The sequence below is a fragment of the Carcharodon carcharias genome, chromosome 16 (assembly GCF_017639515.1).
Source record: "Carcharodon carcharias isolate sCarCar2 chromosome 16, sCarCar2.pri, whole genome shotgun sequence".
NCBI lineage: Eukaryota > Metazoa > Chordata > Chondrichthyes > Lamniformes > Lamnidae > Carcharodon > Carcharodon carcharias.
In genome coordinates, this window is record NC_054482.1 from 83,477,057 (window position 1) to 83,537,869 (window position 60,813).

Here is a 60,813-nt window from a genome sequence, read left to right on the forward strand (position 1 = left end):
ACCCCACCCCCCACCCCCACCCCCATCCCCGGAGCTCAAGGATGTTAGAGTCTGAGTGGCAACTGTCAGTGATATTGGTGCTGGTCAAAGCGGCGAGCTCTGGCTGCTTGGCCTGACTGTTTTGCAGGCTGAGAGCCACAACTCGGATGTTCCCTGCAAATTGTTTCTCAGGTGGGGTTGGCCAAGCTGCAATTGTGCTGCAAGTAGAGAGTGGGCTAATCAATGCTCCTCTGTCCTTTCAGGAGAAGAGAAGCCATAACACCATCGAGAGGTCAAGGACAGGTGGAGTTCTATCAAACCTGAAGACTCTGATGAGGTATGATATGGAGGCCCTGGAGATGGAGTGTTGACACCCAGCTTGGTTCACCGGTAATGGAGAGGCAGGGGTCTCTGATGAAGGTAAGAATGTGCACAGATGCAAGAGCGTCGGAGTGTGTAAACATTGCTGTGTTGTCTCACCTGAAATGGAAACCTCAAACCTTCAGTCTCCATTGTGCATTGAAAGATGATGGCACCATGATGCAGGTCTCCATTGTCTTAGCAGCCTGCCTGGCATGCATAGTGACAAGTGTGATAACTGTTATTACTGACATGTCGTTTTCCTCCCCTAGATTCGCCATTCAGTCAATGATTGCAGGACCCTGAGGAGCCACCCTTGACGCTGGAGGACCAGTACCCATTAAATGCGCCAGCATCACTCCCCCCACCATTCTGCACCAGGCATCAGCACAGATACAAGCATCTCGGTGGGCATTAGATCATTGGCTACAATGTCGGTGTACAGCGGGGAGCACACAGTACACGCATGAGGAGCAGGTGGAGGCACAGAGTGCCCAGGGCGCCAGCAGTCAGAGGACTGCTGGAGGTCAGGACAATGCTGAGTCCAAGGCAGAGTGATGAGCCGCTGGAGTTATCTATTAGGCTGCTGATGCTGCATGTCCTGCAAGATACACGGAAGGATCCGACGGCGATTCCTGAGGGTTTGCATGCCATGGTCTCTGTCATGGAGGTGCCCATGTGGAGAATGAGCACTGCGGTGACCATCAACACCGAGCACACTGCCTCCTTCATTGAGAGAGTGGTGACTCTTATGGAGAGGCAGTTCCAGGAACAGAGTCAGGGGTCTCTGGAGTTGCACTCAGACCTGCAAGCCCACACTCTGGCAATGACCTCAGGAGGTCTCTGCCAGTCTTGAGAGATGGATGAGGCACCTAGTATCTCTGCCAGGTGCTCGTCCATCAATGGTGAGCAGGGAGGTCCAGACCAATCTCACCTTGGAGGACGAGCTTCATGCCATCTCTGCGGGCTCCTCTCAGGGTGCTCTGGATGGCGGTAGCAGCTCCTCCACCCCTCTGCCAGTGTCTGTGCCACCTGATGACACTATGACAACTGAGGAATGCCCAGCCATGGCACTGGACGCACTCTCACATGGGTCATCAGGGCCGACATAACACACGAGTCAGCATGTTGCCTCCAATCTTGCTGCCAACATGGTGGGAGGGCACCAAGATGCAGCAGTCACAAACATGTGTTTAAATCACCATGAGCACAAGATGGACTTTTCATGGGTGATCTCTGTTCTGCTACTATTTGTTAAGTTGTTCAGCAGAGTGATTGTTAACAGCTTATAATGTTACATTCATTGTCTGTAAGTGCCAAGAGCATATAAATATTGCCTTTGTGTTAATGGTTGAGTATGCTTCACTTGTTTTATATGTGCAGAGCACGCCAGTATCTCATTCTGGACGTGAGAGGCTCTAAACTTTGTTGCACAGCTACTGAGTGTACTTTGGGTTCATTGGAACAGGCCATGGCAAACACCTGGTAAGGAGGTGGCACCCCCGGCATGAAGTGGAAGCAATGCCTTGGCAGCCTGGCTGAGAGTGCGTGGAATCAAGGCCTCCCTGGTGTCCCTGCCTCCCTGAAGGTTCCAGAGGTCTGCATCCACATCCTCACCATTTTATTCCCTGGGCTCCTCTTCTGTTCTACTACTGAAGTCATCACCTGTGACCTGTGCAACTGCCTAGAAATACAGATGACATTTATTCATTACCGGACAGGGCCCCCCTTGCCAGAGCCAGATTGTGGAGGGCACAATGTGCAACAACTATCAGAGACACATGTTCTGGAGGATATTGCAATGCTCCCCCTGAATGGTCCAGGCATCTAAATCTCATCTTCAGCAGATCTATGATCCCCTCTATCACCGCCCTTGTGGACTCCTATTATACCTCTGCTCTGGTTCTTTTCTTGGTTGCTGGATAGGCGTCATAAGCCACCTTTTCAAACGATGGCCCTTGTCACCCAGCAGCCATCCATCCTGTTGAGCTGGAGCCATAAACAGCCTTGGCACCTGTGAGTATCGAGGGATGTATGCATCATGGGAGCTGCCAGGGTACCTTGCACAGACTTGCAGAATCTGCACCTTGTGGTCACAAACTATCTGCATGTTCATGGAGTGGAATCCCTTCCTGTCCATGAAGGCACTCAGCTCACCCTCTGGTGCCTTGATGGCCATGTGTGCAGTCCAAGGCACCCTGGATGCAAGGAACCCAGCAATCGCAGCAAAGCCTCTTGCACACCCAGCCTGGCTGGCCTCATCCATCGGGTAATGAATAAACATCATGACCCACCTGAACAGAGTGTCAGCGACCAGCTTGACGTAACTGTGCACAGCTGATTGGGAGACTCCACACTGACCCCTGGAAAGAGAGAAACATAGAAGTTGAGGGCCACTGTGACCTTTAGAGCCATTGGCACGGGGTGGCCACCCACACAGCTGAATGTGATATCTGGCCCAATCATCTGACATATGGAGGTCACAGTCTTCCTGGAGAGGCAGAGCTTCCTTCCGCACTGCATCTCTGACATGTTGAGGTACTGCATCGCCGCCTGTAAACCCTGGTAGCAGGATAGTGGCGTCTTCTGCAGCCCATTCCACCTTGGACTCCCTGCTGGCCCTGCACCCCATGTGCCTGCACCTCTCCTCCCACAGGTCACTCCCTTGGATGCTGCCTGTGGACATCTGGCCTCCTATCCCTTCTGCCCCTCTCTTCCTCTTCAGAGGAGCTGCCACCAGTGGAGTAGACAATCACCATTACCAGAAAAACAGAAAGCTGTCTGGTGACTGGAAGGGTCCACATGGTATAAATCCTCCAGAGTCCTTGGAAACACTAATGAGTCCTGAGATGAACGCTAGCAATGCAAAGGCTGAAGCTCAGAGCAGAGATAAAGCTGTCAAGTTCAAATAAGCAACCAGTAGCAAACCATCTCCCAAACTCCTCACAACTCACAATGGCAATGCTCTGGACCTATTTTATCCCACCCTTGGTTGTCAATTTGATAAAAACATGCTGCCCCTTGCCTGTTTTGCCCATGCAACGAGCGTGAAGTTGCACAGACAATGTAAAATCACAGTCAATAGACTTTTTAATGGTCTTAATTGGCCCTTTACTTGTCGGCGAGCGCTGACCTTACTCCCGTGCGTGGCCGTCGAACTCAATATTGCTCACATGTGCAATGATGTCGGGATGCACGTCCGACATCATTTCATGCAATTTCGTATGCATTCAGGTCGGGCACGCGCTCGATGTCGGAACGTAGAGCTCAGGCCCGAAAAGTCAAGAAAAGTAAGAACTGTGTTTTTATTATGGTAATAAAAGGCTAACCATCACTTTATGCTTTCAAATGATTATTTAAACAAAAAAACATTATTGCATTCTAAATTCTAAGATAATAAATTATTATGAATTAGAAGCTATTTTTTATCTTAAGGATCAAAAAAATCATCTCAATTCTGCACGTCTTAAGTTAAAGTTTGTTTTAAAGATGACTTTACTGACAAACAGTAAAAGTCATTAAAAACACGATAATTCAACATTAATTTGATTTTAATTTTGTTTTTTTTTCTGTTGGCACATAAATACAATATATGTATTTTATTTATTATATTCACAAATTATGCATTCTACCAAAGGCACTTGGCAATTTGCCAAATATTTGGTTTAGAAACCAAAATTTCATCTAGCAGTAGATAATAGTTTTATTTTAGACAATTTTTTGAAAAGACTCTTTGGGTAAAAAAGATTGTCAACCCCTGAACTGATGGATGAAAGGCAAAATAGAAGTAAAAATCATTCTCCTTTATTGAGAGTTTTGAAATGATATTTTTGACAGATGATATAATAAGCATAATAATACCACAGCACACTGACACAAACATAATAATGCATATTATGAAACATGTTGCAATATTTGCAATGATGGCAAAATTCTTTAAGCATTATACAAAATGTGGCAATAGAAGTTCTGCTTGCATAACCGACACAAAAGCAGCAACCAAACTGTTGCTATTTCATGCATTGTTTCTTTGTAGTCAGCTAGATATTTACCATCACTCAGTCAGAAAAGTTTATGCACTTAGTTTTCTTCGCCCAATCTCCCGAACCAACTCCTGAAAGCTCAATCTATTAACATTGCTGGTCCATCACAGAACTCCAAGGCAAAATATAAAATCAACTCTCCTTGTGGTTTCGGTTCCTGGAAAAATAACACATGGAAAAAGCCAATTCAGTCGAAATCGAAGCTCCTGCGAGCGAAGGGATCATGGGACTGAATTTTACATTGATTGGGCAGACGAGCACCCAACCCGATCAGGCGTGAAATCACAGGGGATGATGTTGGCCGAGCATCTCGACATCATCGCACACGTGCGAAATTTCACACAGCAGGCGCATGAAAAAGTCAGAAGCACACCGGCCGACAATTAGGAGGGCAATTAAGCCCATTAGCGGTGCAGTTGTCTGCTATTTTTTGTCACCCGTCCAACCTTACGGTTGGCAAATGGGCGAATCTGCCAGGTGGCCTTTACATTTTTCATGAAATCTCATCCAAGGTCGGGATTGAGATTTCTGTAATAAAATAAAAATAAAAACCTGTGGGCAGCATCTATATTTTCAGGTGCCTGATTGTGATGCTCGGACTTTCATTTCTGCTCTTTAAAACTTAAATGGAGCATTTTTGGGTCTGGAGCTCCCTGAGGCAGCCCTCTGCCTTCATGTATCTTTCTCTCAGCGCTCGCCTGCACCCACGTTGACATCATCGCCCACCCTGCTCCTGCCCCCACACAGGCAGCGCTGAGCTTTTCAGCCTTTAATTGGCCAGCCGGCGTGAAATCGCAGTTGGGGAGGCAATCGCAGTGGGCAGTCTGATTCCTGGCCGATCCCGGGCCCACCAATCACGCCTGCCCATGATTGGCTTCTTATTCAGTTGAGCCACCAGTTACTTTTAAACATTTTAGAAATTAATGCCTGAATATTACCCTTGGTGGTCACATGCGGTTAGCAGGCCTGCACCCAGTCAGCAAACAGGCCACTGCCCATGATCAGCCCCCGACCACGATTTCACACTGGCTGGTCAATTAAGGCCTGCCCAGCGTGAAACACATCTTCCCAATGGTTGGGAGGGCCAGGGAAGCGGGAGCCTGTCAGCCGCTGAGTCAAATGGCGACCCAACGGGCAGTTTAAAAATGGCACAGGCAGCTCCTTGAAGGTTGCCAGGGAAGAACCTATCTTTGTTCTGAAGGTTGAAGCCATGGCCTCAAATGAAGCTGGAGATGCCAGGTGGGAGGGCACTTTGGGTGGGCACTCATCTCCCCACCCCCTGGAAGTTTTCAGGCGAGTGCCTTGCGGTCCTCCTGAAGGAGGTGGCTGCCAGGAAGGACACCCTCACCCCCAGAGATGGAAGGAGGAGGCCACCGCAACTGACAAAAAGAGCTTGGAGGAAGTGGCAGCCCAGGTCAGCAGCCATGACATTGTGCGGCACACATGGGTGCAGTGCTCGGCAAGGGTGAGTACCCTGTTGACATGGATCAGTGTGTTGAAGTGTTATGGTCTGGCCATCCCTCCCATGGAGCCTAGGGGTGATAGAGCCTGAGTGCCAACTGTCAATGACGCTGGAGCTGGCCAAGGGGGTGAGCCCTGGCTGCTTGGACTGAGTTCCTTGCGGCTCAAGGACCATGACTCAGATGTACCCTGCAAGGCGTTTCTCAGGTGGGGTTGGCCAGGCTGTAATGGCGCTGCAGGTGGACTAATCAATGCTCCCCTAACCTTTCAGGAGAAGATGACCCATAGCACCATTGAGAGGTTGGGGACAGGCGGAGGCCGCCAAAATCTCCTAATCCTAACCAGAAAGATGCCTTAGATCTGGAGAGGCGCCACACACCTTGGTCGGCCGGTCGCGGAGAGGCTGTGGTGTCAGATGAAAGTAAGAGTGCAGTGCACAGAGATAAGAGTTTTGGATGGTGCAAACATTCTAGTGTAGTCTCATCATTGATGGGAGCCTCAATACGTGGATTCCCCATTGATCACTGAAAGATGATGGCACCATGATGCAGTTCCCCATTGTCTCATCAGGATGTCTGGCATACACAGTGAAAGTGTGATGACTTAAATTAATGACATGTCGTTGTTCTCCTTTAGATTCACCAGCACCCACTCAGGACCCCTGATGCCAAGGGACCGCAGAGCTTCACATGTATTGCGTCACACTCTGAAGCAGGCACTAGCGCAGATACCATCACCTCGGGTGGGGGGGGGGGGGGGGGGGGGGGGGGGGCGTTAGATCTTCTACTAGAATGTCAGAGCACAACAATAAGGGCACTTTACACTTGCTAGAGGAGCAGAGTGCCCAGGCTGCCAGCAGCCATCGGATTGCTGGAGAGCAAGATGATACTCAGCCGAAGGCAGATGATGAGTCTCTGGAGTCGTTCATTAGGCGGCAGATGCTGGATGTCCAGCAGGATGTGTGGGAGGATCTGGCGGAGATTAATGAGACAATGGTCTCCGTTGTGGAGGAGTCCATGTGAAGCATAAGCACTGCATTGACCCTCATGATCAAGCACAATGCCTCCTCCATTGAGAGAGTGACAACTCTCACAGAGAGGCAGTTCCAGCGAGAGAATCAGGGGTTCCTGGGGTTGCGCTCAGACCTGGAAGCCCTCACACAGGCACTGACCTCAGGTGGTCAGTGTCAGTCTGGGAGATGGATGAGGCACCCAGTATCCCAGCCAGGTGCCCGTCCATCAATGGCGAGCAGGGATGTCCAGAGCAACCTCACGGCGCACGAGCTGCTTGTCGTCTCTGTGGGCTCCTCTCAGGATGATGGCAGCAACTCATCCTCCCGTGACCATGGCATCCGATGAGGCTGTGATGACTGGGGAGATGCCAGATGTGGCACTGGCTGCTCCCACCCAGGCAGGGCCAGCACAGGCTCCATTGGCCAGAGAACGCCTGCCAAGGTCATCAAGGCCAACAAGACAACAGAGTCAGGAGGCTGTCTCCAATGCCACTGCCAGCAGTGGGTAGTGGGGAAGGGATGGTTGCATGGGCACCAAGAAATATGCACTTGCAAACATAAGTTTAAGGCACCATGAGCACAAGAGAGACTGGTCACAGGTGATCTTCTGTGTAATTTTTTTACTGTTTACTGGTCTGGGGATAAAGACCAGAGAAGGTTATGTTAATTTGTTTGGATTGTCAAAATGAGATAAATTTTGTTTTTGTCATAATGGTCTGAGTATGCTTCACCGTTTTTCTTTCTGGTGCAGGGCACGCCAGTATATAATGCTGGACATGAGCAGCTCTAAACATTATTACACAGGCACTGAGTGGATTTTGGGTTCAAATGAAGGGGTCTTTTCGGACATCCTGGATGGAGATGGCAGCCCTGGCATGAGGTAGAAGCAGATCTTTGGCAGCCTGACTGAAGGAGCATTGGATCAAGGCATCCCTGCCACCCTGAAGGATACAGAGCTCTGCCTCCACACCCTGAGCACTCTCCTCACTGTGATCTTCTGACTCATTACTAGATTCGCCATCTGGGGCCTGTGGAGCTGCCTCAAGATCCTCTTCCTCCAGTGGGTCCCCCCTTGCCAATGCCAGATTGTGGAGAGTGCAGCACATCTGGGAGTACCTGAGGATATAAGTGTCTTGGGAGCTGCCTGGTTGCCTTGCACAGACTTATAGAATCTGCGTCCTGTAGTCACACACTATCTGGATGTTCATGGAGTGGAAGCCCTTCCTGTTAATGAAGGCACCCGCCTGACCCTCTGGTGCCTTGTTGGCCACATGTGTGCAGGTGATGGCACCCTGGATGCGGAAGAACCCAACAATCACTTCAAAGCCTCTGGATCGCTCAGCCTGGCTGGCCTCGTTCGTACAAAAATGAATAAATGTCATTACCCACCTGAACAGAGCTTCTGTCACCAGCTTTTCACGCTATTTTACGCCCGATCGGGTCGGGGGCTCCCACCCGCAAAGCGTAAAATTCTGCCCTAAAAATGAACGGAGTACCCGAGCTGCCACTTTACATGTGCGCTGATTTGAACAGGTTGAAGATGCCCCTTTCAGGCAGAACATATCCCACTATCCTGACCTCAGACTCAAAATTATGTCTTGGATTTTCACCACAATGGAGAGCCTCCATTATCACAATAAGCTGCCTGCCATTTCATAGTTTGATTGGCAGCTACAAGTGGTAATGGACTCTTTGAAGTGGGACTATGAATTTGAATGCTTGTTGTTATAAGGGATTGTGTATTTGAATGAAATGTTGTTGTTAGAAAACTCTATGTAGTTGAGCAATATAAATGAACTACATGGGTTTTCAATGAATGAGTGCTTTTATTCAATATAGTGAAGTATGCAATAGACACTTAGAACTTTATTTTACAGAGCTATATTTTGTCACATCTCTGCATAGATACAGGGGTGTAGATTGGCATGGAGGGTATAAAGAATCATGTGCAGGTGGGTACAGGGGCATAGTTTGGCTTAGAGGGTGTGAGGGGCTATGGGGGGCGGGAACAAGTGCATCAGTTGGCATGGAAGGTATGAGTGGTTATGGGGGTGGGTACAGGGCATGAGGTTGCATGGGTTGGCATGGATGGGGCACGGGGAATGTGTGGAGTGGGTGAGGGCTGGAGGGATGTTTCATGTTTTATTCTTTTTTTAAAACTTTGCCGGAGCTCCAAGGGAGACCTTCCGCCCAGCCTACCTCTGCACCTGGCTGCAACCTCATTACTTCCAATGTCACCCGCCTCTACCTCTAATGTAGCCCATCCCCTCCGGACTGAAAATCTGACACCTGGGCTGCCATTTTTAAAAGTTGGGTTCACAGAGACAGGAATCCACCCAACTCACGGAAGAAGATCCAGGCCAGATTAACATTTTTGCTGCTAATGGCCTGGAGACTAGGTGGAGGGAGGATGGGCATGCTGAAGCAGAGATTAATTTCCAAATGACTCAACCAACGCTCTTTCTTTAACATTTAAGGAATGGAACATTTCATTTGAATATTAAATTTGTGTTAAAACTGAATTGAATGTGCTGCTCTTTTAAGTTGGGTGAGTGCTCATGCCTTGACTAGTGTGTGGAAACTTACTTCCAAGTTTGCCAATGTTGGCTTGTGCTTGATTCACACTATTTTATTTATCAACTTTTAATTTTATATTTCTCCTTACTCCTCCTGACCTTTTCTAAGTGTCTGTGGACTACAGACTGTGGACTAGAGAATAATGTGGTCCAACTCCATACCTCCCTATGGGAGCACAAGCACTGAACAAGACTTCACAGTGTGCACACATGTGCAACCCAGCTCAGGTGGCATAGCTCACTGGAGTTCGAAACGCAGCCTTCTCATTTCTGAACTTCATATCTACCAGTAATCTTCTTTCTTTCAGTATCAAAGAAAGAAAAGACAGGAAATTAACTTAAAGCAATGCCTTTTTATCTTGGCATTATTAAACTGTTAGCATGAATTAATTGCAAGTGTCACACACCTAACTGTGATTGTTAGTAAAATAATCAATGCACTCAAAAATAGTCTGACTAATTTTTAAAAATATCTGCCTAGCACACGGTATTCTTTTTGATTCTTTTTTCCTTTTGTTCATCTGTCACACAAAAACTATTATTCATGTACAATGAAAGAAATACCAGTGTATTACTGGCTAATGTCCATCACTGGTAGACAGGGTGAGTGAGTTACCACACTCTCTTTTAGCTCGGAGTTCTTGGGTCAAATTCAGAAGAGTGTAGGGAGGATCCTGAATTCATATTGTAAATCTATTCCTAATGTCTAGCAAGTCCAAAATTTTCTCCTTCCCCAATACAGCTCTTGTCCTGCAGCCTCTTCCCTTGTCTGAGGCCACTTCTCCATCTTCCCCAAACAAGCCCCTAGCCCTGCAGCCATTGAGTACCATATGGCTGATCTGGTATGTAGAGACCTGCCCGTGAGACCCCCTAAAAGTGATGTGGTGCTGTCAAGCTTGGCGCTGATGACTGTGAGTGCTGACCAAAGCAAGGTAGGTCAACAAACCTTGAGTCCTGAGTGAAGTGCAGCCCACAAATGCAGGCCTTATATATGCTGTTGTGAAACAGATCAGCATATTTTCCTGCTGATAGGGGCGGATGATCCAGCGGGGGTGGGGGGAGTGGGGGGGAGGATGAGTGCGGCGAGCTGGCCTTATAATGATATACCGATGTATGGGGTTCCTGACGTCCAATGCCAGGAAACACGGCCCACCATCGATGGGCTCAGCAGACAATCACAAACTGGTTTCATGACGTCATGAAATCGATTGTTGCCCTTCTCGCCATACTGTCTGCTCACCCCACCAAACATGCCCGTCACCAGCGGGCACGGAAAATCCTGGCCATTAACTCTGTTCCTCTCTCCACAGACGTTGCCAGACCTGCTGAGTTTTTCCAGCATTTAATGCTTTTATTAACTAAGAATACATAGATCACTTTTGGGATGGCACGATGTAACTAGTGCAGTGTTGAAAGAATCAGTACTTGGGCATCAGCTATTTACAATCCACATCAATTACTTGATGGAATTGAGTGTAATACATATATCCAAAGTTTTCTGACAATACAAATCTAGGTGTGTAAGTAAGCTGTGAAGAGAGTTAAGAAGACTGTAAAGGGATATAGGCAATTGAGTGGGCAATAATGTGAGGAAGTGTGAAATTATCCAATTTGACAGAATGGAAAAGAATATATTTAACAGGTGGGAAGCTAGTAAATGTTGAGATTCACAGGGATTTGGCTGCCCTTGTACACAGATCACAAAGTTAACATGCTCGTAGCAAGCAATTAGGAAGGGAAATGGTATTTTATCCTTTTTAGCAAGGGGAGTTGAAATATAAGAGTAAGGAAGTCTTGCTGCAATTATATAGAACTTTGAGACAACACCTGAAGTACTGTGCAGAGTTTTGGTCTCATTACCAAAGGAAGGATATACTTGGTTTAGAGAAGGTGTGATGAAAGTTCACTAGATTGATCCTTGGGAGGAAGGATTGAGTAGAATGAGTCTGTGTTCTCTGTCATTTAGAAGACTAAGAAATGACCTCATTGAAACCTCTGAAATTCTTAGTGTCTGCCCTGCCAAGCCATCTGAGAGGCTGCTTCCTCTGACTGGAGAGTCTAGAACTATGGTTCATAGTCTCAGGATAAGAGATTGGCCATTTAAGAGTGAAATAAGGAAAAATTTCTTCATGCAGGGGGCTGTGAATCTTTGGAATTCTCTAGTCAGAGAACTGTGGATACTCAGTCATTCAGTATATTCAAGACAGAGTTTGATAGATTTTTGGGAACTAAGCGAATTGAAGAATATGGGGGTCAGGCAGGAAAAAGAGGTCGATGTAAAAGTGCAACCATGACCTTACTGAATGATGAAGCACACACAAGGGCATATGGCCTACTCCTGCTCCTATTTTTCATGTTCTTGTATCCCCAGCATCATGAAGACCACCTATTTTCATCTCCTTAAAACCACCTTCCACTATGCTTGTCTCAGCCCATCTGCCACTGAAACTCTTATCCATGCCTTTGTCACCTCCACATGTGACTATTCCAATGATCTCCTGGTTGGCCTGGAATCCTTAGTGCACTGCAAACTTTAGCTCACCAAATCTCTGTTGCCCATACCCTTTTCCACACAACAGCTGTTCACCCATCAGTCCTGTCCTTGCTGAACTGGGCTTCTCCATGTCTACATTTCACTTTCTTCCTTTTTAAGACCACCCTACAAATGCATCTCCTTGACCAAGCATCCCTCTTAATATTTTCTTAATTAACTCACTGCCCAGACTTTTCAGATTATGGGCTGAACTTTTAGGCCACAATGGGAGTGGTGGGGGGTCGGGGAAGGAAACGAGCGTGGAGGTGGGCCTGCAGAGAATTTCATCTGTTGAAGTGTCATACGGCCTCGAAATATCAACTGTGTTCCTCTCCGCAGATGCTGTCAGACCCGTTGAGTTTTTCCAGCTTTTTTTGTTTTTGTTTCAGATTTCCAGCATCCACAGTATTTTGCTTTTATCTTAGTGTATAAAACGTTTGTTAGGCCACAGCTAGAGTATTGCGTGCAGTTCTGGAGTCCACATTATAGGAAGGATGATTGCACTAGAGAGAGTGCAGAGAAGATTTACCAGGATGTTGCCTGAGCTGGAGAGTTTTAGTTATGAGGAGAGATTGGATAAACTGGGGTTATTTTCCCTGGAGCAGAGGAGATTGAGGGGAGACATAAACAAAAAGGATAACGTTTCAAGCTCGTATGACTCTCCATCAGAACTTTTCGAGTCATACGGACTCGAAATGTTAACTCTGTCTTTCTCTCCACAGATGCTATCAGGCCTGCTGGGTTTTTCCAGCAATTTTTGTTTTTGTTTCAGATTTCAGGCATCCACAGTATTTTACTTTTATATTGAGGGGAGACATGATTGAGGTGTATAAAATTATGAGGGGCATAGATAGGATAAACAGGAAGGAACTTTTCCCCTTGGTGAAAGGATCAATAACCAGGGGGCATAGATTTAAGGTAAGGGGCAGGAGGTTTAGAGGGGATGTGAGGAAGAATTTTTTCACCTAGAGGGTAGTGGGAATCTGGAACTCACTGCCTGAAAGGATGGTAGAGGCAGAAACCCTCATTACATTTAAGAAGTGTTTCGAAGTGCACTTGCGATGCCATGGCATACAAGGCTATGGGCCTAGTGCTGGAAAATGGGATTGGAATAGTTATCACCCCCCCGCCGGCAGCATTCCGCAGGGATTGTTCCCTCTGGGACACCCTGGTCCACTCCTCTATCATCCCCTACATCTCAACCCCCTCCCACGGCACCTTCCCATGCAACCGCAGAAGGTGCGACACCTGCCCCTTTACTTCCCCTCTCTTCACTGTCCAAGGGCCCAAACACTCCTTTCAAGTTAAGCAGCATTTCACTTGCACACTTCCCTCAAATTAGTCTACTACATTCAATGCTCCCAATGCGGTTTCCTCTACATTGGAGAGACCAAACGCATACTGGGTGACCGCTTTGCAGAACACCTTCGGTCTGTCCACAAGCATTACCCAGACCTCCCTGTCGCTTGCCGTTTCAACACACCACCCTGCTCTCATGACCACATGACCATCCTTGGCTTGCTGCATTGTTCCAGCGAAGCTCAATGCAAACTGGAGGAACAGCACCTCATCTCCTGATTAGGCACTTTACAGCCTTCCAGACTGAATATTGAGTTCAACAATTTTAGATTATGAACTCTCTCCTCCATCCCCATCCCCTTTCCAATCCCCCTCCCCCAATTTTTTCCAATATTTTATATAGATTTTTCTTTTCCCACCTATTAACATTATTTTTAAATGTATTTCCATCCATTGTTTTATCTCTACCTTTTAGCCTATTTTGATTCCTTCACCCCACCCCACCCCCACCAGGGCTATCTGTACCTTGCTTGTCCTGCTTTCTACCCTAAATTAGCACATTCCTTAGATAATATCACCACCTTCAACACCTCTTTGTCCTTTTATCTGTGACATCTTTTGGTTATCTCCACCTATCACTGGTCCTCTATCCAGCTCTATCCCCCATCCCACCCCCTTAAACCAGCTTATATTTCACCTCTTTTCTATTTTTACTTAGTTCTGTTGAAGGGTCATTTGGACTTGAAACGTTAACTGTGCTCCTCTCTGCAGATGCTGCCAGACCTGCTGAGCTTATAAAGGTATTTTTGTTTTTGTTTTGGAATAGTTAGGTACTTGTTTGACTGGCACAGACTCGATGGGCTGAAGGGCCTTTTTCTGTGCTGTAGACCTCTATGACTCTAATTCTGGAAAAATCACCCCACATAGGGTTTCTGACCCCTATTTGACCCTTTGGAGTCCTGAAGTCCATGAAGAAAATTCTGTCCTATGTATCTCAGAAGTACCTTAGCACATTTTTCCATGATAAAAGTGCTGTTTAAATGCCTCGAGCTACTGGTGCTGCAGAGATGGCACAATCATTCTCCTGGCAGCTGAATAGTTGTACAGCACTTTTTCTGCTAATGCTTCCTCCACTACATTAGACAACAAGGTGAAACCGATATTCTGCCTTCTGTCGGGCCAGAAGTTGCTGATGAATCCACCCTGAACATGACTCCACATTACAATTTGGGACGTTGTTGATATCCCTTGAAGTTGACCAATTTAGGTCCCATACTGCTACATTTCCACTGGCAGGGAGTGGGCATCAAACTTTGAACTCTTCTGGATCTTTTTGGTCACAGAAAGTGATTTTTGATTAATTGGTTGACACTTAATGCTTAAGAAGTTGTGATTTTAGTTTTATTCAATCAAGGGATATTAAGCCAATCCTAATTCCATCCAAAAGAATTCTTTTTTTTTGCCCCATGGACCTTTTCTGCTTGATGGAAACATGCCAAAATTAAAGCTTTTAATCACATAGATATGATTTGTTTTTGCATAACTGTACAATTACAATCAAAGATAAAAGGTCAAACTTCGGTTTGTTTGTCTCTGGGAGTAAATTTGCCAGCTTCATTCTCTTGTGAAAATGTAGTTTCCAGCTTTTGTGAGTATAAATTCTGATCTGCTGAACCAACATTAACTAAGTGGATTACATCTTGAGCTTATTTTTTTATGCACACATTCAATTTCTATTTAAAAAAAAACATACTTTTGATCATTAAAACAAGACAAACATTTTGATCTGGTGTTTATAATCACTTATGCAATAAAAACAGATTCTTTTAAAAATGCATCATTAACTGCTCCCAATTGCACATTTAAAGCTGTTGAACTAGTTTGTGAATATGTCAACTAATTATCTCCAGTAGGCTCTCATTCTGTGTTCCCCTCCCAGCTTCTCCAGATGAGCCTGCACATTCGTGCATGCATATATAAAGAAAATAAACCATGGTTACACAAAATGAACATAAGTAGTAAATAAAGCAAATGTGAAGGAAGTGGAAGCAACATAACCCAATGACTTTTAATATTAAATCAAAAATCGCAAGGAGTCCAAATGACAAAAGCTGTAATAATGAGTAATTTGTTTATCAGAAGTCCTGGCATTTGTGAAGGTTATTACTTCAGAAAGTGTTAATTATTTTAAATCTCTGATCAATTAAATCTGATTTGCTTCATCCCTTCATTGGCCAGCATTGTGACACTCAGTGGAGCACTCTGAAGTCTCAGCTGTACTAGTGTTTAAATGTTATTTTTGGTTCACAAATTATTCTCTGCTCTGCAGTCTCTCACTGAGCAGCACAGGAGCAGCAATATTGGCCTTTATTTTTCCTGCGTTGGGCGCGATTGGGTCTGCACCGCTATTTTACGCAGGTAGGCCAATTAAGGCCCACTCAGCGTAATGCGTGACTCCAGCATCAGTAAAGGGACGGGCGCTTAATATCTGCCGGGTCCAATAGTGACCTGGCGGGCTATTCAAAAACAGTGCAGGCAGCCATGCAAAGGCTGCCATTGACTCAGAGGGCCATTGTCATGCAGAACGTCAGTGCTGAACATGGCAGATGGGAGGGCAGATCAGCGGGGCAGTTGGCCCCGCGATTTTCGGACGAGTGTCTTGTTGTCCTCCTGGAGGAGGTGGCAGCACGCCGGGATATCCTTGTCCCCAGGAATGGGAGGAGGAAGCCCCTCCCCCACCTTACCAAAAATGCCTAGGAGGAGGTGGCATCCCAAGATGTGGTGAGGTAAACATGGGTGCAGTGCCGCAAGCGCTTCAATGACCTCCTGCAATTGGGAAGGGTGAATATCGTGTTGGTATGGGTCACTTAGCACAGCAGTTAGGATCAGCCACCCCAGCACCCCCTGGCCAGACCTCAGAGTTCTTAGAGTATGGGTGGCAAATGTCAATGAGGCAGCATCTGGGCAAGGGGGTGAGCCCTGGCTGCTTGGAATTTGTGTCCTGCAGCTCCAGGGTCATGAATCAGCTGAGCCCTGCGAGGTGTTCCTCCAATGGCGATGTAGGTACAGGGTGGACTAATCAATGCTCCTCTCTCCTTTTAAGAGAAGACAGCCCACAATAATGCAGAAAGATTGTGGACTGGCAGAGGAGTGCCCCACCTTCTAATCTTGTCCAGATACGAGCAGGATACACTGGAGCTGGAGAGCCATACAGCTAGGTCAACTGGCCACGGTGAGATTGAGGTGCCACAGGGAGGTAAGAGTGCAGTGTGCTGAGGTCAGATGGTCTGTCATAGCAACCATTCCACTGTTGTCCCTATATTGATGTGAGCCTCAAACATGGAATCCCCATTGATAATGGAAAGATGAGGGCATCCTGATCCGGATGCCAGGTATACACAGTAACAGTATAATGACTTCAACTAATGACATGTCCTTTTTCTTCCTTTCAGGCTCAGCAGAAGCCCGTCGGGGCCAGAAGTCTGAAGGCCCGCTGCTCAGTCCAGAGGAGAGACGATATAAACGCACGAGCATCACAACCTCTCAGCCAGGCAGTCAACAGCACAGGTACCAGCACCTCGGTGGGCATTAGATCAGCAGATAGTTTCTCTGTGCACAGTGGTGAGGCCACTTCACATCCGCTTGAGGTGCAGGCAGAGGCAGAGAGTGTCAGAGGACTGCTGGGGACCAGGAACATGCTCAGTTGGTGGCTGATGATGTGCCTCTGGAGTCGTCCCTGAGGCAGCAGATGCTGGAAGTCCAGCAGGGTGTGCAGGAGGATCTGGCGGAGATACATGAGGGAATGAGTGCAATGGTCTCCATTGTGGAGGAGTCCATGCAGAGCTTGAGTGATGCAATGACCCTCATGGTTGAGCACACTGCCTCCACCACGGAGACAGTGGCAACTCCCATGGAGAGGCTGCTCCAGAAGCTCAATCAGAGATTCCTGGGGATGCGCTTGGACCTGCAAGCCCTCACACCGGCAATGACCTCAGGTGGGCACTGTCAGTGTGGGAGATGGATTGGGCACCCAGTATCACAGCTAGGTGTCCATCCATCAATGGTGAGCAGGGAGGTCAAAAATGACCTGATATTGGTGCACAAGCTGCTTGTTGTCTCTGCGGGCACCTCTCAGGGTGCTCCAGATGAGGGAAGCAGCTCCTCTGCCAGTGACCGTGACATCCAATGAGGCTGCAGCGACTGGGGAGATGTCAGGCGAGGTCAGCACAGGTTCCACGGGCCAAAGGACATCTGCCAAGGTCATCAAGGCCAACTGGACAGTAGAGTGAGCAGGCTGTTTCCAATGCCGGTGCCAGTGAGAGGGGAGCACCTTAATGTAGCACTCGTAAATGCAAATGTAAAGCACCTTAGGCACAACACGGGCTTATCACCGGTGAATTTTTTTGCTCCACTTTGAATGTATTTATTAGTAGGTGTGATGGAGAATACATTTCCATTTAATTTGTTTTATGTATGCCGGCACCACACCAGTAAATGTGTTTGTGTTTAACAAGATTCTAGGTGCTTCATTAGTTCTGCAGGTGCAAAGTAACCCATGATGTTATGAGTGACTTGTTTGTCGTTGAGCTTTATTGAAATGGCACATGGTGCATGTTGTTCACCAAGCAAATGTTCTTGGCAGGTATCGAGTTTGGAATCTGCAGCCCTGGCATGTGGTGGTGGTTCACCTTTGGTAGGCTAGCTGAAGGAGCGTTGGATCAAAGCCTCCCAGGTGTCCCTGCCTCCCTGGCAGTTGCCCAGGTCAGTGTTTATCCCCTCAGTGTTCTCCTGAGCGTGCTTGTCCTCCGACTCACTACTGGACTCATCGTCTGCTGCCAGAGAAGCTGCATCAACATTTTCTTCCTCTGCTGCGTCTCCACTTTCCAGCGCCAGATTGTGCAGCATGCAACCACTATCAGTGACACACAATCTGGGGGGTACTGCACTGCGCCCCCTAAACAGTCCATGCATCGGAAGCTCATCTGGGGAAGGCCGATGGTTCTCTCTACCACTTCCTTTGTGGAGGCATGTCTCCTACTGTACTGCGACTCAGCCTCTGTTCTTGGATGGCGGAGAGGCATCATGAGCCACCTTTTGAGGAGATAGACCTTGTTGTCCTGCAGCCATCCATCCAGCTGGGCTGGAGCATGGAAGAGTCTTGGCACTTGGGAGTGTCATGGGATATAAGTGCCATGGGAGCTGCCTGGGTATCTTGCATAGACTTGTAGAATCAGCATCCTGTGGTCACAACTATCTGCACGTTAATGGTGTGGAAGCCCTTCCTGTTGACGAAAGCACCGGGCTCACCTGCTGGCACCTTGATGGCCACATGTGTACAGTCTATAGCACCCTGGACACGGGGGAACCCAGCAATCGCTGCGAAGCCTCTGGCTTGCTCTGCTTGGTTGGCCTCGTACATGCAGTAGTGAATGAAAGTCAAGGCATGTCTGAACAGAGCGTCTGTCACCAGTTTGATACAACTGTGGACAGCTGTTTGGGTGATCTTTGTGGAGTTTCCCACCAATCCCTTGAAAGAGCCGGAGGCATAGAAATTGAGGGCCACTGTGACCTTCAGCACCGTTATCATGGGGTGTCCACCCGCACAGTTGGAGCTGATCTCAGGGCCGATCATCTGAAAGATGGAGGTCATGGTCTCCCTTGAGAGGCAGAGCGTCCTTCAGGATTGCACCTCAGATGTATTGAGGTAACTGCATTGCTGCCTGTAAACCCTGGCAGCAGGATAGTGGCACTTCTGTGGCCCCTTCCACCTTGGACTTCCTGTGGCCCCTTGTGCCTGCACCTCTTCTCCCACAGGTGGCACCCTGGAGGCTGAATAGGGACACTTGGCCTCCTTCCCCTTCTGGCCCTCTTTCTCCTCAGAGGAGGTGCCTCCAGTGGAGACCACAATCCCCATTCCTAGGGTAAGGGAGTCCTGAACTGAAGCCTGTTATCTCTGTCAAAGCGATTCTGAAGCGAAATGAAGTTGTCCTGTTCACACAAGCATGTAGCTTATAATCTAAAGTACCAACAACTTGCATTAACGAGCCCGCTCACCCCTCTTATCCTGCCCATGGATGAGGTTTTTGAAAATGTGGCCGCCTGCCCGTTGCACCCATGCGATGCCCTGAAAATTGCACAGGTTGCACAAAATCAAATACAATTGGTGCCTCAAGGGCCTTAACTGACCCGTTAATTAATGTTGGGCGCGCCTCTGCCCTCATAGCACCCGCCTACAGAAATATCGTGATGGTGCGCAGTGACATCAGGACACACACCCGATGTCACCGTGTGTCCTTTTACATTCCGGCGTGTCAAGCCTGCCCCCGCATGCCGAATGTAAAATTCTGGCCATTGGGTGAACTCCATCACCTCCAAGCTCCCCTCCAAGTTATACACACTATCTAACTTGCAAACTCCTTTGTTGTGGTTGGGCCAATATCCTGCAATTTCCAATGTAGCACAATCATAGGACCATAATCACAAAGGACCCAAATTGTCATTTTGCGAGAGAACCTGGTGGAGCACCTTATATGCTATTAACAAAAAAAGTGTGTTTTAAATTAGTTTGAGGGGTAATAGGTGCAGGAATGCTCTATATGGCCCCAAAAATAACCTGGGTGGCTGACACCCTGGACTTCCTACCCCTTCCCTTGCGATCGTGAGCCTCACCCTCATTGCTGCCATTCAAGCGTCCTTAAACACTTGGCTGATCTGAATCCATAGGGTTGCTTTGGGATATCCCCTTGGGAGCAAATAGTTCACTGTTCTACTTAAGTAAAGCCTTGTTTTATCTGTTTTATGACTATTAAACGGGTGCAATGAGGTCTAATTTCCCCCACAATTTCTGGCACAGGCCCCACACAATCTTCAACATTATTTTTAATAGAAGAAAAGAATTTCAGTCATTTGCCAACCCTAAGAAGAAAGAATTCCTGCCCTCTGGATTCTAAGTAATATCCATTGATTGAGGGGATTTACAAATAAAATTTATCAGCACTTTCTGCGAATAACTATTAAAAGATTTCTTGGGGACTGATTTTAGATTTTTAAACAACATACCAACCTATGGCAAACAGTAGCTGTGATTTTGAGGCATCAGCCTCATTAACATCTGGATGGCAAGCTGTGGGGCATCAAGCTGGTATCCCGATGCTGTTCACTGAATTGGGAGCTCCCAATATCGGTTGCCCACCCTGGATGTGGGGGAACCCATCAATCGCTGCAAAGCCTCTGGCTCACACTGCCTGGCTGGCCTCGTCCATGCAGTAGTGAATGAAAGATGTTAGAAGGGGTAGGTAGCAATCACAGAGGGTGAGGGTTTCAGGGCAACATCAAACCAGATTATTTTTGTGGGGCTCGTATGAGCACAAACATTATCCCAAATTTACTTTGCCTGAGATCCATGACCTGTAGAGTTGGTTGGATCATGCAGAGCACATGTTCTAACCTAATATTAACCCCAATTTGCATAGTAAAACAGGTCTGTCTGAAACAGGTGCATTGCAGACACCTAGCACAAGACCCTTCTCAAGTTTTCACTGGCATCTTTGTTGGTGTTAATGATTGAGGCACTACGGCTACCCACCCTTCCACCCATTAACAGCAAGTGATGGAAGTGAAAATTGACCTCTCTGGTTCAACATGCATCCTGCTGTCCCTCCCACCTCCAAAATGTGGTGGCCTTCATTAGGCTTGGAATTCAGGCACTCCCAGTGCATCCTCCATTAAGATATGTCAAAAAAAATATTTGAATGAGCTAACTTCCCATAACTGTACTGTGCAAGGCCTTATCATTTGGCTGCAGGCATGTGTGGCCTCAATGTGTTGTGGTTCCAGCAGCATTGTGCCAGGATACACTCTTCACCCCAATCAATACTTCTTTCTCCTCTTGGTCTGCAAATTTATATGTATTCATATTTTAAAATTAGAAGTAACTACTAATTGAAATAACTAATGAATACAAGCAACAATGTCACTGCCAGGAACTGTTAACTTCGAAGCCCTTCCCCAAAGATATGGATCCCTCTAATTAGTTTCTTTCCTCCTCTGACACCAAGACAATATTAATATAATAATATTCATAATGATATGAATTAAGTACTGTCTTCCCAAGTTTAGGAAGCCTACAGAGACCACACAAGAAAGAACCCAGAAGTGCTTGAGGCTGTTGGAACATATATACCAGTTGTGCACGAGGCGAATTAAGAACCCAAATTCGAAGACATTTTACATGAATGGAGCTTTCATCCCATTGGTTAAGTGCTGACATGTAATAACCATTGTGTTCTCTTTAGCTGGCTCCTTGTTCTTTAAAGCACATTGTTGCTTTTGGAGCCAATCCTTACTTTTTTGGCCTGGATGTTGTTGGGCAAATAAAGGCAGAGAAACGTTTTGCAGCCCTTCTTACAGCTTTTTATGTACTTGCATCTGTCAAGTGTACCTTTTCATTGATCAAAATGATGTCACTGGTGTAGAGTCTCCACTTTGGCCGCAATTGGTAAATCTGGGTGCAAAGTGCACTTGAGGAAGTAACCAGCAACATAGATGAAGGGAACCTAAAGCCGTGCTGTCCTTGGATTTCTGGAAGGCATTTGACAAGGCGCCACATCAAAGTTTACTACACAGAATAAGAGCTCATGCTGTAGGATATTTCACCTTGTGGGAGAGATTAGAATTAGGGGACACGGTTTATAAATGAGGGGTCATCCATTTAGGATGGAGATGAGGTGAAATTCTTTCTCTCAGAGGATCATGAGCATATCTTTCCCAGAGAACAGTGGAGGCAGGTTCGTTGAATATTTTTAAAGCAGAGTTAGATCGAATCTTAACTAACAAGGGAGTCAAAGGATATAGGGGGTAGACAGGAAAATGGAGTTAAGCCACAACCAGATTAGACACAATCTTATCAAATGGTGGAAGAAGCTCAAGGGGCCAAAAGGCCTATGCCTGCTCTTAATTTGTATGTTCATATGTTTGCAAATTTCACTGTTTTTCCAAAGTGAAGTTATGATTCAAATTTCTGCTCGAAATTATTTACATAATCAGAAACATAAAATCTTCCATGAACCAGCATAATTGGGCAGCATAACAAAACAAAGTTGGCTTTTTCCCTTGCGTCAAAAATGTTTATTGATATATTTAAGAGTGTTACCTGGTGCGCTTTGATTAATACAGCTGTAAAGGGATTTATCAGAAAAAATAAACATTTTAATAAGAATTTCTACTCTACCACCTGTAAGTATCCCAATTTTAAATCACTAAAAATTACTTTAAAAAGCTATACCAAACAATTTACAAGTTTCATTGGTCTATATTGATCATTTTCTAGTAAATGTAATAATGTTTAATATTTATAAATTTTTAAAACATGCTACCTGTACCTTTATACCTAAAATAGTGGCCAGAATTTGCACTGTGTGGTAGCGGGCACGAAAAATGGCAATCTACCCGCCAGCAGCAATTGTGGGTTTTCGCACCACTTCCCACCATGTTAATGATGCAAGCATAGGAAATGTTTTTAATGTCTGCAGCCCAGGACTGCTTCCCAGAAGACATGGCTTCCAAAGGGAAGAAGCATGCTGCTCCAAAATTCAGTGACTGCTGGATGCAGTCAAGGCCCACCACAATGGTCTCTACCCCGGTGATGGCTGGAGGAGGACCACCGACTTCACCACTCCAGCCTGGGATGCAATGGTAATGATGGTCAGTGCCAACGCAGCACAGAAGAGGTCAGCCACCCAGTGCAGAAAGAGGATGAACGATATCATCCGTGCCGCCAGGGTAAGTCAACCATCTCATCACTCTCAACTCACACACACAACGGCCCATCACACATTCACTGGCATCTCACACGCTGCCAGCACAAGGGACATCACCACGCATTCTGTCACACATACCTTCACATTTCCAATACTCCTATCCTCTGCAGTTCATGTTCTCATCCTGTACATGGCTGCACTCACCACCCACACATGGCAGGCATCCTTATCATCTGTTCTGGCATGCATCTTGCTTACACTCTAAATCTGTCTTTATGCAGAACAAGCTTGCACACAATTGAAGGAAGAGGTCTCAGACGGGTTGACATGGCCGAAATCAAGGTCCTCACTCCCTACAAGAATCGAGCCATCAAGCTGGCCAGAGAGGATGTGGACCATACCTGCACCGATGGTGAGGTGGGTGGCGCACACCAAAGTGAGGATTCTGCACCAGTTCATCCCTCAGTCAACCATATAGTGAGTGCATTGTCCTGTTTTAGAGTTGCCTGCCATGTACTAATTATCTCTCCTTTCTTTCACAGGCACCTTTGAAAAGCACCCAAGGGCATCCACAAACCAAACACTCAGCTCCAGCTCAGACGACACCTCGGATGAGGAACCAGAGAAGATCCATCACAACGCTCACCCGCACCCTCCAGCATTGCAGACACACCTCAGTGGGATCTAGTTCTAGGGCAGTCTCAGGGTCACAATCTGGTGAGCACAGCACACAGTTTGGTCCACAGAGACAGGGATATCCAAGACCATCAGCGCTCGGAGGCCATGATTCTGCTGAGTCCAAGTCAAATGACGAGCCTCTGGATTCAATCCTAAATGAGTTGGATCCTCCCTTTAGTGAGCCAGGCACCTCTGTCGCAACCTTCTCCTTCTTCTCTCCTGCATGTACATGATTATATAGGCAGCATTAAATCCAGGCTCCATCTTCCTGATGGTCTCCTCTTTGCGTTATCAATGAGAAACAGACAAGAGTCAGCATTTGTCTCCAAAGGTCCCCCTTTCTGTCTACGACTTGTCAGTGTTTGTGGATTCAAGGGCTTTGTTCCTGTGTCAGCAACAACTCGCCCCTGAAATGATGGCCAATGCAGGGTGCGTATCAAGGTGCTCTCCTCACCACCTTTACATGACCGAATGCTGTGACATTGCTTTGGCCAGGCGCTTGGATCTGCTGCTTTCAGGCCAGGCGCTGGGATCCTTGTTCACTGCACTTTAGTGCTACGCTCTTTGGAATAAACACGAGGGGAAATGTTTAGTCAGGAAATGAGATCATTTGAGGGGGGGGCCTGAGTCTTCTCTTCTGAGAACCATCCAGCGCCACGATTCTAACATGCTTCTGAAGCTTGTCCAGTCGCCCAATTGCTCTGGAGTTCGTTATTACTCTGGGAAATTTCCACACTGCAAACAAGGGGTTAAAATAAGGAGATCGATTAGTGCCACTTTGCGGGATTAGTCTCACTTGAACACTCATCATTGCTTCACTTTCCTGATTCCCTGCGTTGTCATTGAAATGCTTCTAACATGTCTCAGCTGGGCCTCTCTCCTCATTTGGGAATGCACAATTCAGTTGAGTGCCCCTTTAATCGATACCCCCCAACCCCAGTGCCTGCACCTGCCCTCCAATCCACCTGCACAGCCTTCATCATCATAACTTCTCTCATTTGAATTTTGTACTGCACCATCGCTGCAGGTTATAAGGTGGTGGTGCTGAGCTCTCACTGCCAGACTAGCTAGGACCCTCCTTGTATGAATATGGAAACCCCTCCCATCATCCCAAAGAAGCTTCATGTTTGGGCCTCCCCCCCTCCAAGACTTCTCAATCTTCCCCCTATATTCCTTGATCCCATTGTCATTTTGGTGGATATCCATTTGTTAGTCCCTGAACATTTTGAGGTGGATGTGACTATGCCTCATGTGGACCTCACCCCTTCCCATCTTGAGGCCATTTGCACAGTTAAACATATATCCCCCACCCCACACACCCTGGATAGCCCCATAATGCCTTTTCCCCATCTGTAGGCTGCAGATGACTTCCCTGACAGAGTGTGCCTTCTACGGCCTAATATGATGCTAGAAACTTCACAGACTGAAGCACATGATGTTACGACAATGCCCTGCGCACAACATGTTGGGCATGACTGAGACTGGACTGACATGCCCTCCCAGCCCTGCAATGGGACAAGGACAGTCTTCACAAATTCAACAAGCTTTACAAGCTTCTTTACTCAGTGCTCCTCCCATTCTGGCCCCAGATGGCATCTGTCATTCTGGAACATACTCTGTCCCCATCCTGATGCTGAGGACACTAACACCCCCCACACCTTACCCCAAGTCTGAGTGCAACCTTCCCCACTTGTACCCCCTGGCACAGCCCTAGTCCTGCAGCCCCTTCCCATGCTCAGAGCCAGTTACTACCGCCACCCCCCCCCAACCCCTTCTCTCATATAGCCCTAGCCCTGCAGCCCCTTCCCATGTCTGAGACCAGTTTCCCCCCTTTCCCTAGTGCAGCCCTAACCCTATAGCCCATTAAAAGCCATTCCTGCCTTACCACTGACTGGTATGTAGAGACTTGCCTCTGATACCCCCGTGATGTGGTGCTGCTAGCGAAGCCTGGCACTGATTACCGCGAGCTCTGTACAATGCAAGGTAGGCGAACAAACCTCAAAGTCACGAGCAAAGTGCAGGTCGCCAGGTGCACATTGTTATTGTACCGTTCTGAAACACATCGTTCTAATTGTAGGCCGACATGCCCTAATGATCCATTGTGGGAGGATGATTCCGGCTAGGAGATCTTATAATGAGATGCAAATATATTGACATGATGTTCCCGACGTATTGCGATGGGAAAAGCGACTCACCATTGAAGACTGCAACGCACAATGGCGAAATGGTTTTACAATGATGTAAAGCCAATTCTTGCCCTTCTCGCGATATTTTCCGCTCCTGCCTGCCATGACGCCCGCCGTGAATAAGAGCGGAAAATCCTGGCCAGCAGCTTAATTTGAAGAACCTTCTCAAGCTGTCACAAATGGTCTCAATTGGTGGAAACTTGCCATGCTCATTATTTCGATCCAACTTATTTTGTGCATTAGGGTGGCTTCCAACATGATTTTTTAAAAAGTGTTTTATATCACAGAACTCAATTTACCCTTGGCGTAAGTTCGTATTTAAAATTCCTCCAGTCTTTAACAAAAACAAAAATAGCTGGAAAAACTCAGCAAGTCTGACAGCATCTGTCGAGAGGAAGACAGAGTTAATGTTTTGAGTCTGTATGACTCTTCATCAGAACTTATGAGAAATAGAAATGAGGTGAAATATTAGCTATTTAAGGTCGGGGGGGGTCATGTGGAGCTGGACAGGGGGCCAGTGAGAGGTGGAGGAAAAGGAGAAATTGCCAAAGATGTCATAGACAAAAGGTCAAAGGAGTGTTGATGGTGGTGATATTAGCTGAAGGATGTGCTAAAGGTGACATTAAGGATAGAAAGCAGGATGAGCAAGTGACAAATGGCCCTAGTGGCAATGGGGTGGGGGGAAGAGATTGAAATAGGCTAAAAGGAGGAGATAAAACAACGGATGGAAATCCTTTAGCTAATATCACCACCGTCAACACCCTTTTGTCCTTTTATCTATGACATCTTTGGCAATCTCTTCTTTGCCTCCACCTATCACTGGCCCTCTATCCAGCTCCACTTGTCCCACCACCTCCACCCACCCCCCTGCCCCTTAAACAGCTTATATTTCATCTTATTTCTCTTCCTCTTCAGTTCTGATGAAGAGTCATACAGACTCGAAATGTTAACTCTGTCTTCCTCTCCGCAGATGCTGTCAAACCTGCTGAGTTTTTGCAGCTATTTTTGTTTTTGTTTCAGATTGCCAGCATCCACAGTATTTTGCTTTTACCTCCAGTCTTTATGTTGGTTTGACTGATTTCAGGCAGATTACACAAATTCTAGAGCACTGTGTTCCTCTGACAGAAGCTATAGTACTGCAATAGGCATACCAATTGGAGATTTGGAGGAGGGTTAGTGGAGCCATGCCAGGAATATGTATTTGTACCATAGCTGTTCCATTGACAAATCATATTCCAGTGGAGCCTTACGTTGTTCAAGATCTTACATATGCAAATGCTGAGATTGGGGTTCTGGAGCTCCATGAGAAGGCCTTGCAACACTGCACAGACATGGCTTATGGATTCTCTTCATGAATGCCTCCAAACTGCCTTTGCTGCTTGGTGTCACTCTCAAGTGAATCCCTGAAATTCTGGTGCTAAGTGACCAAAGTATGTTTGTAGGTAAGCCTCTGGATTTCACAACTAAAGCAGCTCTCGAGCTGCCTTCCCATCCAGAAGCTTGTATTTCCTGTAATTCCATCTGCACTCACTATTTCTCATTCATGCTCTGTGCTCTTTCATCAAATAGTCCTCACTTTCACGAACTGACTGTGTCCCACAATGGATTAGGTGTTTGCCAATGTAGGAGAGTGTGAAACAAAGTTCTTTGAGGTATTTGGTTGAACTTGTACATGAGGCTATGTCAACTCTTCCTGTAAGATCCCTACAAGAGTTGAGGAAAAACATACTTTAGAATGCTGTCAGTAAGACACCACTTGCAACAGAGCTTCATGTGGCAAGACATTGTTGTGCATTAGGTAACAATGCTGTAATGCTATCCTGTGTGTCACAGGGGGAACAAGTGAGCTTTTGAGAAAAGGGAGCAAAATGCGAAAGGTGCTAGCCACGTGTTTGTGGGAGGCATCTGGTCTCGCCCTAACCACCCTCTCCCTCAAGGAGCAAGTGTTAAGGTGATTCCATTTATGAAAAGTCATGTGGAGATTTCTGCTGTAAGCAGGTAGAGGGGACATATGCTGGGAAGAGAAATGTGGGAGAAAACATGTGTCACCTGCTACTTACTTTTGAGTACATAAATATGGACCGTTCAAGGACCAGGTGCTGACAGTGTACTTAGTGCTTGTTGCTTGCCATATTTAGTCGATCACACATTAATATTGTAACATTACATAGTGACCAGGAGCAATGTGAGCATCTCTGTTCATTTAGAAAGATGAATTTCCGAGAAAATGTAGTGCATTCTCCATCTATGATGGTGCACCATGGTTAGAGTTAAGCACAATTCAGTTAAATTTGAAGGCAACATTATTGCGAAGGATTATAGAATATCCTCCTCCATTTCGGCTGCCCCTAAAAGTTTGTCACCATTCTCCACCTGCTCCACGATGATATGCAAGCCGTGATCCTGAACAACAGATCCACCACAGACCCAATCCACGTTTGGACCGAGGTCAAGCAAGGCTGTGTCCTTGCATCGATGTTCTTCTCAATCTTCCTTGCCACAATGCTCCATCTCACCCTTGGCCAACTTCCCGCTGGAGTGGAGCTAAAGTATAGAACAAATGGGAACCTGTTCAACCTCCGCCACCTGCAGACCAGATCCAAAGTCATCCTCTGTCATTGAAATACAGTGTGCAGACAATGCTTGCACACTGGCTTGGAGACCGAGCTCCAAGCCATTGCCATCCTAGAGCGTGGGCCTTACGCTAAATATCCGTCAGGCAAAGGTCCTCTACCAACCAACCCCCTCCACACTATAATCCCCCCCATTATCAAAATCCACGATGAGGCCTTGGACAACATGGACCACTTTCCATGCCTTGGGAGTCAACTATCAACAAGGGCAGACATCGACGACAAAGTTCGACACTACCTTCAGTGTGCCAGCGCAGCCTGAGAAAGAGAGTGTCTGAAGACCAAGGCCTCAAACCCGGCACCAAGCTCATGGTCTACAGAGCAATAATGGTACCTGCCCTCCTATATGGCTCAGAGACGTGGACTATTTACAACAGGCACCTCAAAACTCTGGAGAAGTACCACCAGCGCTGCCTCCGCAAAATCCTGCAAATCGACTGGCAATGTCAATGACAGGCCAACATCCCCATCATCCCCACACTCAATCAGCTCTGCTGGGCGGGCCACATTGTCCACGTGCCTGACATGAGACTCCCAAAACAAGCGCTCCACTCAGATCTTTGACACAGCAAGCGAGCCCCAGGAAGGCAGAGGAAATGCTTCAAGGACACCCTCAAAGCCTCCTTGAAAAAGTGCAACATCCCCACCGCCATCTGGGAATCCCTGGCCCAAGACCTCCCGAAATAGAGGGAGAGCATCCAAGAAGGAGCTGAACACCTCAAGTCTCATCACCAAGGGCTCGCTGAAGCCAGGCAGTGACAGGGAAAGGTGCGCGTGCCAATACGCGCACCCCACCCACCCGTTCTCCTTACCACCATCTGCCATACTTGTGACAGAGACTGTAGGTCATGCAATGGACTCTTCAGTCACCTGAAAATTCATTTTTAATGTGGAAGCAAGTCATCCTCAGCCCCAAGGGACTGCCTAAGAAGAAGAAAATAAAGCCACCTATTGGCATCTATTTGCCTTGACAACTTTACGTTACCAAACAAATTTGTCCCTCGCCTGCCACCCAGTTCAATCCAAGAGAGCAGGCGAAAAGGGGACTCGGAGACAGTGACCACCACCTAGAACAGCAAGAGGAGCTCAAGACAGTAACCACCACCTAAAGACTATATGAAAAGAGTACCTGGAGACAGTAACCACCTAGACATGTGAGAGGACCTGGAGACAATAACCACTACCTAGAAAAGCCAGTGAAAAGTGAACCCGGTGACTCAGAGACTCAGCTAGTCCCTTTGTTTAGAACATATAAATTCAGACGTTCTCAGTGCGACCAGCACCGAGTGTGTGACCTCAATGGAATATGGGAGTTTGGTGAGCTGAAGGAGTTCAGTGAAGAGGGGAAGGTGATGCTCCTCTTCCTTTTTCTAACCCTTTCACCTGATGAAACTGGTTCTTGCTCTGCTACAAGGAAAGGTGCTACCTCTTTGGTGAGTATCTGGTACTGGTCAAGATCTATTCTATTCCTAAGGTTTAAAAAAAGTACAGGAATTTGTGACAAGGTTATAAATATAAAGGAAAATTAATAATTTAATAAAATAATTATGTAATTAATTAAGCACATAAGCATGGCAGGACAGGTGATGTGTCATGGCTGCAGCATGTGGGAGCTCCTGGACACCAGTGTTATCCAGGGCAAGCACATCTACAGTAAGTGTCTGTGGCTTGAGGAGCTTCAGCTCAGAATCATTGGGCTTGAGGCCGAGTTGCAGACACTGCAATATATCAGGGAGGGGGAAAGCTACCTGGATGCTCTGTACCAGGAGGCAGTCACGCCTGTTCAGATAGGATCTTATGATTTGGAAGGTGGCCAGGGACAGGAGGGTGTGACTGTAGCTGAGGCAGGTAACAGGACCCAGAGGGCAGGAGTGTCAGCCTCTGCAATTGTCCAACAGGTTTGAGGTTCTTTCAGATTGTTCATATGAGAGTGGGGCTGCAGGATGAATGAGCTGACTGACCATGGCACTGTGGTACAGGAAGCCATTCAAGTGCGGGGGGCACAAAGGAATGTAGTGGTGGTAGGGAACAGTATAGCGAGGGGGATTGACATTGTCCTCTGTAGCAAGGAGCTATGTTGCCTGCCCAGTGCCAGGGTTCAGGACATTTGTGTAGGGCTGGAACAGAACTTGCAGTGGGAGGGGGAGGATCCAGTGGTCAGGGTCCATGTAGGTACCAACAACCTCGGCAGGATGAGGAGGAGGCTCTGCATAATCAGTATGAGGAGCTAGGCATCAAATTAAGAAGCAGAGCCTCAAAGGTAATAATTTCTGAATTATTACCTGAGCCACAAGCAAATTGGCATAGGACAAATAAGTTTAGAGAAATTAATGTGTGGTTCAAAGACTAGTGTGGGAGAAGTGGGTTCCGGGTTGTGCGGCACTGGCACCAATATTGGGGAAAGTGGGACCTGTACCGTTAGGACGGACTACGCCTGAAATATGCTGGGGCTGGTGTCCTCATGAACTGCATAACTAGGGAAGTGGAGAGGATTTTAAACTGAATAGTGAGGGCAAGGGGTCATATTTGGGAAGATGTGGTAAATCAAAGTGTATAAACAAGGCAAGAGAGAAAGATATACATTTGAAATATGATAAACAGACCGTGACAGGAAGGGACCGAGAGTACAAATCTAAGAGTAAATCAGCAGATAAGGCTAGACACTGCAAAAATAATAAAAGGACAAATCTTAAAGCTCTGTATCTAAATGCATGTAGCATTCAAAACAAAACAAATGAACTGATAGCGCAAATAGAAATAAATAATTACGACCTGACAGCCATTGCGGAGGCATGGCTACAGGATAACATAGATTGGGACCTGAATGCTGAAGGTTGCTTGATATTTAGCAAGGCCAGGAGGTTAGGAAAAGCTGGAGGGCTGGCTCTGTTAGTTAATTATGGTATTAGCACATTAGAGAGGGATGACCTAAGTTCAGGAAACCAGGATGTAGAAGCAGTTTGGGTTGAGATGAGAAATGATAAAGACAAGACATCATTTGTGGGAGTGCTGTACAGGCCCCTTAATTGTAACTACACAGTAGGACAGAGTATAAAAGAAGAGATAATGGGAGCTTGTCAGAACAGTACAGCAATAATCATGGGGGAATCTTAATCTACATATAGACTGGAAAAATCAGATGAGCAAAGGTAGCATAGACCTTGCACAGCATAGCATAGATAAGAACTTTCCATGGCCCTAGCCAAGCTGTTCCAGTACAGCCACAACACTGACAATGTGGGAAATTGTCCAGGTATGTCCTGTATACAAAAGGGAGGACAAATCCAACCTGGCCAATTACCACCCTATCAGCCTATTCTTTATCATCAGTAAAGTGATGGAAGGGGTCATCAACAATGCTATCAAGTGGCATTTGCTTAGCAATAACATGCTCACTGACACTCAGTTTGGGTTCTGCTAGGACCACTCCACTCCTGACCTCATTACAGCTTTGGTTCAAACATGGAAATAAGAGCTGAACTCCTGAGGTGAGGTGAGAGTGACTGCCCTTGACATCAAGGCAGCATTTGACCGAGTGTGGCAGCAAGGAGCTCTAGAAAACTTGGAGTCAATGGGAATCAGGGGGAAAATTCTCTGCTGGTTGGAGTCATACCTAGCACAAAGGAAGATGGTTATGGTTGCTGGAGATCAATCATCTCAGTTTCAGGATATCACTGCAGGAGTTCCTCAGGGTAGTGTTCTAGGCCCAACCAACTTCAGCTGCTTCATAAATGACCTTCCTTCCATTAGAAGGTCAGAAGTGGGATGTTTTCTGATGATTGCACAATGTTCAGCACCATTCATGACTCCTCAGATACTGAAACAGTCCATGTTCAAATGCAGCAAGACCTGGACAATATCCAGGCTTGGGCTGACAAGTGGCAAGAAACATTCGTGCCACACAGGTGTCAGGCAATGACCATCTCCAACAGGACAGAATCTAACCATTGCCCCTTAACATCCAATGGCATGACCATCGTGAATCCTCCACTATCAACATCCTGAGGTTACCATTGACCAGAAACTGAACTGGACTAGCCATATAAATACTGTGGCTACAAAAGCAGGTCAGAGGCTCGGAATCTTCCAGTGAGTAACTCATCTCCTGACTCCCCAAAACCTATCCACCATTTACAAGCATAAGTCAGGGATGTGATGGAATACTCTCCACTTACCTGGATGAGTGCAATTCCAAGAAGCTTGACATCATCCAGGACAAAGCAGCCCGCTTGATTGGCACCCCTTCCATAAACATTCACTCCCTCCACCACTAATGAACAGTGGCAGTAGCGTGTACCATCTACAAGATGCACTGCAAAAATTCACCAAGACTACTTAGGCAGCACCTTGCAAACCTACGACCACTACCATCTAGAAGGACAAGGGCAGCAGATAAATGGGAACACCGCCACCTGGAAGTTCCCCTCCAAGCCACTCACCAACCTGACTTGGAAATGTGTCGCTGTTCCTTCACTGTCACTGGGATTCCTTCCCTAACACCACATGGACTGCAGCAGTTTAAGAAGGCAGCTCACCACCACCTTCTCAAGTGCAGTTAAGGATGGGCAATAAATGCCAGCCCAGCCAGGGATGTCCATATCCCGTAAATGAATTTTAAAAAAGATTAGGAGTTCATAGAATGTCTTCAGGATAGTTTCTTAGAACAGAATGTTCTGGAGCCAACCAGAGAGCAGGTTATACTAGACCTTGTATTGAGCAACGAGAAAGGGTTAATTGATACCCTCCTCATGAAGGCACACCTAGGTAGCAGCAATCATAACATGATTGAATTTTACAGTCATTTTAAGGGAGAAACAACTGTCCAAGACTAGAATTTTAAACTTAAATAAGGGCAATTATGAGGGTTTGAAAGCAGAGCTAGCTAAAGTGAACTGGCAAATGAGGTTAAAGGATATGTCAATAGAAGTTCAGTGGCAGAGATTTAAAGTGATATTTCAGAATATACAGAATAGATACATTCCTAAGAAAGAAAAATTCCAAGAGGTGGGTCCATCATTCGTGGTTAACTAAAAGAGTTAAAGACAGTATCAAACTTAAAGAAAGAGCATATAATTACACAAAGACTGGTGGCAGGTCAGAAGATTAGAAAGAATATAAAGAACAGCAAAAAAATTAATAAGGAGAGAAAAATAAGAGTACAAGAGAAAGCTAGCTGGTAATATAAAGAGTTTCTATAGATATTTAAATAAGAAAAGAATTAACAAAGTGAGCGATGGTCATATAGAAAATGCGCCTGGGGAATTGATAATGGAATGTAGGGAGATGGTGGATGAATTAAACAGGTATTTTGCTTCGGTCTTCACTATCGAGGACACAAGTAACATCCCAGAAATAGCTGTAAATCAGGAAATGGAAGGGAGGGAGTAACTTGGGAAAATTACATTCACCAGGGACGTGGTATTGAGCAAATTGTTGGAGTTGTGGGCTGACAAATCCCCAAGTCAGGATGGACTTCACCCTAAGATCTTGAAAGAAGTGGCTAGTGAGATAGCTGATGCATTATTTTTTAATTTATAAAATTCCCGAGATCCAGGAAGGTTCCAGTAGGTTGGAAAATAGAAATTGTAACTCCTTTGTTCAAACAGGAAAGGGAGAGAGAAAGCAGGAAACTACAGACCTGTTAGCCTAACATATGTCATCTGTTAGAAGCTATTATTAAAGATGTTATAGCAGTGCACTTAGAAAAATTCAAGGCAATCAGGCAGGGTCAACATGGTTTTGTGAAAGAGAAATCATGTCTAACCGATTTATTGGAGTTCTTTGAAGGAGTCACATGTGCTATGGATAAAGGGAAACTGGTAGATGTACTGTATTTGGACTTCCAGAAGGCATTTGACAAAGTGCCACATCAAAAGTTATTGCAGAAAATAAAAGCTCATGGTGTAGGGGATAACATATTAGCATGGATAGAAGATTGGCTAGCTAACAGGAAGCAGAGAGTTGGCATATATGGGTCTTTTTCTTGTTGGTAGGATGTGACGAGTGCTGTAGCTCAGGGATCAGTGCTGGGGTCTCAACATTTTACAGTTTATATAAATGATTTGGATGAAGGGACTTAAGGAATAGTTGCCAAATTTGCTGACAACATAAAGGTAGGTAGGAAAATAAATTGTTAAGAGGACATAAGGAGGCTACAAAGGGATGTAGATAGGTTAAGTGAGTGAGCAGAGTATAATGTGAGTGAATGTGAAATTGTCTATTTTGGCAAGAAGAATAAAAAAGAAGCTTATTATCCAAATGGTGAGAGATTGCAGAGCTCTGAGACTCAGAGGGGTCTGGTTATCCTAGTGCACGAATCACAAAAGGCTACAATGCAGGTAAGCAGGTAATTAGGAAAGCTAATAGAATGTTATCATTTATTGGGAGGGGAATTGATTACAAAAGTAGGGAGGTTATGCTTTAGTTGTACAGGGCACTGGTGAGTCCACATCGGGAGAATTGTGTATAGTGCTGGTCTCCTTATTTATGGAAAGATGTAAATGAGATAGAAGCAGTTCAAAGAAGATTTGTTAGATGAATACCAGGAATGGATGGTTTGTCTTATGAGGAAAGGGTGGACAGGTTAGGCTTGTATCCACTGGAGTTTAGAAGGGTAAGAGGTGACTTGATTGAAACCTTTAAGATCCTGAAGGGACTTGACAGGGTGGATGTAGAGAGGATGTTTCCTCTTGTGGGAGAATCTAGAACTATGGGGTCACTGATTAAAAATAAGGGACCACTCATTTAAAGCAGAGATGAGGTAAAATTTTTCTCTGAGGGCCATGAGTCTTTGGAACTCTCTTCCTCAGAAGGCGGTTGAAGCAGAGTCTTTGAATATTTTTAAGGCAGGGCAAGAAAGATTCTTGATTAACAAGGGGGTGAAAGGTTATTGGGGCTAGGCAGGAATGTGGGGTTGAGGTTACAATCAGATCAGCCATGCTCTTATTGAATGGCGGAGTAGGCTCGAGGAGCCGAATAGTCTACTCCTGTTCCTAATTCTTATGTTCGTATGTACAACAATCACTTCCTCTGTCAGTCACCATTGTGCAGGAATTGTTTTATCTGCCCCAGGTTTACCATTGCATTACACTGTATAATCTAAACTCCACATCAAATTATATGTTACAGTAATTACTCTGTTTAAGGCATGATAGAACCTGGATACAAATAGACGCAGAAAAACAATTCAACAAAATATATCACTCAAAATAAGCTGCATTTTGTCATTTTATTTAAAAAATATTGAATCAAACAAGATTATTTCTAATGGTATAAAAATATATCGCTCTTAAGAATAGATGTATTTGTTCTGATACAAACAAGGGAAGGGAGCAATCCTTTCTGAGATCTAAAGATATCCTGAAAATAAGTAATAATGATGCTTTTCCATATCCCACTGTCAACATTCAGTGCCTGTCTCCAGGTACTGGAAATTCTTTAATGTCCACCTTGATCAGTTGCACATCTCATAGTGAAGATTCTGTTGATAGGCTAGTTTCACAGTAAACAGAATAATGTAACAACCTTTTCAACTTTCAAAGGGGGATATGTCAATGCCCCACCCCATCCAATCCAAGCATCTGAAACATTGCTTGAGCATGCTGAAGTTTTGCTTGGTTTGCATTTTGTCTTGATTATGGGCTTCACTAAACTTCGCTAAACTTCTGTATGAGGTTGACCAGAATTGACATCATCTATGAATGAACTATGCATGGTTGTCTCCCAGGAAGTATCATGCAAGCTTTCATGCAATTGAATTGTTTGAGACAATAAGGCAGTCATTTGAACTGCCTTAGTATGAATGAATCATGTGCACTTGTTAAATAATATGCATTGACATGCATGATTTTGAGCACATGGTTGCAAACCTTCTGTATGTTTGTAGTAATTATGGTTTTATTTAGTGTGTAATGTACCTTTAAGAATAAAACTTGTTAAGGAAGATCACATGATCTGTAGTAACCAATAGGAGAGTAGTGTGAGCTACCTCCGCAGTGAGCGCAGAGATGGGATTGGAGCTAAAAGCTCATGTGTATTTGCTGCTGAGTATATTGTAAATAAACATAAAGTTTCCACCCAAGAGTATCTGCAAATAAACTCTATCACTAACAGTACAACTCGGCCATCCTACGACAAACTGACAATGAGGATAAAACAGGAAAGAACAGAAGATATCAAGCTAGAAAGAAGTTGGCACTGTACCTTGCCCAGTGATTGTAAGTAGCAAGCTCCATTTGGATTGAAGAAGTTACCCCCTCTCAAAATGCCACAATTTGGGAGAATTGATCCTCTTAAACCAGCTACAGGCAATTGGTCTCAATACATAGAATGCCTCACGTTCTTTTTTCAAGCAAACGAGATTATGGGCAAAGAGAGGTGAGTGAATACTTGAGTACTTGTGGGAGCAAAACATACAGCTTGATTCAAAGTTTGAAAGCATCCAATGCCCCAGATTTGAAAAATCTTGATGAATTGGTGGATCTTAAGAAGGGTCACTTTCAACCCAAGCCCTCAGTCACAATATTCAGTTTTAATTCATAAAATAGAGTCCTGGGTGAGACAATTGCATGCTACGTGGCAAATTTGAAGCAGCTAACAGAACATTGTGAGCTCGGTACGACTCTGAACGGCATGCTGAGAGATTGTTCGGTGTGTGGTGTGAAAGAGGACGCTATTCAGGAAAGATTACTGTCCAAAGTGAATCTGGATTTCACGAAGGCGCAAGAGATAGCGCTGGCCATGGAAAGCTCAGTAAGAGATTCAAAAGCAATACGGTGTGTGCAAAATGGCTCCACCCTACACATTGGATGGGAAACCTCAGACGAAAGTGACGCAAAAAAGCAAGACTCTGCAGAGAAGCGGGAAATAACCGAAGAATAAAGAAAATAACTTAGCTGCAAAATCAAAGAATAATTTTATTAGAGGTGGAAATAATCAGCTTTTTAGCAGTTGGCAGTTTAAAAAAATCAAATGCTACTATTGTCACAGAAATGGACATATGATGGAGCAATGCAAGGAAAGATTCAAGCAGGCTTGTAAACAAAAGAAGAAGCCCAATGAAATCTACAATGTAGAAGAACCTGAAACAACAAATTAAGACATTTATTCAATGTTTAATCTGAAAGTTAGAAAGACAGAACCAACATTTGTCAGTGAAAGCAAATGGCACACCTGTTAGAATGGAAGTGGACACAGGAGCTTCCACTACAGTAATTGGGGAATATACCTTCAGATATTTGAATAATGGTGAACATAAATTAAGTTTAGAAGGAACAGCCACCAAGCTAAAAACATATACAGGTGAAGACATTCAGGTAAAAGGCATAAGCAGAGTAACTGTCCATTATGGAAACCAATTGGCAAAGCTACCCTTAATGGTGATAGCATGGGAAGGACCAAGCCTCCTGGGGCAAAATTAGTTAAAGAGGATTAAGTTAAAATGGTCTGAAATTTTCCAGTTGAGAACTCCCAGAGCTACTTAGAAAGCACGCCATTATCTTTAAAGATGAACTGGGGAAAATCCAGGGCCTGCAGGCCAAGATTCATGTGGATCCGGAAGCAACCACTCGATTCATGAAGGCGAGACCGGTGCCATATGCCCTGTGAGACAAAGTCAACAATGCTGAACAGACTAGAGAAACGAGGCTCAGAATGGGCAGCACCCACAGTCCCCATCCTTAATCACCACCAACGCTTCCAAATTTGTAGAGGCCACAAACTGACGATTAATAAAGTAGTTAAGCTAGACAAGCACCCCATTCCAAAAATCGAAGACCTGAATGCCAAGGCAGGAGGGACAATGTACACAAAGCTTGACATGAGTCATGCTTATCGACAACTAGAGTTGGATAATGCCTCCTGGGAATTTGTCACAATTAATAGCCACAAAGAGTTGTACCAATATACACAATTGCCTTTCGGTGTCTTCTGAACTTGTGCCATCTTTCAGAGAACAATGGAAAGTTTACTGCAGGGATTGCCCCAGGTTGTAATCTATTTGGATGATGTATTGGTGACAGGATTCACTGAAAAAGAGCATTTGGCAAGCTTAGCAGAGGTCTTAAAATGTTTCTTAGAAGCTGGAATGCATTTAAAAAAAGAGAAGTGCATGTTACAAGCGAGGGAGGTAATCTGTTTGGGTCACCACGCAGATTTGTCAGGACCTCCACTTGGTCAGGGCCTCCACCCAGTTGAGGAGAAAGTGAGAGCCATAAGGGAAACACCTGCACCAAAGAACACCTCACAGCTCAAATCATTCCTAGGAATTATCAACTATTATGGGTGGTTCTTACCCAATTTGTCTACAATGCTGGCCCCCCTGCAAAAAGAACCTTCGGAGGCACCCCAGAAAGAAGCTTTCATAAAGGTAAAACAATTGTTGCACACATCCAATCTATTCATGCATTATGACCAGATGAAAGAATTGCTGCTGACACGTGACGCATCTCCCTATGGAGTGGGAGCAGTGCTCTCTCATCGGATGGACAACAGCATGGAACAGCCAATAGGTTATGCATCAGGAACACTCATCACTCGCAGATAGAAAAAGAAGGCCTGTCCATCATCTTTGGTGCCAAGAAATTTCACCAGTATGTACACAACTGCCACTTTACAATCATTTCAAAACATAAACCATTGCTAGGATTGGTTAGTGATGACAAGGCTATACCACCCATAGCCTCAGTAAGAATACAATGATGGGCTTTAATTCTGGCAATTAAATCACAAACGCTGATGCCCTTAGTCATTTACCTTTACAGGAAAATGATGAGCACGTCCCAGTTTCACAGGAAATAAACAGAAAATGCTGGAAAAACTCAGCAGGTCTAACAGCAACTGTGGAGAGAAAAGAAACAGAGTTAACATTTTGAGTCCTCATGACTCTTCTTCGGAACCACAGGCCCCTGTGGCAACAGGAACTTGTTTTACTGTTAAATTTATTAGACTCCTAGTTGGTATGTGCTTCACAGATCAGAGACTGGGCAAGTCAGGACCCAGTCCTACCTCAGGTACGAGAACAAGTGCTACATGGTTGGTCACAGGAGCCCGTATCTGATTAAATGAAGCCGTACTTCAACAGAAGCCAAGAAATAACCAGCCAGGATGGCATCTTATTGTGGGGAGCACGTGTGATAGTTCCTCCAAAGGGAAGGGAACCATTTTTAATTGAACTACACACTGGCCATCTCGGAATTTCCTGAATGAAGACCATAGCATGCAGCTATCTATAGCGACCTGGGATGGATGGTGAAATAGAGAGTTTAGTAAAGCAATGTGTGCAATGTCAGCAAAAGTTGCCAGCAGCAGCTCCACTACACCCATGGGAATGGCCACGTAGACCCTGGATGCAGTTACACATTGACTACGTTAGACCTTTCCTAGGAATACTGTTTCTGCTCATTGTCAATGCCCATTCAAAATGGTTGGACATATATGAGGTGAAGTCACCAACACTGGCCGCCACAATTGAGAATCTAAATCAGGGTTTTGTCATTCACGGACTACCAGAAGCAATCTTTTCCGATAATGGCACGGCATTTGCAAGTGCTGAGTTTCAATGGTTTATCAGCCTTAACGGCATCACTCATGTAAAAACTGCACCGTAGTACCCTTCCTCAAACAGACTGGCTGAAAGGGCGGTTCAATCACTCAAGGCAGGCATGTAAAAGGTAACTGATGATTCCTTGGCAACCAAGGTAGCACGTTTTCTTTTTCATTACAAGACTGCGCCTCATATAATAACAGGTGTCACACCTGCAGATTTATTATAGAAATGCCATCTTAGGGCAAGATCGAGCTTAATAATGCCTTACTCAGAGGGGAAGGTGGAAAGGAGTCAGGGAAGCCAGAAAACTAGACACAACTGGCATAGTCGCGAGAGGAAGGACCAAAGTGGTTACCGGATGAAATAAGTTCAGTGACTGGACCTCTATCTTACACAAGAAGGTGGAAGGCCAGAACATCCGTAAACATGTGGACCATTTAAGGAAGAGAGAGATAAATCACCTAGATTTCGTTCCACCAGCAACCATGACCAGGTCTGCATTTCCTATTGAGGATACTGAACCCAGGACTGAATGTTTGATGTTCCTATAAGAGTTGAGGATGTAGAACTGCAAGTGCCCACCGAAGCACCTGAAGTTCAGCAAACTCCAGAAAAGGAGGTTCCTGATAAAGAATCTGAAGTTGTGGAGGTGCGACTTTCCACATGTAACAGGAAACCACTTGAAAGACTGAACTTGTAAATTCCTTACCCAGTGTAAATATTATGTTATCTTGAAAAATATGTACTTGTAAATATAATATGCATAGCCAAGTTAGAGGGGGAGGAATGTAGTAATTATGGTATTATTTAGTGTGTAATGTACCTTTAAGAATAATATGTTAAGGAAGATCACATGATCTGTGGTAACCAGTAGGAGAGTAGCATGGGCTACCTCCGCAGTGAATGCAGAGAAGGAGTTGGAGTTGAAAGCACACATGTAGTTGCTGCTGGGTATATTGTAAATTAACTTAATGTTTCCACCAAGAAGTGTCTGCAGATCAACTCTATTACTAATAGTACAGCTCAGCCACCCCACAACAATGTTAAAGGCTGTTCACGTAATAAGGCCCAGGATTATATGCAGGAGCAAAAATAGGTAATGTGTGCTGTCAAAAAAAGCCCATTCATTGAAAAGTGTGCAAGCTGTCTTTTTTTCTCCTGCTGCTGGTGTTTATTTTGAACCAAAGGAGAAATAAACTTTCAGTAAAATAACAACTACAAAACAGCAATTCATTGCAAAAGCATTGATTTGGGTTAAGGGTTTCTTGGAAGATGCCGGTAACATAGATGTTCCATTGATTTCCACCAACAGTGCTTTTGATTTTCCTGATCTTACCTGCAGTTTATCTTGCAATATTTTCTGTGCTCAGTCAAAGCTACAGTACACATTGCTCCTCAGTTGTTTCCAGATAGTGTTGCCCTTATGTTTTGTGGAGCACCTCCACTTGAGCTAATTGCTAGATATCCTTGGGCCTGTTCCATTGCCATAAGCATCATGGGTTAGGCACTGCTGGCCTCCTCAGCTGGCTGTGTGTGTTCAGAACAAGATCAATGCATGCCCCCACAAGCCTGGGTTCATCTTGGGTGCCCAGTTGACGGGGAAGACGATGGGAAATGCGATGCTACCATTATTTACAGAGCTTCCACTCTATAACTCATAAATTCCGTTCCTGCCAGGGAAATCCATTTCTCCCCATCTTTGTCATCTCCAACACCATGAGCCATGCTTGGGTCAAATGGGAATTCCACTGCCCCAGATTCATTGGAAAATCCTGACCTAAGCTGTGGCCCAAAGTTGAATATTCAGTTGCCCATGGAGGTGAGTTCAGGTGCAGGCACACATTGGAAGTTGCATTCCCAGAAGTTGTCACTGGATCCCGGCACCTCAGGAATGGGACACAGTTTTCAAGGGGAGGACAGAAGGGAAGGGAACTGGAAAATCCACATACCTCCAATTAACTGCTTATTGAGCTCATTGATGAGCTCATTAACAGGCTCAGGGGAGCAGTTTTAAAATTTTCAATTGAGAGACATGGGGAAAACAATGTCTGGGACACGTCAGGGTGCAGCTGTCGTGAACACTGTGAGGAACCATGAGGGCTTATGGATGCACTGGTCAACATGCTTAAGAAGAAGCAGAGAATAAAGCTCAGCTAAAGAAAAAATGGTACAGATTTGCAGAGAGGCTAGCATTTGTGAGCAGTGAATAATATGGCCATTGAGAGGGACTTGAGACTGCTCACGTCACTTGTGCAGCAGAGATTGGTAGAAGAGCCCTGGTGAACAAAAAAGTACTAGCTGAGGGATCTGGAATGGGAACACTGGATAGAGTAGTGAAGAGGAGCTTCAGCAGATGCACCCTCCTGATCAAGGTGGGTTCAGAGGAGCACAACCAGGTGCTGCAAGGGGAAGAAGGTGCTGCCCAAGACATTGCCCAAGAGTCAGCTACCTGCAAATGTCAAAGTACCATCACCGTAGGAGAATGCACTATCCTGGCAGATGTCCTTGAACGTTTGTGCTCTGGTCCATAATTACACAGCAGTCCCCTACCTGCTGTCAAGATCACCATTGTCTGGAATTTTTATGTATTTGCGTTGTTCCAGGAATCAGCTCACTGGCATCTTGCGGCTGGCAGCTCATCATGCCATCAGGCAGATTAAGGATGTCCTTCTCCAGAGGAAAAAGGAATACATCCATATTGAGACAGATGGGCCATTGCACAGAGAGCATTGGGGATTCCCTCAGGTCCAGAGGGTGATTGCTTGTACCCAGAGAGCCATCAAGGCACTGACAGAGCAGCCAGCCAAATTCCTCAACACAAAGCCTTCCACTCACTGACTGTACATCGAGTCTGTGGCCACAGGAAGCATATTTTGCAGGTGTACACTCGGTTCATGATTCCTTTCCAAGTCCCAGGTGCTGCATCTCTTCAGGCCAACATCCAGACTCTGTGGATGGCTGCAGGGGGATGTGTTATCCTGTGATGAGGTGCCTGTTGACACCTATTCAGTATTCAGACTTGGATGCAGACAGGCACTACAATGACCCCATCTACTAACACATAACCTGCATTGAACAGACAATTGGCATCTTGAAGATATGCTCTTATTGCCTTGATTTCTTGGGTTATGCCCCCCAGTATGAGCCAGCTGGCGTGTTCTAGCTGCATGTTGTACAACATAACTATACAAAGAGGTCTGGAGCTAGAATGTCACTCTTCCTCGGAGGAGGGTGGGGGTAAGGAAGAAGAGGAGGACAAAGAGGGTGCTCCAGAGGAGCCTGGTGCCCAGGTATTGAAAGAAGGCTGCTGAGGCCATCGCAGCCCTTACGGGAATTGGTAGGCTGGCATAGCCATAAGGGCCCTGCGAATTCAGCGGCACTTTTCAGTCCTTATGACAGATGACTCTGTAAATCACCTACCATCAGAGAGAGAAGTTCTCCAGCAAACACACACAACTGGAGAATCCCACTGTCAGCCAAAAACATTGAGAATGGGGTTTTTACCGCCAACAGTCTGCCACAACACAGACCATGGTGCCATTGCAAACCTAGGCTCCTGTCACCATCAGCATTCCATCTCCCTTTCAACATCAAGCAATAATAACACAGAAGCCTGATCAAAAGCATGAGCAATTATTATTAAAGGATAAGTTAATGACTACAAACTGAGGCCCAGCTAACCCATTAAGTACATCTAATATCATAGTTTTAAATCCAGTTTGAAAGAGAAAAGTGTGTGTCTAAGACTAATATTTTAAACTTAAATAAGGACAACCAAGTGGGCATGAGAGCTGAGCAAGCTGAAGTGAACTAGGATACTAGGCTAGAGGATAGATCAATAGAGGACCAGTGGGAGACATTTAAGAGACTATTTCAGATTATTCAAAATAAGTTTTAAGAAATATATATTTCTATAAATAAATATTCTAAAGGGAGGAGCCACCAACTTCGGTTAACTAAAGAAGTTAAGGAAAGCATTAAACTCAAGGAAAAAGCATATAACTGCGCAAAGATGACTAGCAGGTCAGATGATTGGTCAGAATATAAAGAACAGCAGAGAATGACTAACAGATTAATCAGGAGAAAGAAATTAAAGTATGAGAGGAAGCTAGCTAGAAATATAAAAATGGATAGCAAGAACTTCTTCGGTATTTAAAAAAGATAAGAGTAAGTAAAGTGAGTGTTGGTCCTCTAGAGAGTGAGAAAGGGAAGTTAATAGTAGATAATAAGGAAATGGCAGATGAAATGAACAAATATTTTGTTTCTGTCTTCACTATAGAGGGTACAAAAAACATTCCAGTAATAGCTGTAAATCAGGAGATGGAAGGGAGAGAGGAACTTGGTGAAATTACAATCACTGGTGAAGCGGTAGTGAGCAAATTGATGGAGCTGCGGGCTGACAAGTCTTCAGATCCTGATGGACTTCATCCTAGGGTCTTAAAAGAAGTGGCCAATAGACGCATTGATGTTAATTTTCCAAAAATTGCTAGATTCTGGAAGGTTCCATCAGACTGGAAAGCAAATATAACTCCTCTATTCAAGAAGGGAGGGAGGCAGAAAACAGGTAACTATAGGCCAGTTAGCCTGACGTCTGTCATGGGGAAGATGCTAGAATCGATCATTAAGGAGGTTATGGCTGGGTCTTTAGATAAACTCATGGTAATAGGGAAGAGTCAGCATGGTCTTGTGAAGGGGAAATCATGTGTAACCAATTTATTGGAGTTCTTTGAAGGAGTAACTTGCGCCATGGATAAAGGGAGCCCTGTAAATGTACTATACTTGGATTTCCAAAAGGCATTCGATAAGGTGCCACATCAAAGGTTATTGCAGAAAATATAAGCTCATGGTGTAGGGGGTAACATATTAGCATGGAAAGAAGATTGGCTGGCTGGGAGAAAACAGAGACTTTGCATAAATGGGTCATTTTCTGATTGGCAGGATGTAACGAGCGGAGTCTCCTGTGCTGGGGTTTCAACTTATTACAATTTATATCAATGACTTAGATGAGGGCAGCGAAGGCGTGGGAGCTAAATTTGTACATGACACAAAGATAGGCAGGAAATTATGTTGTGAAAGGGACATAAATATAGTGGGCAGGCAAATATAGATAAGTTGAGCATGTGGGCAAAAAATGGAATACAATGTGGGAAAATGTGCATTCCAGTCCACTTATATAGGGTCCTCCTCCTGTGGCTGAGGGTAAGGTGGAGGCAGTCCTGCTCCCTTATCTCGCCAGGCCATGGTTTCCATCCTCGTCATGGAAGTGTTCTTGGGGGCACCTCCCCAGGCTACTGCTCCTTCTTCATTGCAAGGACAGGGACTGCCTCTGTCACAGGGCTTTGTGACATGAATGGTTTCAAAGACGGAGGATCGAGAAGGTGAGGAATAATGCCAGTGCCCCCTGAGGTGTGGCACCTCATCAGCCCCTTTGACTTCCTCAGCACTTTCATAATGCCATTGCCTGCTGGATGGGACCACCAGCTGAGGTGTAGCTGGCATCATGGTCTACACCATCAGCAACACTGAACGATCCATGCAACAGAGAGTCTTACTCTTCCTGTGCATTTCAGTGCACTGCTTCTCTATCCACTCAGAGTGGTGTTGCAAATGGATCTCCTAGAGATTAGCCACTATCCCAATGCACTCAAAACCTTAAGCCATAACAGAGCATGGGTTCCTCCATTTTCTGTCCATGGCAGCACAATGTCTCAGGGATCTTCAACATTCAGGAACTCATCTGCCTCTGATGCTCTAGAAAATCCTTCCTTGTATGTGACGCCTGAGATCCTGCATCTTTGTCCAGTGGAGCATGGCTGTGTCTGCCCTACATCCTCCGAGGGGTGTTGTCCACTGCTTACTCGGATTTCTCACTTGTGAGGTGCTGCTCACCCAGTGCTCCCCCTTCTAATCTTGATTGAGGCCCAAAGTTAATGTGTCTGCACTGGTGGAAGGTGCAGAGGAATGATGTGACAATGCTGGCTCTGAAACATCTCTCCTGCTGGGGAGGCCAGCAACGATTGGGCTGGGACACTCAGCTCCCCCTCCGCTGAAGGCTCTGTGGAAGCACAAGAAGCTGTTGATGAGAATTCAGGCTACTCACCAGGTGCATGAGGACTACCAACCTAATAGATGATAACAGTCAAAGAGATATAGTGCACATTGAGCAGGAGTCTGCTCCATACCATTCACTTGAAGATAGAGCTATCAATGACCCTGCTGTTCATCGCTTCCCATCTCGCCATTGCCCATGGCCTGAAATCATGCACGTGAATCCCATCGCCACTCCATCCATTAATGTGTGGTGGCCCAGCACACCACCACCAGTCTGAGACATTTCTCTTGTGTAATGGGCTCTCTTCTATAGGATGAGGAGGGAAGGCTTTTCTCAGAGATACCCCTTGCTCAATTGTGCCTCATACGTTAGGGAAGCTGATGCCTCAGTGATACAATTGGCCACTTACTCTGACAATGTTAGGGAGATCTATGGGCACTCAGTCTGCTCAGCTTGTATGCATGCTGCTGCACACAGAGCTAGAGGCCTGTCACCCAGGTATCGTTTATCACTTACTTTCCCAGATCTTGTCACATCATTGAGTCTCTTTCTACATTGGACCCACGTCCTTCTGGTAACCCCCTAGCTGCTGACATACATTGCCACCTCTATCCTCTTTGTGTCTCTGGATACATGTCTTCTTCCAGATGAAAACTTTCTCTCCTGTATGCCACTGTGTCAGTTAAAGCCTCAATGGAGGCATTTGAGAGCCTTGGTGTCACCCATGGATGCCTGCTTATGCCAAAACTTGCCAGTTCATGTTCCTGCTGCTCCATCACATCAATGAATGGCAAATCCAGTTAAGGCTGCCATTCACCTTTTCATAGGGGACTTGGTAATTATGTCCCACCTCCAGGTCACTCCTGGCATTGCTAATTGGGCACTGAATTCACCCCTGGAAAATTAGGCCTTTTGCATTTTAAAATGGTGTTGTGTCACTGAGATATAAGCAAAAAACTGCGGATGCTGGAAATCCAAAACAAAAATAAAAATACCTGGAAAAACTCAGCAGGTCTGACAGCATCTGCGGAGAGGAATACAGTTAACGTTTTGAGTCCATATGACTCTTCAACAGAACTAAGGAACAATAGAAAAGAGGTGAAATATAAGCTGGTTTAAGGTGGGGTGGGACAAGTAGAGCTGGGTAGAGTGCCATGTCACTGACACTTAAACAGTGCGGGGCTGGGACCCGGAAGTGATACAGGTGTCAGATTCCCAACCCCAGAATGAAAATATGGGCCTGGTGTTTTCTTTCGCTATGCTGCACTCCCAACTCCCAACTGACCTCAAGCTGGAGGTGAGCTTCAGGCTCTGAGAAAATTCAGGGCCTTAGTAATGGTTCTCTTACGTACTAAACACTTTCTGGCTTTCTGTAATCTCTTACATCTGGCTGCTAACAATGTCATAATCTGCAATTGGTTCTATGTAGATTGGACATACTAGAAAATAAGAACATTATTATGCAGGGTTGCCAACCCTCCAGGATTGGCCTGGAGTCTCCAGGAATTGAAGATCATTCACCAGGACACTGCTATATGCAACCCTGGAGAACAATTATTGAAACATTAAAAAAGATTGGATTTTTTTGTAATTTTCTTTGAACTTTTCTCTTTACCAGATATAGAAATATTGAACATGGGGGGAATAAAAAGGCAGTTTGGCTGATGGTCAATTTGGTAACGAGTCTTTTTGCTTTCCAATTGGTATAGGAAGACAGTGTTTCACAAGGATGGATGTGTTGATGTGGCAAGAGTGTGGGGGCACATCATGTGATGAAACTTCCAGGAATACGTTTAATCATAGTTGGCCACCCTATTAGTATGATTTCAAAACCTTCATGTTGACTTAGTAAATACTATTTCTTTCACTCAAAAGGAATATACCAAACACTGTGACCTGATAAATATGGCCATGTCATATGACAGAGACATAATTGTAACTTTTGAGGATAATTCTGCGAATCAGGTAGCCGCATAGTAAAGTTTATTTTGAGCACATGGGTGCTTGGCTCACAAAACTGGCCCTTGAAAATCTAAGTCATCTTACCTTCATTTATGCAGCAAGGCTGTGTTCACACACTCCATGCTTGGGTGCAATTCGTCCAATTGTAGCAAATTTAAAGCTCACGGAGAGCGAATACAGTTGTGGAGAGTGGGTCACTGAGTACATTGAATGACATTGCATGTTACAATCCATACTTTATGTGAGTCAGTGATTTTGAAAGCAGGTGATGATTGAGTTGTCTGACTAATGTCTTACTGTGCTTCATGTAGATATGCCAGAACATGCTGGGCCAATCACCAGTCATTATATCAGGGGAGATAAATGTTAATTTCCAGCTTTTTCTACTATTTAATTGAGGGTTTAACCAATCTTCTGCTGATATTACAGTGGGAGACCTGGAGAATCACTGTGGAATTTCTACAGCATAGCATTTTTTGTATCTCATGTTGTACTGCAGCTCCATTGGGCCAGGGTTTGGTTTGGAGAACATGAGGAGTTGAGTTAGAGATGAGAGTGGGATGATCAGTTGTACCCGGTCAAAGTAGGCGCCCTGCTTTTAGATACTGTGGCTTGATGGGTTCTGGACAGCTTCATCCCTGTTTGAACATGAATGAAAGTTTCTCTTCAGCAAAGCAGCAACAGCTTCTATACAAAAAAACAATAACAAGCTCATTACAGACATCGTGAAGGAGTAAACAAGCCCATAAAACCATATTTCTGTCTCTTTCATATTTACCCAAAACTTTACAAATAGGAGGAAATCACCTATAAACAAGAATAACCCAGTTTCCGATGAGTCACAATTATCAGCGTTCTTCTCAGATTATGCCTTTCACAACCTTTGTATCAGTTGACACTGTTCAAGAAGAATGTGCTGATTTAAAATAATAGCAACAGCTTGTATTGATTTTGCACCTTTATCAGAGAAAAAGGCCAGAGGCACTTCACAGGAATAAAGAACAGTTTTGAGGAGTGACCAAATTCTTAGTAAAATAGGTGGGATTGAAAGAGGTTCTTAAAAGAGAACAGGGTGGTAAAGAGACAGGAGTTTGGGAAGCAAGTTTCCGCATTTGACACAGGTATCTGAAGGAAATGTCACCAATCGTAGAGCAAAAGGAGGATAGAATGCACAAGAGAATGGAAAACATGTGTGGAGGTTTGTAAGGCTGGAGTCAGTAACAAAGCTAGGGATGTTCAATGCCAAGGGATTTAAATATCGCAATGAGGGTACCAGGAGACAATTTAGATCACCAAGGGCGGGGATTATAAGTGGAAATGATCCCATGCAGGAACGGCCATGGGCAGATGAGCTTTGCAAGAGTTTGCTTAAAGAAGATGAAGGGCAGGACAGGGCCTGATGTAACTGGTCCCAGACCCTTTTTCTCTTAGCTGTAACTGGAGATTGCCAATTGCCCCAGGCAAAGTGAAAGGAAAAATCTTTCCTAGGATGAAGCTGCAATAAACTTTTATGTTGAGATCTTTAATAAAGAACTGAGGAAACTACTTTGAGAGGACATTGTGATTGTTCAGTGTAGCAGGTTTCTCAAGCATTCAAGGGTCATGCACACATGTAGTTATGAGACTGTTATTTGAGAATATGGTGGTTTACATAAACAGAAAGGGATATCACTCCTTAAAGTTGCAGCTGATATGTTAGTACAGGAAAAAGTACCTGTACATTAACACAAAGTAGCCTGGCATTTGCAGTGGTGCATTGATAATAAGACAGACCTCTGTAACAGCTATCTGCTAATTTGGAGATAAGAATTACCCTTGAAAACCTGGCTTTTGATGTTAAAAGGAAAGAAAACCTTGCATTTATATAGAACATTTTATAACCTCAGAACATCCCAAAGCACTTGACAGCCAATGAAGTGCCTTTTCCTGTGATAACATATCTTAGTCAGAATTTGCCACTGTGCCTCTGAGGAGTGATACAATGAGGCCCATATGTCTACCACGGTAACTCTAGAACACATGTACCGATATTGAAAACATGATTCTACTGTCAAGTGGTGCTCCATGTTCAATTATCAGGGATAATCATTGGCCTCTGCATCTGGCATAATTGGAGAGGAATACAACTGAAGGCTGAGGAACCACTGAGGAAGGGAGGATGAATTGGAAGCAGACAATTTAGAGCAGAAGAATGAAGATTCCAGTGCCAGTCTCATGAAATGTGAGAAATGCTTTGATAATAGATGTTTTCTTGTGAAAATATATAACTTATGTATATATTTGTGGATACACCCTATATCCCAGCTTGGGTTTCTACAGCATTGAAGAATTGGCTTTACCATATTTGGTAAACACAATAGCATCTCCCTTTCCCACAACATTCTGCTTTTATTCCATTGATAAAGATCAAAATATTATTGTATTCATTGTATTACCATGTGTCACCACAAAATTCATTCAGTCATCAGAGCAGATCTTTCCTGTCTCTCTGCGCCTTAAACCTTGAATGTGAACTTCTCCTACATGTCCTGAGGTTGTAGCAATGGTGAGCTGATTTTTTGTGCACATGAACCTCTTGGGACTGAGTGGTTGCTGTCTCTGTGTTTCCAAATCAAATGTCAAGGCAACCTCATCCTGCTAATGCAACCTGTGGGACCTGATAGAGAGGACAGAATTTTAGTCCCTGCCAGAATGGTGGTACCATGAGTGGGTCAGGAACTCATTGAAGTCTTCATTGGGCTTTAGTTGAGGCTTTTTGGCTGGGCCATGCCATGAGCATCCTGCCTCCGGGATCCACAACCAATCAGGAGGGGTGGGCAGGATGAATCGCAGGGTCTTCAAAAAAAGTGTTTCTCATCAAAGAGACCACAGGATGGGTTAGAATGAGTCAACCGGAGATGGATATTTCAGGCTGTAGCACAAATCGGAATGGAAAGGAAACCTGGGAGGGCTGTTTACTGGGTCTTTCATTCTTACCTGGAGGTGCTGCTGTGGGATCTGAGGGACTGCAGGGAGTTGAACTCTCCCAAGGACGGGAGGAAGAGGACAATCTCTGCAACCAAGCAAGAGTGCATGAAGGTGACCAAGGAAGTCAGCAGCAGAAGTGTGATCCCTCCAGCCTAGAGACAGTGCCCCACATTCCAACTTCCCCAGCATTCTCCTCAGGTCAATGCACCTTGCAGCTCCGCTCTTTCCTCTCTCTGCAGGCATCTCAAATCCCCACCTGAACAGGCAGCACTAACACTCACCTCATCCTATTTCCCTCTCACACCCATGCCTCACAGCCATCCACCACATATGTTGCCCTTCCCTGTTACCCCACGTCATTCTTACCAGTCAAAACTCTCTGTTTTCTCTACTTGCAAGAGAATAGAGCACATAACCTCACGGAAAGGTAGAGACCCAGATGGGGATCCAGTGACAGTCACCTTTTTGGCTTGTGTCAATGCCCTCCTGGTCCACTGGGAAGGAGATGTCCCCAACAATCTGCCATGAAAACCTGAGCCTCCTGAGGCAGTGGTGCTCACAGATGATCCTCTGCCTGTAGATCCTATGTTGGGTGGAGGTATCACCTTTTGGTGCTGGATCTCTGTGTTCATCCCTTCTGCTTTGAGGAATGGCAGGACATTGAGGAGAAGGCAGCTGGTGCTGCTGCTGCTGTTGTTCCTACTCCTGCTGGTGCTTTGGTCTTGGTGTTGCTGCTCCTTTTGTTCTTTGCCAGAGGTATAAGGTAGAGCTGCATAAGCTGCTTCTATGTTGCAGTGAAAGTTGACAGTCGGAAAATGCCATTGACCAGGCCTGCACTGAAAGCACTGAAGGAATGCTGTGAGCAGTAACCTCTCACCTATGGCCATGGCTGCAGTTCTTTAATTTCAATGATCAAAGGCTTCGCAGCCGGAAGGAGCGCTCACCGTTCTGTCCTTGCCTTGGGTGACCCTGGCAAGGACAGAGATTGGGAATTAGGTCCACTGCCCGTTAAATGTAGAATCTTTGATTAAAACAGAATTTAATTGCTTATTATAATATTTAAATGCCTTACCTGAGTGCTACATGGGGGTTTCCCATTCATCCTCAACAAGCCTGGGTAAAACCCAGAATGGGGTGGAATGATGTCAGGTTCCCAACCCAACACTGTTTTTAGGGATTTAACTCCTTACGTGCAACCAAACCTACCACCCTTTATTTGGGAAAATTCCACCCAATAGCTCAATGAGCCTTGATTCCTGAGAGAATGCTAAATCTTTGAAGATTGCCAGCAACATTAACTACCTCGCTCGCATGGAGACATGATCAGCTGGGGCAATTGGTAAGTCTAATTCTTGCATAGGCATAACAACTTTAATTTATATCGCACCTTTAACATTAAAAAAAAACAAAGCGTTTGACAGGTGCGACCAAAACAATTGATGCCAAGGAAGGACACATCAGAGCGGTGACCAAAAACTTGATTAAAAGGATGGATTTAAAGGTGGATTTAAAAGGAGAACAGGAAGGAGGAGATGTAGAGGGAAAAGAAGGAAATTCCAGAGCCTAGGTAGCTAAAAGGAGGCGATTCCTAGGTGGGTTATTTTACCAAAGTCATCAATATATTTAAAATAAATAGATCCCCAATTTTACACAAGGGCATTAACCATTTTGCAAAAAGTAATACTTGGCAGAGTTTTAAATCCCAATTTGATACCCATTTGCGGTTGTGGAATGTTTCATGAAGTAAAAATGAATGCTGTATTTATTCTCATAAACCAAACAGAACATAACACTAATGAAGGAACATTCCATTATTTTTAACTTCTCACTGGTGTGACGCAGGCAATATAACTGTGATACAAATCTCTCAGAAATAACCTGCGATCAACAATGAGTTTACTAAATGGAAGCAATATGTATTGCGGGAAAAAACTCAACTGCAAATAAATCTTGCAATTTTGTTTGAGTTCAATTTCAGCATCTATGGTCATATTTAAAAATATATATATAAAGTGTGTTCCTGATGTAGTGACACAATAAATGGAAAGTACACTATGTATAGAAGCAAACAGCTTTGAAATGTTGGCTTTGCCAAGTTAATAAATTGCTCCAGTGGAAACAGTTTTTGCTCTTTTCCATAAAAATATATAGTTCCTAGATCAGAATCTGTCGGTAATCATAATAATGACCTCCTGTTTGGGATATGTTGATGGCCCTGGCATAGGTGGTGCATCCTCTCCAGGGCCATGTTTTCCATTGAATAATGAAACTTGGTTTTATGCATTTCTCCCCAAAAGTTTAAAATTGTTTGTCTCTGTTCATGTTTTTTTATGTTTATATTATTTTTTGATAAGCAATATTGTTTTTTAAATTCTCTTCCTCTGTTTCAAAATCCATGCTACGTGATAGTGTTTCGCACTTCAATCCCATGACTGGGATAGCAGATCTCAGCCATCAATAGTTATATGGAAGTAGGAGCTGTATGTGAGAGAAGCTGCCCATGATTTTCTCTTGAGCCATGTGGGAAGCTGCCAGCAAGATGCGTGACACTTCCGGGACACTCACATGATGCTTTGGAAGACAAGCGGCCAGTCACCTGTGAAGAATCTGGGACCTGACACAGAATAAACTCCATAGTTAGTCATGGAACGTCATCAACATATGTGGCAGCAGAGCTTCTGGTAGGAGTAGCTGCAGGAAGAAATGATTTGGCCATATCTAGACAGTCACTTCTTAATGAACTTAATAGACAACCTTCAGATTGCTTATGAGTCCCTGACTACTGATTTTAGGTAATCTGTGAGTCCCAAAACTAAAACTTACAGGCCACCTCTTGAAAGATTGCGACACACATCTTGTTGCCCCTACATGTGGGCTCAGAAACCCCATTTGGTCCTGACACTGGAGTCCCGAAGCCCTCAGGAAAATCCAGACCCTAGTGTTAGATCATGTGCTGTGCCTTCTCTCATTCAATAATGATAGATCTGAAGAGGCCTAGCAAAAGTTTGAAGTTATTTTTATGGGCCAGGTGGAACATGAGTGCTCCTTTGGGTGCTGAGAAAAATAATCCTGGTTGCTGCTGCATTAGGACCCCTCTTTGTGATCATGATTCTCCCACATTTACCTTGTTGCCAGTCCAGGCAGGCCATATTGGCTACCTTTAATCTGGTGAGCTGCATTGAAACACTCATTTCACACCCCGCAGCTTGTTGTCGGAGCCATAAGACCATAAGAGACCATGAGATCATAAGACTTGGTATTGCCTCGAAGCCTCGGTATTGCAGCCATATCTTTGCCACCGGGACAATCAACCAGCACCCTCTGGCAGTCAGCCACCCAAAAGTCAAAATTGACACCACAGGACATGATAAAAGGGTTTACCTAAAGAGACATAGCCACACAGTGAGACAGAATGAAGAAATAGAGAAATTAGGTGTTATGGAACCAGTAGATAACTCATGCAAGTGCAACCTTTTTCCTGAGGAAAGTGATGCACCACCTATATTCCAGGGAAGTAGTTCTGTCATATAACCTGGTTTCGTTGGTGCCAAATTTTCCAATTTGTATTGTGATGTGGATTCAGTGGCAAAGCAACAAACTCACAGGTCTGTAAGCAATTGTGAACATGCAATCTTAAATTTGCAACTTACTGTTTTCTGGCCAGAACATAACCTGATGTAGGGAGAAATTCTGCAAAAACCCATACGGTGAAACACATTTCTAGCCTGTATGTGTGGATGGTGATATCAGTCTACCAGCACCCAAAACCAAAATGGTAGGCTTTACACAAGTGCTGCTGGCAATTGCATTGGAAGCACCTATTAAGTCATGTTGTTGGTCTGCACTCATCCAGGCAAGAGAAAAGTTTTCAAACACAGTCCTGACTTGTGCCTTGTAGGTGGGGCACAGGCTCTCAGCAGTTAGGAAATGAGTTAATTGCTGCAGAATTCCCAGTGTTTGACCTGCTCTTAAAGCAACAGTATTTAGCTCTAACTGGTCCATTAAGTTTCTGGTCAATGGTGACCCCCAGGGATGTTGATGGTGGGGGTTTCAAGCAATGGGTTACCCCATTGAGTGTCAAGGGGAGATGGTTAGGTTCTCCATTGTTAGAGAGCGATCTTGCCAGCAGAGACAAATATTACTTGCCACTTAGCAACCCAAGCCTGAATTGTTGCCCAAGTCCTGCTACATGTGGGCATAGACTGTTTCAAATCTGAGGAGTTGTGAATCATACTGAACATTGTGCAATCATCAGCAAACACCTCTATTTCTGATCTTGTGTTGGATAGAAGAGCACTGATGAAGCAGTTGAAGATGGATGGCCTAGGAACTATGCTGAGGAATTCCTGCAGTGATGTACTGGGGCTGAGATTATTGACCTCTGACAACCACAACCATCTTCCTTTGTGTTAGGTATGACTCCAGCCAGTGGAGAACTTTCCCCTGATTCCTGCTGACAATAGTTTTACCAAGGCTCCTTGGGGCACCCAAGGTTAAATGCTGCCTTGATGTCAAGGGCAGTCACTCTCACCTCTCCTCTGGAATTCAGCTCATTTGTTGAATGGAATTTAGCTTTGTAAATACAGAAGCTGGCTCATGAATGTCAGGCTCCCGGAATCCAATCCAAAACTGGGTCAGCATAGAAGTGGTTTATGATTAGTACCAGATTGCCTTGTTCAGAGTTCAATGGCTCCTTGTTAATCCAAATCAGTTTCTTACTGGGAGAAGAGCAAGAATGTAAATTGATCTATCCAAATTAACAGGAGCTAATAATGTACCTGGAATCCAAAGGGATAGCTTTTCACTATGAACTGATGGTAGATGTACTTTTAAGTTTGTAGGAATTCCTGTTTTCAAGGAGAAAATCAGGTCCAAATGCTCCTCTGAGCAGGAAAACAACAAACCACAGCTATTCATTTGTTTTTACAGCCATCTTCCTGTGGTACATTATAAATGACCACCAAAACTTCAAAACAAAAATCAGATTTAAAACTGTCAACTTAAAGATCACAATGAAAAATGCAATCCTAGAAAAAAAAATGCATTACCTCCGAGAATCCCAGAAGCCTTGTTTTTGTTTCCCCGGCATGTGACAATAGTTCCCTGGTTTGAACGGTTCAGACTAAAGATGCTCTGATTTCTGACTGGACACTGATTACTCAGTAGTGGGAGGGAAAAGGGAACCTGAAAAACAGAAGTAATAGAAACAAAGAGAAACAGAGGCCAAGCCAAAGGAGGAAAAATGAAAAAACATTGGGACTATCCTAAAAGGGGCAAAAATCACTCACTTCAAAATAACTGACAAATGAAATCATAGCCTTAGATTTAAAAAGTTACTCACTTTGTTTCCAGCATTTTCTTAATGTTTAGTCAGCCATGTGTAGCAACCTAAGTGCAAAGAAAGTATAGGAAAGTACGGGAGGGACCAAAGCATATTACACAGGAAAACGCTGCTTGTCCACTCCAGTCCTGTGAGGCCTCGGGGCAGTGGCTTTAAGAGGACGCAGAGGAAGCCATGCTCCAACATGCGTAGATCTCTGTTAAATGCTGAATATACACAGCTTTCGTCCAAGATGGGGCCCTTAAGGGCCACCTCCCACCCAGCTGCAATTTTTTGGACATTGGGAGGGGTTCAGGGACTGGGGAGGAAGCCCGGGCCATCCTGCCCAGGCCTCAGTTGGGAAAGGATAGGGAGGCACCTCCATCACTGTCCCCCTTTCCAAATCGGATCTCCTCCCCAAGGTTTGCCTCCGCTAATCCCCCCCGCCCCCTCCCCCAGGTGCACCATCCCCGCCTGTCTTTGCCATCATGATTCCCACCATCTCTCCCCTCAACTCCTCTCCCCTCACCCACCCGTGTCCCCCCTCCCATCCCCATCATGACACTTGTCTTGTGGGCTCCAGCACTCAGACTAGTAGGGCAACTTGTAGTCCTAGCAATGGCCCCTGCTCCCAGTAGCACTGCTGGGACTGTAGATCTGCTGGCCCATCAGATGGCCGGCAGCTCCCTGAGGTGAAACTTCCTCCTGCGTGAGGGGCAGAAGTCTCGCCTCCAACCAATTAACGTCCCTATTACCATCCAATAGCTGAGTGTTTGAATGCCAAGCACAGTATTGCTTCTCAAAGGCAGGCTGTTGTTGATTTATGTTGCCTTTACATTTTTTTGATCGGGAACATTTTGCAGATCGCACACTGAATGTTTTGTAAACACCTTTTGGTTCCCGGCCCTACTTGTTTGTACAGCCATTATTTTTGCTGAGCAACATTTACATTTAAAGTGACAAGCAGCTGGAGCAATGTACCTTTGTAAATTGGATGGATGAGACTTGCTCCTGCATTGTCTGGATGAGGAACAGCACCTCCTAATACAATATTATTTTCACGTACAAAGGAGCCTAAGGCACTGTGTTCAGACAGGGAGAGTATAGCCCAAAACTCTGGTTGAGAACCACTTCCAGTGAATGGGCCTGCCATTGTTTCTCAGTATTCCACAGAATGGAGGCTCCACAAATTTCACATTCACTGTACTCATGCTTACCTGTGACTGCCAAGGACAGCCTTATTTCCCCAAACAACATAATCCATGAATAAAATACAATCACTTATTTAGTTATGCAAGTATTTCACAGTAAAGTGGTCATATTCCCTTACCTCAGTCCCCATTTTGTAACCTATTACTTAATCTTAAACTGTAATCAAATGCAATTATTGGAGTTGAGGTGCAGTTTCGCTAGTCTACTAGCATGCCCATGGTCATGTATTCCTGAAAGTGCTGTTCCAGATTTCCTTTCAACAGTTAGAATCATAGTCTGCAATGCAATTGCTGCAGATGTCTACCCACTCTCAGCACTTCCTTCAGCTTTGCAGCAAATATACCCTCCACATTCTGTTATGTGCAAGAATCCTGGAATTGGGGGACATCCTCTTGTTGTCCTGGTTACCTGAAACTGATAGGAAGAAATACATCCATGTCCAAAACTTCCACTGAGAAAAGAGCTGTTCCAGGAGAGTGCACTTCCATTGGCACTTCTACAGATGCCTGTGGGATGGTAGGGAATGGGCCAACACCCATGCTGAACTGACCAACAGGTCAGACTTAGGGTAGAAAATGATACTTGAGGGGATGGGGTGGTGACAACCTGAGTGCTGCTCCAGGTTCTTCACTAAACCGGCAAAAACACTAAAAGTGTAATCTCTAGGACAAGCCTTTCCATGACATTTCCCCAAGCTGTATCACCATACAATTACAATCTTGGCTCTGGCTCCTTTAATGTTTAATATTCCTTGAGCATGCTCAGTCTAGGAGAATTCTCCATTGCCTCCAACCTGTAGAAGGCCATGTTCTTAATTGACACTCCAGGATGTGTTGCAGTATCTCATGAATGTATCCTTAGTGAGGAACTGATTATCCTGTAGCAAATCCTATGGGCCAATTGTGATATGAATTTTGTGTGAATCCTAAACCAAAATCCCATTGCATTGATTCAAAATCTCCAGAATGCTGGATGCAAGTTCACAAAGTTGACTACATTTTTGCACTTTATACGCAGATTTTTCTTTTTCTTGATCACAGAACATTGCAAAGTTGCTAGTATAACTTGCATCTGTTTCTCTACATCACTCTCAATGGTACTGGTGTTAAGCCTCTGGTACAAGCACTACTTCACCATTCAATCAGCATTGGGTCCATTAGAACATACTGTTCAAATACTGCGATCAAGTATACAAAATTATATCTAGTCCAGGGATTAATTCCAGACCTGGGGAGCAAAGCTTTGTTAATTTTGGCTTAAATGTGCAAGCATGATTTCGGTGCTTAAATACATTCTGGCTTAAAACCAAGGCTGGGATTTTCCGTGTCCACTGGCGTCAGGCGTGCTCGGTGGTGTGAGCAGACAATAAGGTGAGAAGGCCAAAAATCAGTTTCACAACATCGTGAAACCAGTTTGCGATTGTCCGCTCCACCCATGGATGGTGGACCGCGTTCTCTGTCATCGGATGTTGGGAACCTCATTGTAATACATCAGCATATCATTATAAGGCCAGCCTGCTGGATTGTCCACCCTTGTCAGTGGGAAAACACGCTGATATGTTTCACAACAGCATAATAAGGCGTGCACTTGGCAGGCTGCACTTCGCTCGGGACTTCAAGGTTTATTTGCCTACTTTGCTTTGGTCAGCACTCGCAGTCATCAGCGCCAGGCTTCACAGATAGCATCACATCACTTTTAGAGGGGCTCACAGGTAGGTCACTACCTGCCAGGTCAAACACATGTGGATGACTTTTCAACGGCTGCAGGGCAAGGTGCTTGGGAAAGGAGAAGTGGCCTCAGGCAAGGGAAGAGGCTGCAAGACAAGGGCTGTACTGGGAAAGGAGAGTATCACACGGTGTGTGCTGGGGCACATATTGATCTGTGCAAGTCGCCTCAAGATGGTGAGGGCTGAGGAGGCAGTCTCCAGAAGAGATGAGGCCAGATGGACATGTGAGGGTATGTGTGTGAGACTGGGTGATGATGTCCCTTGAGCTGGCAGAGATTGAGATGCCAGTGAATGTGTGATGGGCTTGAGTGTGTAAGTTTAGAATGATGAGGTGGTTGCCATACCCTGACTGCACAGATGAGATCATCATCCTCTTTTGTGCAACATTGGCACTGATTACCACTGCCATCGCCTACCAAGCTGGAGTGGTAATGTAGCTGCCCCTCCTGTGGTTAAAGCAGGGGTAGAGGACATCACAGCGGGCCTCCACAACGTCCAAAAGGACCTCGAGGGCTGTAGTCTTCTTGCCTCTCAGGGCTATGTCTCCTCTGCTGCAGTCCTGGACTGGAAACACCTAGCGTGGTTGTACTATAAATGTGGTGCCTGGGGTGACAAAGTAGCAAGATGATGGCACCGTGGGCTAATGACAGCCCGCCTGCCATTGAAATGGCATGTATCCTGGGAATGCATAAGTAATGCTGTGTGTTTGGGGCGATACAGCGTGAAAATCCGCCATCGTGCCCAATGGGTAAAACATCATTTTACCTGCCCGCTACCGCACTTAGTGCAAATCTGGGACGATTCCTCCCCAACTTCGGTCCCTATGTATGTCTGTAATTGACCTCTGCCCATCCCTTAATTTGTGTGTAGTCACAATACTATTAAATACGTGTTCATGTCCTCTTGCAATTAGAAGTTGCTTAGAAATTTCTCTAAGTCCATCCCTGAACTCTTGGGTTTTCCTGAATGTGTCTGTTAGCTTTGGCACTTTCCTTACGACCACACCTGTTATTAAACGAAAACAATATATGTGGGCTCAGCAGCTAGAAGTCAGATATTAGCTGTACTTTAAAGAAAATGACAAGCACATATAAAATGCATGTTGAGGCTCATTTTGCTTGTCATTTTTCTAATAATAAAGAAGATTTTACCTTTGACAAAATGAAATTGGATCAGACATAAGAAAAGTCCTTTGACACAGTTTGAATGCTAGCCAAAGCAGAAAAGTTAACTGTAAAGATAAATAACTTACTAGCCAAATTCTGTTCAGCCAGTAGTACTGCTGTTAGAGTGCAAAAAGTTACAAAGTTGCAATCCTCTGATTGTTTTGCCAAATGTTAAGCTTTAATGGAATTAATGGGACAATCAAGCTTTAATAGAATTACTTCCAGTTTATATTGAAAAATCCGATGGCTAACCTTTCATTATTTAGATCATAGGAACTTATGTACCGCATGGCCACTAGAAGTTAAATGCTCCAGTCATGTATGTAGACATCTTTGTCTGAATGG

The 60,813-nt window shown here is 45.0% G+C and overlaps 1 long non-coding RNA gene across 2 annotated transcripts; it reads right to left on the reverse strand.

The window, feature by feature from the left end:
- Positions 1 to 24,392: 24,392 nt before the first annotated feature.
- LOC121288911 lies at positions 24,393 to 56,292 on the reverse strand. 2 transcript variants are annotated; one of them, XR_005945473.1, is made up of 3 exons: positions 56,093 to 56,292; positions 48,162 to 48,715; positions 24,393 to 24,434 (listed from the first exon to the last, which is right to left on the reverse strand). It is a non-coding gene; the product is annotated as an uncharacterized LOC121288911 (long non-coding RNA). The 2 variants fall into 2 exon arrangements; XR_005945472.1 differs by lacking the exon at positions 24,393 to 24,434 and adding an exon at positions 45,995 to 46,118.
- Between the last annotated feature and the right edge of the window lie 4,521 nt (positions 56,293 to 60,813).